General features: G+C 42.8%; 5 non-coding genes across 5 annotated transcripts; 3 read left to right on the plus strand and 2 right to left on the minus strand.

Moving 5' to 3' along the window:
• Positions 1 to 22,907: 22,907 nt before the first annotated feature.
• On the minus strand, positions 22,908 to 22,980 carry trnai-uau. The gene has a single exon. It is a non-coding gene; the product is annotated as a tRNA-Ile (tRNA).
• Positions 22,981 to 37,693: 14,713 nt separating this feature from the next.
• Positions 37,694 to 37,776, plus strand: trnas-uga. Its single transcript has one exon. It is a non-coding gene; the product is annotated as a tRNA-Ser (tRNA).
• A 7,426-nt stretch (positions 37,777 to 45,202) lies between these two features.
• On the minus strand, positions 45,203 to 45,275 carry trnat-ugu. The gene has a single exon. It is a non-coding gene; the product is annotated as a tRNA-Thr (tRNA).
• Positions 45,276 to 53,392: 8,117 nt separating this feature from the next.
• trnal-uag lies at positions 53,393 to 53,474 on the plus strand. Its single transcript has one exon. It is a non-coding gene; the product is annotated as a tRNA-Leu (tRNA).
• A 13,403-nt stretch (positions 53,475 to 66,877) lies between these two features.
• Positions 66,878 to 66,959, plus strand: trnas-aga. The gene has a single exon. It is a non-coding gene; the product is annotated as a tRNA-Ser (tRNA).
• The last annotated feature ends 5,130 nt before the right edge of the window (positions 66,960 to 72,089 follow it).

The raw sequence follows: 72,089 nt of genomic DNA on the forward strand, positions 1-72,089 counted from the left end.
GGATTACTACCTGAGCCATGAGCTAATTGTCACAGGGTCAATAAGATTAAACAGATAAATGCGTGGCTCAAAGATTGGTGTGGAAGAACTGGGTTTGAATTCATGCGACATCGGCATCAGTACTGGGGAAAGAGGGAGCTATTCCATTCGGACGGGATCCTCTTGAGTCATGCTGGGATCAGTGTCCTGACTCTAAACTTACCTGTAAACAATTACATCTCTAAATTCCTCCAGTTTCGATAAAAGGTCCATTATTAAGGAAGAAATAGCAGGACGTTTAGAAATGATTAACGCAATAAAACAGAGTCAACGTGGGTTTGTGAAAGGGAAATCATGTTTGACAAACTTGCTCGAGTTCTTTGAGGATATAACAAGCAGATTTGACAAAGGGGGACCGGTAGATGTAGTGTATTTGGATTTCCAGAAGCATTTGATAAGGCGCCACATAAAAGGTTATTGCACACAATAGGAGCTCATGGTTTTGGGGATAATGTATTAGCATGGATTGAGGATTGGTTAACACACAGAAGACAGGGATTCGAGATTAATGGGTATTTTTAAGGTTGGAAAGATGCAACTATTGGAGTGCCACAAGGATTAGTCCTAGAGCCTCAATAATTTCCTATCTATATTAATGAGTTGGAGGAGGGGGAAAAGTGTAATGTATTTGCTGACGATACAAAAATAGGTGGGAGGGCATGTTGTGATGAGAACATAAGGAATCTGCAATTGGAGAGAGACAGATTGCGTGAGAAGGTAAAAACTTGGCAGATGGAGTTTAATGTAGGAAAGTGTGAGGTCATGCACTAGTAGGAAAAATCAAAAGGCAGGCTATTATTTAAATGGAGAGAGACGTCAAAAAGTGCAGGATCTGGTTGTTCCTGTGCACGAAACACAAACAGTTAGCATGCAGGTGCAGCAAGTTATTAAGAAGGCAAATAGAATTTTGGCCTGTATTGTTAGGAGGTGGGAGCTTAAAAATAGGGAATTCTTGTTACAACTGTACAAGTTGTTGGTGAGGCCTCACCTGGAGTATATGCATAGTTTTGGTCCCCGTAATTATGAAAGGATATACTGGCATTGGAGGCAGTTTAAAAGAGATTCATCAGTTGATTCCTGGGGTGAAGGGGTTGACTTATCAAGAACGGTGAAACAGGTTAGGCCTTTATTCATTAGAGTTAGAAGAATGAGGGGTGATTTTATTGAAATGTACACGATTCTGAGGGGGCTTGTCAGGGTAGATGTTGAGAAGATATTTCCACGAGTGGGAAATCTCGAACTAGGGGACATAGTTACTGAATAAGGGGATGTTCATTTAAAACTGAGATGCGAAGGAACTTCTTTCTTCAGAGTAGTGAATTCAGGTAGTGAATGTCTATAATTCTCTACCCCAGAGAGTTGTGGAGGCTAGATCACTGATAGCATTTAAAGAGAAGATAGATTGATTTTTAAAATATTGGGAAGTTGAGGGCTATGAGGAGCTGGCACGAAAGAGGAGTTGAGGCCTGGAGCAGATCAGCCATGATTTTATTGAATGGCAGGGCAGGCTAGAGGGGCCGAATGGCCGACTCCTGCTCTTATTTCTTATATTCTTATGAAAATATCTTTGGTGAAAAGGGTCGGAAATGAAAATAGAAGGCACAGGTAGCATGGATAAGCCAGGTTGTAAGGCTTGTCAGCAGTTTCCCTGACGGTCTAGTTGTTATGATTCGGTACTTTTACTGCTGTGGCCTGCATTTGTTTCCCGGTCAGCGAATGATGCAAGCTCGTAAAATGAGCTCGAATTATTTCCTGATTAAAATTATTAGCTCTGCCAGAATCAGTGGAGCGAGAGCTTGAGTTTTGCATCAGAGTTGGAAAATGTCATCCGTGCAAAAGGTCGAGAACAAACACAGAGATTAGGATAGGGAATGAGAGAAGGGCTCTGATAGGCTGCAAATCTCTGACTATAGAGATGCTGGTGAAAGGAAAGATATAGCAGTAATCGGGGAGATTTTACTGTTTACACCGACACAAATATCTCCCAGATCTGGTTCCAAATCTCGTGTTAAATGAACAAAAAACTTCTCACTCAATCTTCCACTTCTTAGCTGCATCTCCTTCCAATCATTGTAAACTCCTCTTGCATCTTTCATCCTGATATTTTTCTCTGTAACATTTTGATATGGAGCTGCACAACTAATGTGAATAAAGTTAATGATGGTAAAAATGTGTTCAACCCCTCGGGAACTGAACCACATTGACACACACACAGGCATTTACACCAAGAGTGACAGAGGGCAACCGTTAGTCTAAGGAGAGACAAACAACCTGAGACCAAGCATTTCACCAAACCTGGCTCCGCTTTTGTTCCATTTCCGACTGGACATTTTGTGAATGCTTTCATCAATGAACGGAGATAGGAAAAATGCAGAGTTTCTGGATGGAGTTGATTCAATGTAACCGACACAGAGCTAAAACCAGGAATAATGAGAAGTGGAAACCCAAATGGATTTGGACTCCATCACTTTAATCACTTGGCCACAACGACCGACCCTATGGATAGGTTAATATTGTTTCTATATAAGCATAGATGGCTGCAGCAGAGAAGGAGGGCGTTCGGCCTATTGTGTCCATGCTAGCTCTCTGGAAGAGCAACTCAATTACTTTCACTACTGTACATTCTCACAAAATCAATTAGTATTTGTACTGCCTCTCCTCCTTCTCCCAGTTAAAATGAAACCCAATACACGCCCGCATTCACTTTGAACTGGCACTTTTTCGTCAGAAGAGAGCACTCAAAGTTATAGGTGAACCACCTATAACTTTGGCAGCGGTTCCACAGAGACTGGAACCTGAATCCAGTGCCTGAGGCCGTTCTGCCAGGCTACCTGCTGTTTCCCATCGCTTTGATGATATTTCCACTGAAATGGAACATTAAAAACATCAAAAATGAAATAGGAATTGGCCATAAGCCCCCTCGAGCCTCCTCCACTAGGTCCTAACATCGTGTCAGATCCCTAGCCTCAACACCAATTTCCCACCCAATCCCGATAGCCCTTCATTCCCTCAAAGTCCAAAAATCTATCCACCTCAGCCTTCAATATACTCAGCGACCGAGGATCCACAGAACTCTGGGCTACAAAATTCCAAAGATTCACAAGCCTTTTAGTAAAGAAATGTCTCCTCACCTCAGTCCTAAATGGCTGACACATTATCTGGAGAATGTGAGCTCAGTTCTAGACGCTCCAGCTAGGGGGAAACAGCCTCTCAGCATGTTCATTGTGAAGCTGGCTCAGAATGTCAGACTGTTCAATGAGATCACCTCTCATTATTCTAAACTCCAGAGAGAACAGACTCATCCCACTTAATCATTCCTCCTAGGACAACCGCCTCATCTCAGGAATCAATCCAGTGAATCTTGGTTGCACAAAGAAAGCGAGTGAATAGAGGGAACAAAGAGCACAAGAGTCAACAGAGATAGAAACACAGACAGAGAGACTGAGAGAGTGAAAGAGACCGAGGCTGATATAGAGAGACATAGAGAGACAGATAGAGACAGAGAGTGGGGTAGACACTGAAAGGAACAGATACGCTTCACCATTCCATATGATTCTTAATTAGTTTGTCAGACAGAAAGAAAGAAGAGAAAGAAAGACTTACATTTAAACAGAGTCTTTCACCAACTCAGGACAATGGGAGGTGCTTTAGAGTCAATGAAATCTTTTTGAAAAGTGTAGTCACTGTTGTAATCTAATGACAGAAAGAGTTTGATAAAAATGCTGATTCAGCAGACGACAAAATCTGATCTTAAGAATTCCATCTCAATGTAGAATCTTCCTATATCTCTAAACATTTCATTGTTTGTTTGATGCAGGTTCAGCTGATATAAATCTGCAGCTGAGTGCATAAATTTCACCTCGAATCCCTGACGAAACAAAGCATCCCATTTCTATCAGGTCATCTCTCAGCCTTCTCCTTTCTAGATGTCCGAGGGATTTCCATTTGGACTATTTGTATTTACAAATTCATTCTCTTGATGTGTCCATTGCCTTAACCACTCGACCACAAGGACTCAGTGTCTGTTTAAATGTTGCTCAGTGAAAATTTCAATCATCCTCCGCTTTGTAGCATATGGGCACTTAGTAACTGAAAGATACAATGTGGCAAAGATTAATGGTAAACCAGAGCATTGGAAAAGTTTTAAAAAACAACAAAAGATGACCTAAAATAACAAAGAGGGAGAAAATTAACTTTGAGGATAAACTAGCAAGTAACATAAAAACTGACTGTAAGAGTTTATTTAAATAGATTAAAAGGAAGAGAGAGGCCAAAGTGAGCTCAGCTCCTTAGAGAATGAGGCTGGGGAAATAATAATGGGGAACCAGGAAATGGCAGAGGAGTTGAATAAATACTTTGCATCAGTCTTCACGGTAGAAAACACTAATAGCATACCAAAAATACTAAATAATCAAGAGCTAAAAGTATGGGGTGTGGAGTCGTGGGGCTGAGGAACTAGGTACAATAACTATCACAAGAGAAAAAGTTCTAGTGGAACTAATGGAGCTAAAAGCCAATAGGAAACCTGGACCTTATGGGTTGCATCCTTGAATATTAAAGGAGATAGCTAAAGAGATAATGGATACACTGGAAGTAATCCTCCAAGATCTTTAAATTCTGGAAAAGTACCAGAGGATTGGAAAATTGCCAGTGTGACACCCTTATTCAAAAGGGGGTGGAGACAAAAGGCAGATGACAATCGGCCAGTGAGATAAACATTTGCTATTTGGAAAAAGTTGGAGTCTATTAAAAGGATGTAATTGTAGAGTATTAAAAAAATATATAATATAATCAAGCCGAGTCAACATGGCTTCATGATGAGGAAATTATGCCTGACAAATTTATTAGAATTATCTGAGGATGAAACAAGCTGGATAGATAAAGGGGAACCAGTATATGTAATATATTTGGATTTCCAAAAGGCGTTCAATAAGGTACCACACATAAGACTACTTAATAAGGTAAGAGTCCATGGTTTGGGGGTAGTATATTAGTATGGATAGAGGATTGGCCAACTAATGGAACACAGAGAGTTAGGATAAGTGGGGGCATTTTCAGAATGGCAACCTGCAACTAATGGAATGCCACAGTGATCAGTGATTAGGCCACAATCATTTACAAAATATATTAATGGTTTGGATGAGGGAAATAAATGTACTATCACCAAGTTTGTGGATAACACAAAAATAGCTGGGAGGGCAAGTGGTGAGGATGACAGAAAGAGTACAGAGGGATATGGACAGGTTAAGTGAGTGGGCAAAAACTTGGCAGCTGGAATATAATGCAGGAAAATGTGAGTTTATGCACTTTGGCAGGAAGAATAGGGGAGCTGAATATTATTTAAATGGAGAAGGACTGCAGAAAGCTGCAACACAGAGGAACTTGGGGGTCCTCGTGTATGAATCACAAAAGCTAGCATACAAGTTCAAAAGATAATTGGGAAGACAAATGGAATGTTGGCATTTATTTCAAAGAGAATGGAATATAAAACAAGGGGAAGTCTTGCTAAAACTTTACAAGGCATTAGTTAGACAATGCCAAGAATATTGTGAACTGTTTTGATCCCCATATCTAAGGAAAGATAAAATTGCATTGGAGGCAGTCCAGAGAAGGTTCACTGGGTTGATCCCGTGTATGGAGAGATTTTCTTATGACGAGAGGTTGAGTAGGTTGGGCGTGTACTCATTGGAGATTAGAAGAATGAGAGATGACCTTATTGAAACATTTAAGTTTCTTAGGGGGCTTGACAGGGTAGATGCTGAGAGGTTGTTCCCCCTTGTGGGAGAGTCGAGGACCAGATGGAATAACATCAGAGTAAGGGGTTGCCCATTTAAAACAGAGATGAGGAGGATTTTCTTCTCTCAGAGGGGAGTGAATCTGCAGAATTCGTTACCACAGAGGGCTCTAGAGGCTGGGTCATTAAGTTTATGCGAGACTGAGATAGACAGACTTTTAATCAGTAAAGGAATCGAGGATTATGGGGAAAAGGCAGGAAAGTGGAGTTGAGCATTATCAGATCAGTCATGATCTCATCGAATGGTGGAGCGGACTCGATCAGGTAAATGGTCTACTTCTGCTCTCTCGTCTTATGGTCATATGGTCAGTCTCCTCTGAAATAAATAAACAATGAGATAAGTCTCCTCTTGTATGTTTTAACACTGCTCTTTTTACTTTGTACAATGTTACAGTGCAAATACACGATGAATGAGTTAATGTTTAGATTGGTAAAAATGTGGAACTGAATCACATTGACACACACAGAGGAACACACAGAGACATATACCCCGAGAGTGACAGAGCACAAGGTTTGTCTCTCAGGGGAGACAAACACCCAGAAGGCAAGTCTGACACCAACCGGGCTCCATTTTTGTTCCATTTCCAACCGGATATTTGGTAATGATTGCTGCATTTGATCAAATGTGGCATTATGGAACCATAGCAAAACTGGAATCAATGGGAATCAGGGGGATAACTCTTCCCTGGTTGAAGTCATACCTAACCCAAAGGAAGATGGTTGTGGTTGTTGGAAGTCAGTCATCTCAGCTCCAGGACATCACTGCAGGAGTTCCTCAGGGTAGTGTCCTCGGCCCAACCATTTTCAACTGCTTCATTGGTGACCTTCCTTTCATCATAAGATCAGAAGTGGGGTTGTTCGTTGATAATTGCACAATGTTCATCAACATTCACGACTTCTCAGATACTGAAGCAGTCCCATGTTCAAATGCAGCAAGACCTTGACAATACCCTGGCTTGGGCTGACAAACGGCAAGTAACATTGGCGCCACACAATGAATATCTCCAACAGGAGAGAAACTAACCATCAGCCCTTGATATTAAATAGCATATTAAAAAGAAAAGGAAAACACTGCAGATGCTGGAAATCTGAAATTAAAACAGAAAATTCTGAAATTCTTATCACATTTGGTAAAATATGTGGGACAGAATAATAATTTATATTTCAGGTCTGTGACTTTGCTTCAAGACTGTATAACTGGATAGGAATCAATAACCTGGAACAATCGATCTGTTTCCATTTCCAGAGATACCGCTGAGCATTTCCAATATTTTCTGTTTTAAGATCGGGTTTCCAGCAGCTGCATTATTTTGGATCACTTTGAATCAGTTTTCTCTCACTTAACGTTACCTGGTTAAATAGGTAAAAGGTGGAGGCTTTAATTAATGAGACAGAAGTTATGTCACCCTGTTCGACATGAAATGAAACAAAATGACAATTGCTCACTCTTAAATATTCTTTCATGGGATTTTGGTGCCGCTGTCAGGTGCAGCATTTGTTTTCCATCCCTAATTACCCTTGATGAGAGTGACTTGCTCGGTTACTTCAGAGGGCAGTTAAGAATAAACCCACATTGCTGTGGGTATGGAGTCACATGTAGTTCAGACTGGGTAGGGACGGCACATTTCTTTCCTTAAAACATATTACTGAACTAGATGGGTTTTCATGACAGTTGAAGAAAACTTCAATGCACCATTACTGAGACTAGCTTTCAATTCCAGATTTACTAATTCAATTCCCAACTCACCAAGGTTCATTCAACAGCGCCTTCCAAACCCGTGCGCCAACCACCACGAAGGACAAGGGAAGTGGATCATTGGGAACACCACCACCACCTGCAAGTTCCCCTCTATTCAAACATCATGCTGACTTGGAACTATATCACCGTTACTCCACTGTTACTGATTCAAAATCCTGGAACTCCCTTCCTAACAGCATTGTCATTGATTTTTCTCCTGTTATACAGTCTGATGCAAAGTGATAGACCTGAAATATAAACGATGATTCTATCACCACATATGTGGCCAAATGTGATAAGAATTTCAGAATTTTCTGTTTCAATTTCAGGTTTCCAACATCTGCAGTGTTTTGCTTTTCTTTCAATGTAGAGAGTTGAGAATCTGGAATTCCTTACCAGAATGGTTTGAGATCCATGTGTGAGCTGGTGACCCATGGGTAAATTCCCACTGTGAAAATACGAGCTGAATGAATGGGAAAGCATTCATTCGGTCATCCCATTTACTGAGACAGCAGCACAGTCACAATGGAAAGAGACCAGTCAGATACTTTACGTATGTGAACTGAGGTGAAGAGAAGTGACTCAGTCTCCGCACTGGTTAAAACTCCAGCTTTAAAAGTTCAAAGGATTTGATCCATAATTAGTGCACTCTGGCAAGACACAGTTTAGATGTTTCGTATGTGGGGGAAAAAATTCACTTGTTCACCCCAATTTTTGAGATTCCAATGAGTTCAGATCTTACTGTAGGGGTTTGTTCTGCTGTTAATTACACTCAGGACAGAACTGCTAGAAGGTTCGTGTGCTTTGGTTGCTGCATCAATTGATTTCATAATTTTCTACCTTGATCCTTTTACTCCAATCGTAAGCGGATCTCATAACATAATTTTCGATTGAATCATATTTCATATTTCAATGGCGGTGATCTTACCCAGGATTCGCGGCGCGATAGAAGGTGCCTTATTCTCACTCAATGAGCCGGTTGCACAGGCGCTCCGGGGAGTCAAGAATAGAGCATGCGCAGTATAGTGACCGACGGTGCATGCGCAGTGTGGGTGCTGCAGCTGCAGGGTGGCGGTGGTAATTTGGATTCCGCAATCGGAGAGAAATGGCCAAATTTTGGAGGGTAATGGAGGTGGCGGGGTGGGTGGGAAGGCTTTATGAACACCCAGTGGGGGCGTCAAAAGCTGAATAAGAGCCTATAGAGCCCGTGTGAACACCGTGTAACAGCTGCAGGGCCGCGTCAACAGGTTGGAGGCCCGAGTTAATGCAGTAGGGCGCATGCGCGGTCACCCTGGTCCAGGTAGCAGGAGGAGAGAATGTTGTGCATTTCTATCCTGGACTGACAGGGATGGATTTTGGAAACTCCTTTTACAGGGGTTAGAAGGGGAGGATTTACCCACAGTAAACTCAAACCAAGAAAAAAGTTTGTCTCTTCTCAATTTCTATTTGCGGACTGACAGGGATATTTTTTTTTTACAGGATATTAGAAGAACAGGATTTGAAGGCGGGAAACACAAACCAAACATCAGATCAAAACCTGACAGAGTCACTATGTATGTATGTCTGTGGAAAAAGATTCAAACATCTATTTGACTGGAAATAGGGGAGAGCAAAGTCACAGAGCGGTTTGAAAAGAAGGATGAGAATTTTAAATTTGATTTCCTGTTTAACCAGGAGCCTGTGTAGGTCAGTGAGGACAGGGTGATGGGTGAGTGAGTGGGACTCAGTGCGGAGGATACCGGCAACAGAGATTTGGATAAACTCCAGGTCATCAAAGGTTGAATGTGGGAGGCCAGCCAGTCAAGTTTAGAGGCCACAAAGGAATGGGTGTGAGTTCAGAAACATGTGCTGAGACAGGGCCAAGTTAAATGATGTTACTGAGATGTGTTTGGGACAGGAGGGGGATAATTTAAACTACACTGATTTCTCTCACCATCTGCTCGTAAATAGAAAGGTATTTTTGATTTGCTTCCCTCTTTCTAAGTATTCTTCAACCCTCGGTTTTCACATGTTATAATTTCTATTAATAACTCCACAGCAAGCTCAAGATAGGACAAGCTCAAAGGGTTAGTTCATTTGCACACACCCACAACATGGGTGGTGATCGCAATGTAGCTCCTTTGCATTCATACACTAAAAAAGGGATGGAGGAAAGAAAGATTGACAGGACAGGGACCACAGAGAACAAGTATTTTATGTGGGTTCCAGAATCTGGAATCAAAGTCCAGTGAGGTGTTCCTTTATGGAGGTCGGCAGGTTGAAAACCGATGCTGTGTAATTCACTTTTCCGCTGGAGTTGACTTCATGCGATGAGATAGCTATGCAGAGATGAATCAGTCTTGTAGACAAAGGCACAGATGTTCCAGCAGAAGCAGTGTAGATGTGGTCCGGTATTAAATTTGGGCAGAACACCTCTTCTGTCTGCTGCTTGTAGATGTTAAAATGGCAGACTGAGGTTTATCAGTGCAGCAAGGCAATATTACTGGTTACACAAGCTGGAGGTCCATGTCCAATGACTCCCATCAATTAGTATTGTCTTTGACTAGGGATGTGTATCCCTTATCTGGGTCCCTGAAATGGTTAAATGTCTCAATCATTAAGAATTGTCTCAGCAGACGATTGGACTCCTGTTGGCCAGCCTGGGTTATGAAATGCAGATGGCTTTGGATAGCTGTCTTTGAATTTGGCCTGTGCAGCCCAGAGTATGTCATGAATGTCACAGAGTTAGCGAGTTCCAAATTTCTCCGATAATGTCAGACAGAGTCTTTTGTTCAGGGGCCACAGACTGCTTCAGTCATTTTAAAAGGTCCTTGTCCAGTTTTTAAATTTTTAGAAATAGCCATGAGGATATCTTTATCTATTTTCTAAAAAAATATACAGTGTGAGGTCTCAGTATCCTCATATATGGAAACCCACTCTTGGAGAAGGCAAAGATATGTGGTTGGAAGTTCATCTTGAGGTGAAATATTTCACCATGGTTGTGAACAGCCTGGTTCAGTCTCATACAGTTGGCAGGCAGAGGGATGGAGTCAGTGTCTGGGGAGTGGAATTTGTCCTGGGGACTGAAGACAATTGCTTCAATCTTTCCAATGTTTAAATGAAGGAAATTTCTGTTCATCCAGTATTGGATGTCAGACAAGTCAGGATAGTGTGTGACTTGGAGGGGAACTTGGAGGTGATAGTGTTCACATGCACCTGCTACCCTAGTCCGAGTTGGTGGTGGATAAGGGTTTGGGACACTATTTCTAGTTATAGATATATAAAATACCTTTCCTTCATTCCTTCTACTCCCATCTCCCTCAGCCCCCCTCCTCACATAGAACCCAGAGTCTAGTGTAGGCCCAGAGCGGGTGGCAGGTTCCCTTCCCCGAAGGACATTAGTGAACCAGTTGGGTTTTTATGACAACCCAGCAGTTTTCATGGTCACTTTTTCCTAGTGCCGGACCCACAAATTCCCAGATTCATTCAGCTCAACCTGCTTTTGTGTTTTTGTGGGTTCTCTCTCACTCCATTTTTTCTGTTTTGAATCAGTTTCACAGAGGATTAGAAGACGAGCATTTGCAGTTGGGAAACTCAAACTAGACATCAGCTCAGGACTTGACGGAGTCACCCAATTTATTGTAACCTGAATATCATTGGATTTTGAACATGGAAGGAAAAACATTGTTCACAGTGGGGAGAAACCGTACACGTGTTCTATGTGTAGACAAAGCTTCAGCCAATCGTCTGGCCTGTCAGAACATAAGCGCAGTCACAACAGGGAGAAACCGTGGAAGTGTGCGGATTGTGGGAAGGGATTCTATTACCCTTCAGAGCTAGAAACCCATCGACACAGTCACACTGGGGAGAGGCCATTCACCTGCTCCCATTGTGGGAAGGGATTCACTCAGTTATCCAACCAGCTGATACACCAGCGAGTTCACACTGACGAGAAACCTTTTAAATGTCTAGACTGCAGGAAGTGCTATAACAGTTCCAGTGAACTGATGTACCATCAACGTGTTCACACAGACCAGAGGCGATTCAAATGCTCTCAGTGCGGGAGTAGGTTCAGGTGGTCATCTGACCTCACTAAACACCAGCGAATTCACACTGGGGAGAGACCGTTCACCTGCTCCGAGTGTGGAAAGGGATTCACTCAATCATCCAGCCTGCTGACACACCAGCGAGTTCACACTGATGAGAGACCTTTCAAATATCTAGACTGTGGGAAGGGCTATAAAAGTTCCAGGAACCTGATGACCCATCAACGTGTTCACACTGACGAGAGACCTTTCAGGTGCTCTCACTGTGGGGCTGGTTTCAAGCATTCATCTGACCTCACTGTACACCAGCGCACTCACACTGGGGAGAGACCTTTTAAATGTCCAGACTGTGGGAAGGGCTACAAAAGTTCCGGGAACCTGATGTCCCATCAGCGTGTTCACACTGACGAGAGACCGTTCAGATGCTCTCACTGCGGGACTGGGTTCAAACATTCATCTGACCTCACTAAACACCAGCGCACTCACAGTGGGAGAGACCTGCTCCGAGTGTGGAAAGGGATTCACTCAGTCATCCACCCTGTTGAAACACCAGCAAGTTCACAATGACAAGAGACATTTTAATTGCCCACAGTGTGTGGAGTGCTTTAAGGGTTCCCAGGAACTGTTTCACACCGACGAGACACCGTTTAGGTGCTCTCACTGTGGGCAAGAGGTAATCATCTCAACTCAGTGTCCACTGGCAACTTCACACTGGGGAGAGACTATTCACCTCATCTCGAGTGTGGTTAAGGATTCACTCAGTCATCCTACCTGCTGACACAGCAGTGAGCTCACAAGTAACCACACTGATTGGATTTTACTCACACCCAGGACTGAATGATTTTCATTGGGGTCTGTTTCTGCTGATGTTAATTAAATCCGGCCCAGTTAAAGGGGTTAATATTGATGATTAAAGTGAAGTAAATTAACTTTGTGTTAAACACAAGTTGTGTCCAGCCATTTTAATATCTTTCACACAATTTGCACACAAATTAAATTCAGGAATAGGCCACTCGGCCCCTCAAACCTTCTCCACAATTCAATAAGACCATGTTGATCTGATTGTAACCTCAAATCCACATTCGCAGCCAGGTCAGATAACCTTTCACCCCCTTGATTATCAAGAATCAATCTACCTCTGTCTTTAAAATATTTAGTGACTCTGCTTCCACTGCCTTTTGGGGAAGAGTCCCAAAGATTCAGGACCATTTGAGAGAAAAAAAAATGTCCTCATCTCTGCTTTAAATGGGCGGCCCTGTCTTTTTCAACAGTGACCCCTAGTTCTCGATTCTCCCACAAGAGGAAACATCCTCTCCACATCCACCCTGTCAAGACCCCTCAGGACCATATATGTTTCAATCAAGTCACCTCTTACTCTTTTAAACTTCAACAGATACAAGCCTGACCTTTCCAACATTTCCTCATAAGACAACCCGACTGTTACAGATATTAGTCTAGTGAACCTTCTCTGAACTGCCTCCATTGCATTTACATTCTTCCTTAAACAAGGAGACCAATACTGTACACAGTACTCCCAATGTGATCTCACCAATGACATGTATAACTGGAGTATAACCTCCCTACTTAGATTCAATTTCCCTTACAATAAACAATAACACTCCAATAGCTTTTCTAACCACTTGCTGCATCTGCACACTAATCTTTTGCAATTCCTGCTCTAGAACACCCAGATCCTTTACATCTCAGAGCTCTGCAATCTCTCACCATTTAGATAAGAAGCTTTTTTATTCTTCCTGCCAAAATGGACAATTTCACATTTTCCCACATTCTCTGCATTTGCCAGATATTTGCCCGCTCACTTAACCTATCTGTATCCCTTTCTAGCCTCTTTATATCTTCTTTGCAACTTATTTTCCTACCTATATTTGTGTCATCAACAAATTTAGTAACCATACCTTCGTCCCTTCAAACAAGACATTTATATAAATTGTAAAAACTTGAGGCCCCAGCACTGATCCCTATGGCACACCACGTGTCACATCATGCCAACCAGAAAATGACCCATTTATGCCTGTTAGCTCACCAATCTTCTATCCACACCAATGTGCCACCCACTACACCAGGAGCTTTGACTTTCCGCAATAACCTTTGATGTGGCACCTTATCAAATGCCTCCTGGAAATCTAAGTACAGCACGTCGACAAGTTCCCCATTATACACAGCACCTGATTTGCCTTTAACAAAACCATGTCGACTCTGCCAGAATACCTTGAATTTTTCTTAGTGTCTTGTTATAACATCATTCAGATTAGCATCTTAACATTTTCCCCACAACAGATTTTAAGCTAACTGGCCAGTAATTTTCATTTTTCTGTCTCCCTCCCTTCCTGAATAAAAGCATTACATTTGTTATTTTTCCAATCTCAGGGAGACTTCCCTGAATCTACAGAACCTTGGAAAATGAATACCCGCTCATCAACTATTTCACTAACCACTTCTTTAAAGACCCTAGGATCATGTCCATCAGGATGTGTGGACTTGTCAGCCTGCAGCTCCAGCAATTTTCTCAGAACCATTTCCCTGGTGATTGTAATTATCTAGAGTCCCTCCCTCCCTCCCATTTATCAATTTACAGCTATTTCTGGGATTGTCACTTGAATCCTCTGAACTGAAAGGCACCTGGCTGGAATGTTAAACGGTGACGTCATGCAACAGCACTTTGGGTCTTTGTTTTGAAGAAATGGAATTCGGCTGTTCTCATTAGGAATGCTGGAGACAGACTGATCAACAATGTCATCATCAAATGGCACAGCGCAGTAAAAGGACCTTCACCCACTGATTCATTGTCATAAGCTTTTTTACAAAGTGCTTTCTAATTCGTCCTAGTTGCCACCTCTCGCTCCAGAACCCTGATTTTCCCTGTCTCAAGCCATTGTGCAATTTCTTTTTTGAAATCTTTGTGTTAAGAAAAACATTATTGAAAGATAATCAAGAGCTTCTGCAGTGTCCAGTCTGCTAAATTCTGCAGTTTTAACAAAGTTTTCTTGACCCAATGACATGAGGAATTGGACTGAGGATTCCTATACTGTTTCTGAACCAAAAAATGTACTTACCCATAGATTTTTGATTTAAATTTTTTAAAAGTTTGTTCTGATCAAGCATCTCGTCATTTCTCTCAGCCGATACATAGATTCTAATTCCTCTTGTTGTGCAACCTGTTACAGAGGTTGCTGTAGAAAAAAGGGGAAAGGTTTGTTACAGCAATAACAGCCCTGGTTAAATCATCCCTGGAGGACTGTGTATAGTTCTGGGAATGGCACCTTATAGAGGATCAGTATTTGCCTTGAAAGTTTCAGAGGAGCCACATTGATTTGGTTGGTGGGTTTTAGAAATTGGAAGCTGTACATCCGCAGTTTGTGGCACTATTTCACCTCACTGTTCACTTCATGTTCATATCTAACACATTTGATGCTGTTATTGGCTGAACATGTCTTCTGTGTTTGAACTAAACGTGCTAGTATTTCTCCTGCTGCCTGGGTTTGGCCCTCATCAGAGAATGTTGTTTTCTTGTTGCTGTGTGAACTGTCATAATGAACTGATCCTGGTGTCTCTTTCCCCTGGGATCTACAAAACCCATCAATTCTCTTTTTCTTTCATTCTCACTCTTCCATTCCCAGTTTGAGTCAGTTCTCCTTTCAGACTCTTCAACAAATCCATTTTTGCAGACAAGTGGCAGCTGAAATTTAATGTAGGGAAGTATGAAGTGATTGATTTTGGCCGGAAGGATGAGGAGAGACAACATCATGTAAAGTGCCAAAGCAAAATTCTGCAGGTGCTGGAAACCTGAAATAAAAACAGAAAATGCTGGAAAAGCTCAGGAGGTCTGGCAGTATCTATGGAGGAAGAAACAGAATTAATGTTTCAAGTCCGATATGACTCTTCTTCAAAGAAGCATTATCTCTCTTCCTTTCTCCACAGATGCTGCCAGACCCAGAAAGATTTTCCAGCATTTCCTGTTTTCAAATGAAATGTACATCAGCGCTTTGCAGCCTCTCACTGTCCTTCTCTTTCTGCCTCGGTGTTTGTTCCTGACCTGTTGTACACGTGACACTTCCAGCTCTGATGCAAAACTACAACTCTTAGTCCTCGCAGATTTTGGCAGAGATGTTTTCGATCAGGAAGCCATTCATGTTTGTTTTTACATGAGCAATATCTTTTCATTTCCTGAATTGGAACTGAACGCCGGTTGCGGTGGTGGGAGAGCAGAGTCTAAACCATTGGACCACCAGGGAGCTGCTTCCGAGTATTTTAGCCTGGCTTATCCATGATACCCTTGCCTTTTATTTTAATTTCAACCTTTTGTTATCAGAGGCAAGTTTCCCCTACAAAATGGCAGCTTTAGGTTGAACACAAGCGTCTTTTTCAGCCAATGAAAACAATGACTGATGTGAGTTGAAGCATGAAACTGCAATAAAAACAAAAATAGCTGGAAAAGCTCAGCAGGTCTGACAGCATCTGTGGAGAGGAAGACAGAGTTAACGTTTGCAGTCCATATGATTCCTCATCAGAACTAAAGACAAATAGAAGTGAGGTGAAATATAAGCTGCTTGAGGGGGAGGGACAAGTAGAACTGGATGGAGGGCCAGTGATAGGTGGGAGCAAAGAAGAGATGCCAAAGATGTCATGGACAAAAGGACAAAGTGGTTTTGATGGTGGTGATATTCACTGAAGGATGTGCTAATTCAGGGTAGAAAGCAGGAAGAGCAGTGACAGATGACACTAGTGGGAGTGGAGTAGGGGGAAGGGATTGAAATGGGCTAAAAGGTGGAGGTGAAATAATCCCACAAGCTGCTCATGTGTAGCTTTCAATTCAGTTGATGTGCTGCTTTCAAGCAGCAGTTGTGATTGGTTGATCAGGAGCAATGTCTGTGCCAGTGTCACCTGTGGGCAGTATAATCTGTCCCATTAACTCCTATATTTTGGCTTTCACCAATATCTCTTTCATCCGTGCTGCACATCCTATCACATCCCTTCTCTTCTCCTGCTTTCACTCCCTCACTCGACCTCTGTATTTGTCCTCGGCCTGTTCAACGTGTGACATTTCCAGCTCTGATGTGAAACTTGTCCTCTCTCTCCACTGATTCTGGTAGAGCCGTACTGTATTTTCTGTTTTCAATCAGTAATTAAATCACATTCATTTGAACAATTTCACAAAGCCGTCATTCTCTGACCTGAAACGAAAGTCGGCCACAGCAGTAAAACCACCGAATTCCTAACCACGAGACCATCAGTGAAGCTGTCAATAACCCTAGCAGCTACTTTGGCCTATTTTTCCACTTTCACCAGAGACGTTTCTCCAACAGAGAGGTGTGTTTAGGTAAAACACAAACAGCTTCTTCAGCCAATCACAACAATGATGTCATTGTAAGTTGACTGGCCGGTAAGTGCTTTGTGTTCAGCACATTGCGTTAATAACCAGCTTAGGGCACGGGAGTTAAGGTAGATCTATAAATAAATTAACTAAAACTTTAAAAATAAAATAATTAAAATAAACACTTGAAACATATTACTGTATGGTTAATAAACGTATAAATATTTAATAAGCCCAGTAAATTGTACCATACATAGAAATTACTCTAAGTTGATAAAGAAAGTAATTAAATTAAGTTAACTAAATAACATAAGTAACATTGGAAGACAGATATAATTGCAGTTGTGGAATGTGGGGCACCAGGGCAATCCAGGGGAAACTGGTCTGCAGAAAGTGTAGACAGCTGGAGGAATTCCGATCAGGGTTATTGATTTGGAAGCCAAACTGTAGACACTGCGCAACCATAAGGGACATGGGAAAATATCTGTGCACTTCATTCCATATGACAGTCACGCCTTTAAAAATAGTGTCGCCTGTTTTGGTCAGCAGTGAGGGACAGAGGGATGCGACTGAGAGTGTGGCAGGTAAAGGGACCAAGCAGAGTGTAGTGGAGGAGCCTCAGACCTTGCAATTGTCAAACAGGTTTGAGGTGCTCACAAACTGTGTGGGTGAAAATGAAAAATGCAAGGTGGATGAGGAGGCTGGCCTTGACACCATGGTACAGGGAGCTGTTCAACTGGGTGGGGGGGGGGGGTACCAAATAGGAATGTCGTGGCAGTAGGGGACAGTAAGGTAAAGGTCATTGACACTCTTCTCTGCAATGAAGAGCGAGAGTCCCCGAAGGCTGTGTTGCGTGTCTGGTGCTAGGGTTTGGGACATGTGCTCAGCGATGGAGAGGAACTTGCATTGGGAGGGGTGGATTCAGTTATCATGGTACATATAGGTACAATGACATGGACAGGACAGGAAAGGAATTCTGCACAGTAAGTATGAGGAACGAGACACCAAATTAAGAAACAGAACCTCAAAGTTAATAACCTGTGGCAAGAGAGAAAGAAATAAGATGGATCTGTTAGCTCTTTGGGGAAAATAGTGGACATAGACACGATGGGTGGAAAGACCTCTTACTGCGCTGTGCCATTTGATGATGACATTGTTGATCAGTCTGTCTCCAGCATTCCTAATGAGAACAGCCGAATTCCACTTCTTCAAAACAAAGACCCAAAGCGCTGCTGCATGACGTCACCGTTTAACATTCCAGAGAGCACCATTGGGCTCTTTACAGTGCAGGGTTTGTGTAGGGCAGTGGGTGGTCACTGACTATTACAGTCAATGAGTATAATATCTCACAGCCATGTGACTCCTATACTTCCCAAGTTTTGAATGATATTCTGAAAAATGCACGGTTCTGAAGAAAGAGAGAAAGATGGGGCCGGATTGCACCAAGATAGTTTGTACATGTGTGAAGTGTTGCTGATGTGCTCTGTCATCTGGTGATTCTAACGTTGGATCAATTTCTCTGCTGCATGGTGAAGGTTTTCAGCCACATTATACTTCCACAAAACAAGGTTCTGAAGTGCGATAACCCTGCACAGTTTGACATTCCAGGTCATTCGGCAAGGAGCTGCGCTTTGTTTTTGTAGTCTCATGATTATCACACTTGCTTTACACGCCGAAAATTCCCTGATTTGAAACTCACTGCCCAACAGTAGATCTGGCAACATTTGTGCAGTAAGTTTCTAAATGTTCTTGCCGCCATTGACAACCTGGATCTGTGTGACAATGAATGTAGATGAGGTGAGGGGAGGGTGGAGAGAAAACATTGTAAGCTGTGCCTTTGAGTACTTTTGGACCACCAATTCTTCAGTTAACAGCCGAATGCAGCGACCAACTGTGTGACAGAACTTCTGCATTCCTTGTGCAAACACAACAAAGTCTCTTTGAGCATCAGAACACAACGTTCTCAACTATAGAAAAATGTACCACTTTTTTGTTTCAAAATATTTTTGTGACCAAGGGAGGAATATCAGATTCCTGAGCCACAGGATCCAGCAAGAGTTGAACTCATGATCCCGGTTTATGAGAACAGTGCTTTAACCACTGAGCTATGGAGTCAATTGTCAAACATAGGATACAGAAAGTAGACCATAATCAATGGACCGAGGAACAAGCCAAACTTCCAGCTGTATGACATTCAATCGACCTGGAAATGTCTGAGAGGGAGAGCAGAGAGTTAAAAGATGCGACATGAAAGCGGCAGAATTTGATGTGTGTCAGTTACTTTCAGTGATGAATTTCTGCCATGTGTCGCCTTGTCAGTTTCACAGGAGCCGCAGGGATGAGGTTGGTGGCACTTGGTTAAAATGAGGAATAATGAGAACTGTAGTCACCAGGATTCAAACCTACAGGGGGAGATCTCAAAGGATTTAAAATCCATCACCTTAAACATTCAGGTGCTCTCGAGCTCAAATGTGCTCTTGTCAAATCAGAAATAGCTGCAAAATAAGTCACTTGGCCCATTGTGCCTGTGCTGGCTCCCTGGAAGAGCAACTCAATCAATTCCACACACCCCCTTTCCCCCACAACAATTTATATTTGTATTGCCTCTTTGTGTTCTTCCAAACAAAATAAAGGACCACACCCCGCCCTGTATTAAACTAGAATCCCCACTTGTTCTTTGAAAGGGAATTCCTTAAGTTCCCCAAAATGGAAATGTGACTTAAACTGTGGCAGCACTGGGATTCGGATCCACTCCTCCAGGGACTGGAAGAAACCCAAGTCCAAATCTTCATGTCACTGGGTCGGGGAAACTTTGTTAATTAAGGGAAACTGTGCATGGATTCTGCAGAAACTCGTCCTTCAAAAGTGAATTGGGCAGTTACTTGAAATAGAGAACAATGAGGTTTTTGGAAATAGAGAAGTATATTGAGACTAACTGATTGCTCTTTAAAAACGAAGCTGGCACCAAAGAGACGATTTAATGACCTGTCAACATGTTGTGCCATTTGATGATGACATTGTTGATCAGTCTGTCTCCAGCATTCCTAATGAGAACAGCTGAATTCCATTTCTTCAAAACAAAGACCCAAAGTGCTGCTGCGGAACTGCATTGTAGTCAGGGGTACTGCACTCCTTGGGTGTGTAGTTTTTGTAGTGTAGTGGTTATCACCTTCAACTTACATAAGTAAAGTCCCCAATTCAAAACCGGGCAGGAACTTGATCATTTAGGTGAGAGGGAAAGTTACATCACTCCTGCTTGTTGTTGAATATTAGTGGAATGCAGAATCTCATAGCCGGATTACACTTACTGTTCGTCTTTTCACAAGGTGGACACTCAGCAAAGTGAAGATATCCTTCAGTCAGCAGCGGGTTGGTGGGGAATATTCGAAATGAATACTCAATAAAAAAACATATCTGTTGGAACTCGCCGGGTAACAGGAGAGTTGGCAATTTCTGTGCTTTTTTGTTGCTTAAGGACCCAATGACAACGCGGGACTGTGAGACAATGCAAGCTGCTTCAGCTAACAGCAATCGCTGTTGTCATTGACTGAAGAAATCATTTATGTTCTACATAAACGTGTCATTTTGTGGGAGAAAAGTGCCTCTAGTGAAAGAGATGTGAAATGAAAATAAAATGCACAGGTAGCATGGATAAGCCGGGCTGTGAATTTGCAAGCCTGGGGGTCTAGTGGTTAAGATTCGGCACTTATAAATGTCAAGCAAATGACTAAAATAAATATGCATTACTTCTTGATTGAAAACTGAAAATGCATATCAGCTCCGCCTGAATCAGTGGAGTGAGAGCTGGAGTTTTGCATCAGAGCTGGAAATGTCACCTTTGCATCAGGTCACCGACAAACACAGAGGTGAATATCCGAAATCAGAGAAGGGCTGTGATAGGCTGAAAAGCAGTGACCATAGAGATGGTGGTGCATGGGAAAATGTAGAGGTGATAGGGGAGATTTTATTGTTTGCACTGACACAAATATCTCCCAGATCTGTTTCCAAATCTCCTGCTAAATGAGAAGGAAATTTCCCACTGAATTTACTCAGTTCCATGATTTTAAAGGAGCAGAACACAAGGGAAGAAGGTGGATTTTGCTGGAGTGGGTTGTAAGATGATGGAATGACTGTGAAGGCAGCAGCAGTGAGGATGGAAGTGAAACAATTATAGAAAGTTACAGCACAGGAAGAGGCCATTCGGCCCAGCGTGCTGCTTTGAAAGAGCAGTTGTGATTGGTTGATCAGTGATATTTGTGCCAGTTTGAACAGCAGGAAGAAAAATCTGTCCCATTCCCACCCACATTTTGCACCATCATCCCTTTAGTCAGTTACTCTCTCTTGCCTTGTAACCTATCACAGTCCTTCCCTTATGTCCTTTCACTCCCCTCCCTCCGGCTCTGGACTTGTTTTCCACCTGTTACATCTCTGACCTTTCCAGCTTGATGAAGGTTCATCCAGCTGGAAGATTAACTCTCTTTCTCACTCCACAGACGCGACCAGACCCGATTTCATTCAATAAGGAATTCCTGTTCATTGTGGTAGTTCACACAACGGAAAGGAAATGGTTTTCCCTGTACGGGAATTAAACCTAGGCTGCAGCGGTGAAAGCACCAAATGTTCAGAATTAAATACTCTGACGTTCAATGACGCAGAGAGCAGTTTTCACTCAGAAGCCAGCAGCTGTGATATTAACAAAGCGGGATGGAGAAAGACTCAGTTTGAGCGGTGACACTGCCGGAGGAATGGAGACCTGGGGATCACCCATGAAAGCAGCAAAATGTAAAAAGGGAATTTCGGGAGTTAAAGGACAAAAAGGAAGGACGGTAATAAGTTACAAGGCATGAGAGAGAAACAGACTAAAGGGATGATGATGCAAAATCTGGATGGGAATGGGACAGATTTTTCTTCCTGCTGTTCAAACTGGCACAAATATCACTGATCAACCAATCACAACTGCTTTTTCAAAGCAGCGCGCCGGACCTAATGGCCTCTTTCTGTGCTGTAACTTTCTATAATTGTTTCATTTATATCCTCACTGCTGCTGCCTTCACAGTCATTCCATCATCTTACAACCCATTCCAGCAAAACCCACACACTTCCCATGTGTTCTGCTCCTTTAAGATCATGGAACTGAGTAAATTCAGCGGGAAATTTCCTTCTCATTTGGCACAAGATTTGGAAACAGATCTGGGAGATATTTGTGTCAGTGCAAACAATAAAATCTCCCCTATCACCTCTACATTTTCCCATGCATCACCCTCTCTATGGTCACTGCTTTTCAGCCTATCACAGCCCTTCTCTGTTTTCCGATCTTCACCTCTGTATTTGTTCGCGACCTGATGCACAGGTGACATTTCCGGCTCTGATGCAAAACTCCAGCTCTCACTCCACTGATTCAGGCGGAGCTGATATGCATTTTCAGTTTTCAATCAGGAAGTAATGCATATTTATATTAATCATTCGCATGACATTTATAAGCGCCGAATCTTAACCACTAGACCCCCAGGCTTGCAAATTCACAGCCCGGCTTATCCATGCGACTTGTGCATTTTAATTTCATTTCACATGTCTTTCACTAGAGGCAGTTTTCTCCCACAAAATAACACGTTTGTGTAGAACACAAACGACTTCTTCAGCCAATGACAACAGCGATTGCTGTTAGCTGGAGCAGCATTCATTGTCACACAGTCCCGCCTTGTCATTGGGTCCTTAAGTGATAAAAAATGGCAGAAATTGCCAACTCTCCTGTTACCCGTCGAGTTCCAACAGATATGTTTTTTATTGAATATTTATTTTGAATATTCTCCACTCACCCGCTGTCAGTTGAAGGATATCCACACTTTGCTGAGTGTCCACTTTGTGAAAAGACGAAGAGTAAGTGCAGTACGGATGTGAGATTCTGCATTCAGCTAATATTCAACAACAAGCAGGAGCGAAGCAACTTTCCCTCTCCCCTAATTGAACAAGTTTCAATAATGTTCCTGCCCGGTTTTGAACCGGGTACCTTTCGCGTATAAGGGGAATGTGATAGCCACTACACTACAGAAACTTAGCACTGAAAGGGTTAAGTGCACCTGACTACAATGCAGTTCCGCAGCAGCACTTTGGGTCTTTGTTTTGAAGAAATGGAATTCGGCTGTTCTCATTAGGAATGCTGGAGACAGACTGATCAACAATGTCATCATCAAATGGCACAGCGTGTTGGAGAGTCTCTCTGATCATCGCAGTTTCTTTTTTAAAGAGCAATCAATTAGTCTCAATATTCTTCTCTCTTTCCATAAGCCTCAATTTCTCTCTTTCAAGTAACTGTCTCATTCACTGTTGAAGAAGGAGTTTCTGCAGAATCCATGCACAGTTTCCCTGACCCAGTGACATGGAGATTTGGACTTGGGTTCCTTCCAGTCCCTCGAGGAGTTGATCCTAATCCCAGCGCTGCCGCAGTTTAAGTCACATTCCCACTTTTGGGCACTTTCGGAATTCCCTTTCGGAGAACAAGAGGGGGCTCTAATTTAATACAGGGCGCGTTGTGGTCCTTTATTTTGTTTGGAAAAGCACGGAGAGGCAAGACAAATATCAAATGTTGTGGGGGTAAAGGCGGGTGTGTGGAATCGGTAGAGCTGCTCTTCCAGAGAGCCAGCACAGACACGATGGGCCGATTGACTTATTTTGCAGCCATCTCTGATTTGATAAGATCACATTTGAGCTCGCGAGCAGCTGTTCGGCGAGCTGAATGTTTAAGGTGATGGAATTGAAATCAATTGGGTTCTCCCCCTGAAGGTTTGAATCCTGCTGACTACAGTTCACATTATTCCTCATTTTAACCAGGTGCCGCCAACCTCATCCCTGCGGCTCCTGTGAAACTGACAAGGCGGCACACGTCAGAAATTCATCACTGAAAGTAACTGATACACATCAAATTCTGCCGCTTTCATGTCGCATCTTTTAACTTCCCGTTCTCCATCTCAGACATTTCCACGTCTATCAAGTGTCACCCACCTGGGACTTAGCATCTACCTCAGTCTATTTAATATGTCAGCTTTCCCTTGCGGCCTTGTTAGCTGGTGGCTCCATAGCTCAGTGGTTGGAGCACTGGCCTTATAAACCAGGGTTTGTGAGTTTAACCTTCACTAGAGCCTATCATTAACCTTTAGCTGAGAATACGAAGTTATGTGGAAAGCTGAAAAACCGCAGAACAATATCTAAGAAGAAAAAGCAAAGTACTGCGATGAAGCATTTTGCTTTTAAGTTGAGGTACTGTGGATGCTGGAAATCTGAAGTAGAAACTCAGCATTTGGCAGCATCTGTGGAGAGAGAAACAGACTCGGCTGCACTTGAGCAAAGAACGCCGAAAGTTACATCAGTCCCTTCAGCACAATTGATCAGCCTGTTCGACTAACTGAAAGTTTGGTGGTTCTCAGGGACGAAGCCTCCAATGTTTTTTCCGCCCATCAACATTCATTGTCGCACAGATTTGGGTTGTCAACGGCGGCAAGAAATGTTTCCACAAATGTTGCCAGTTCTACTGCTCTGCAGTGAGTTTTGAACCAGAGAATCTTCCCCATGTAAAGTAAGTGTGATAATCACTGGACTACAAAAACTACACGCAGCACTTTGCAGAACGACCTAGAATATTAAATTTTGCTATCTTATGCAGTTCCGAACTTTTTTTTATGGAAGTACAATTCGGCTGAGAACCTTAGCCCTGCGGCAGAGAAACTGATCGAACATTAGAATTATCAGATGACACAGCACATCAGCAGTTCATTCAACACTTCCCACATGTGCGAACAATCTTGAAGCAAATCCGTCCCCATCTTTCTCTCTTTTTTCAGAGCCATGCATTTTTCAGGATATTACTCAAAACCTGGAGAAGTATAAATGTCACATGGTTTTGAAATGTTGCATCCAGTTAATGTTTAACAACGAACTGGAACGATGCAACCTTTCCTCACACTTAATTCTATTAATGCTTCTACCCCATTTCGAGCGGGAAACTTTCGGTGCGTGAGAGACTGTGATCCCTATTACCCTACACAAACCCTGTAATGTAACGGGGAAATTTTCCGTGTGTGAGAGACCGTGATCCGTATTACCCTACACAAACCCTGCAATGTGAAGAGCCCAATGTAACACACAGAAGGCAGAGAGCCAGGAATTTTCAGATTAGAAAGACGTAACTAGTGGATTGCCATAAGGATCAGTCCCAGGGACTCAATCATTTACTATCTATACTAATGACATGGAGGAGGGAGCAGAGTGTAATGTATTCAAATTTTCTGACGATACAAAAATAGGTGGGAAGTCAGGTTGTGATGAGGACTTGAAGAATCTTCAAGGGGATATAGATAAGTTGAGTCAGTGGGCAAAAGTTGTTTAATATAGGAAAGTTTGAGATCATACCCATTGCTAGGAAGAATTGAAAGGCAGAATATTATTTAACTGGAGGGAGACTCCAGAAAAGTGCAGCACAGATGGATCTGAGTGTTCCTATGCATGAAACATTAAAACTTGGCATGCAGATGCAGCAAGTAATTCAGAAGGCAAATGGAATTTTGGCCTGTTTTGCTCGTGGTTGGAGTTTAAAAATCGGGAAGTCTTGTTACAGCTGTACAGGGTGTTGGTGAGGCCGCACCTGGAGTTCTGTGTACAGTTTTGGTCCCCATATTTAAGGAAGCATATATTGGCATTGCAGGCAGTTCAAAAGAGATGCACTGGGCTGATTCCTGGGATGAAGGAGTTGACGAATCAAGAACGGTGAAGCAAGTGAAGACTTTATTCATTAGAGTTTAGAATACTGAGGGGTGATCTTATTGAAACGTGCAAGATTCTGAGGCGGTTGACAGGATAGATGTTGAGAAGATGTTTCCACTAATGGGGGAACCTCCAACTAGGGGACATAGTTACAGAATCGGAGGGCACTCATTTAAAACTGAGATGCGAAGGAAATTCTTCTCCCAGAGGGTCGTGCATCTTTGGAATTCTCTACCCAAGAGAGTTGTGGAGGCTAGCTCACTGAGAGTATTTAAAGAGGAGGTAAATAGATATTTGAAATATCAGGGATTGAGGGCTATGAGGAGCTGGCAGGAAAGAGGAGTTGAGGCCTGGGTAGAGTAGCCATGACCTTATTGAGTAGCGGGGCAGGCTTGAGGGGCCGAATGGCCGACTCCTGCTCCTATTTCTAATGTCCTTATGTTCTTATGTAACTTTTCTCTGGTGAAAGAGGTCTGAAGCAAAAATAAAAGGCACAGGTAGCATAGATAAGGCACGTTGTGAGGCTTGTGAGCAGCTTTCTTGGTGGTCTAGTGGTCAGGATCTGGCGCTTTTACTTCTGTGGTCCAGGTTTGATTCCCAGTCAGGGAATGGAGATTTACTGACCTCAGGCAAACTGTTAAAATGAGTCTGAGTTGTTTCTCGATGAAAAACAGAAGATGCTCATCTCTGCCAGAATCAGTGGAGTGAGAGCTGGAGTTCTGCCTCAGAGCTGGAAATGTCACCCGTGTAACAGGTCGAGAACAAATATAGAGGTGAAGATAGGGAATGAGAGAAGGTCTGTGATAGGTTGCAAAACCCTAACCAGAGAGATGTTTGTGCAAGGCAAAATATAGCGGGAATAAGGGAGGCTTTACTGTTTACACCGACAAAAATACCTCCCAGATCTTGATCCAAATCTCGTATTAAATGAGAAGAAAACTTCTCGCTGAATCTTCCCCTTTTTAGCTGCACCTCCTTCCAAACATTGCAAACTCCTCCTGTATCTTCCATCCTGATATTTTTCTCTGTGAAATTCGAAACTAATGTGAATAAACTTTGTGATGGTAAACATATGTTAATCCCCGCGGGGAACTGAACCACACTGACACACACAGAGGGACACACACAGACATATACACCGAGAGTAACAGAGGGCAAGGGATTGTCTCTAAGGAGAGACAAACACCCAGAAATGAAGCCTGAAAGCAACCTGGTTCTGTTTTTGTTCCATTTCTCGCTGCAACTTTTGTGAATGCTTGCAGACGAATAGAAATTAGAGAACGCTGGAGGTTTTAGATGGTTTTTATTCAACTTATTCAGACAATTAATTGTGCAGGTACACTGTAAAATTCAGGAATGCTAAGAAGCGTAATTGGCAGGATTCCAGCCGACCTGTGGAGATCCCAATGCATTCAAAACCCGTCACCTGAACCACTCAGTCACGAATCCAAGCCCCAGATTTGCATTAATGACATTTGTACAAAATTATAGGCGGCTACATCAGACGGTCATTCAGCATGTTCTTTACATGCCGACTCTGTGCCAGAGCAACTCAGCAACTGTAATTCCACACACCGCCTTTTTACTACAGCAACTCATATTTATATCGTCTCTCCTCGTTCCTCCTATCAAAGTAAAACACCACACGCGATGCTGGATTTAATGTGAGTTGGTATCTGTTGGTTCAAATTGGACAGCTGCAGATCCTAAAAGGCAGATAAATTAAACGTTTAATAGCGGTGGGATTCGAACCCATGCCCTCCATAGAGACTAGAGACTTAATGCACGCCTTAGACCGCTGGTATTGCCAATGAAACAGAACAAAGGCAAAGGAGCAGGAATAGGTTATTGGGAAACTCGAACGAGCTCCGCCAGTTAATCAGATCATCCTGCACTTTGTAACATACAGAAATCATCTCTACTGCTAACTTCCTTTTTCAATGTTTCATTATTTCGATGTTTCAAATGATGTTTCTGTTTTCCTGTGTGACTGTGCGTGAAACGTTGGTAAAAGGTAAGGAAATTGTAAATATTGACTGAGAAAAATTAGGAGATGATTGGTCAGGATAAACATTTTTTAATAATTCGATTTGACATCAACTATTTTTAAAATTTTGAAAACTGTTGAAAGTGTCAAAAGCCTAACTCTTATTGTCATTGGGTCAGGGAAGCGTTGTTAATGTTCACACACTGAGCATGGACACTGCAGAAGTTCCTGCAACTCTTTCAATATGGTTTTTCGTAACTCAGGATTTTCAATAGGGAATTGGACAAAGACTTGAAAGGGAGAAAAAAAGGTTATGGAAGGAGGCAAAGAAATTGAGACTAACTAGAAATCTCTTTGTACAGACTGACAGAGATATGATTGTCCGAAAGGCCTCTTACTGTGTTATGCCATTTGATGATGACATTGTTGATCAGTCTGTCTCCAGCATTCCTAATGAGAACAGCCGAATTCCATTTCTTCAAAACAAAGACCCAAAGTGCTGCTGCATGACGTCACCGCTTTACATTTTAGTGAAGCCCATTGAGCCTTTGTGTTGTTTCCTGTTTCTGTGATGCAGCGATTTTCATGCTTGTCTAACACGTGAAACGGTCTCTGGTTCAAAACTGGGCAGAGCCATTATCAAAATCTGTGGGTCACGTTGCAGCCACGTGACCTGGTCAGTGTTTATCCTTCAACCAACAGCACATGGTCTGCTCATTGTGACGTCCCTGGTTTTGGCTGTTTCCTGAGCGGTGATTGGCTGCCGTGTTCCCTGCATTACAACAATGGCTCCACTTCAATAAAAGCAAAATTGCGGAAACCTGGAAAGGGAAACAGAAAATGCAGGAAAAACTCAGCAGGTCTGACAGCATCTGTGGAGAGAGAAACCTGCTGAGTTTTCCAACATTTTCTGTTTCTATTTCAAAAAAAGTACTTAATTGGCTGGAAAGTGGTTTGAGACATCCACTGCTCGGGAATAGCGCTATTAAAATGCAAGTCTGTCCTTCTTTAATTATCTTAACTCCCAGTCCTCTGGTTACTGACCTCCGTCAGTGGAAACAGCCCCTCCCTATCTGCTCTTTCAAACTGCCTCGTCCTCACCCACCTCATTCTGAACAGCTCCGTGAAATCTCAGTTGAACCTTCTTTGCTCTATAGAGGACAATCGCGGTCTCCATAAACTCTCCACAAAACTGAATTTCCTCATCTCTGGACATTATGCAAGGCGGAGGATTGAGACGAGATTTTGGAAAATATTGTCAGTTGGCAGGTGGGAAACTGGAGAAAGAACCAAAACAGAAAACCCAGTCTCCAGCTTTGTGAATCTTCAGAAAGACTTTGGGAACCGGAATCAGAGGAGAATGAAGGGTGAACTGTCCAACTGACCAGAGACAGTCAAGGCACCTTTCCCTTCTTTCAGATGCTGGAACATTGACTCTGATGTTATCAGTGAAATTTACTGATCTGAGACTTTGAAAGGATTGTCATTACTGCACATCAGGAATTCAAACCTAATATCGACTTCAGGACAATCAGAATACTTGGTAACAGACAAGACACCGAAAGGCTCGAAAGGAGACAGCTCCGGTTGTAAGAGAGCCGGTTTCCAGTGACAGGGATATATCTGCAGTGGGTGGGATCAGTCGATTTCCATGTATCCACAATGAATATCCCAACCTTTATTTTGGAAGAGTAAAACCGAGAGAGAACAATTGTCATTCCGTTCGCAGCAATCTGAAGCTTTAACTTGCTGAAACGGTGGTTATGTATGTATTAGTCTCTGTGCCGCAATCGGTTAGCGCGTTCAACTGTTAACTGAAAGGTTGGTGGCTCGATGCCACCCAGGGACGAAGCTGTCACTGTTTTCTCCCCATCAGCCTTCATTGTCACACAGTTCCTGGTTGTCATTGGGTCCTTGAACTGAATGTCAAGACTCCAGAAATGTTGCCGGATCCACTGTTATCCAGTGAGCTCCCAGGCAAGTGGCTTTTTTTCGAATATTCATTTCAAATGTAATGGGAAAACAATTAGGCATACCATGTACCGATATCCAACACACTGGAAATCTATGAAGTTATTGGATTCAAACAAATCCATCAATTCTTCCCTCTTCCTCATTTCCACAGTGAGTGAGACAGGGAAAAGCAGAAAAGCAGCAATATTCCGGCCCCGCACTCTCCAATCACCCGCTGCCAGCAGAAAGCAGCGACTGCAGCTTCAATCAGCGGGTTACTGCCCATCCCTGGAACACAAGATACTCCAACCCCAACGAAACCTCCCAATACACCGAGCACAGGCTCAGGAAAAGGCAGGTAGATTATATGCCGGTCACCAAACCTCCGGGCAGCATTTACAGAATTCCCGAGTAAGTGAGTCACAAATAAAAGTCACACCAACTTTCTAAATCGTTTCATTGTAAAATGCCTTCATTTTATTGAAAAGCTGACTGTTGTGAATCTGAAAATGGGCACCATGGGAATTGTGTTACCGAGTGACATTTTTCCATTGTTTCTCCATCAGGTTTGCCATTCAATTTGTCTTGGATGTTGATGCGAATCTGATTTCAAAATGAGGACACAAAGCAGGTAAATATTAAATGCAGGAGAAAATCCCGAGGAAAATGGATCACAGTATTTGGAAGGAGGTGCAGCGAAGAAGTGGAAGATGTGAATGATGTGATTGATGATAGAGAGGAATGCATTGCAACCTTCGGTCATTTGTAGGTCAATTATGCTCCACACTTTAAAATTCCGATCAAGTTGAGGCATCAGGTGGAAAGTAACAGGTTTAACCATGTATGTTGAGATACGAAACAGCTTTGCGCATTCCTTGCTAGCTCAACCCGTAGAGCATGAGATTCTTCATCCTCGTATTGTGGATTCGAGCCCCAAGCTGGGTGCTGTTCAAAAATCTGGGAAAGTGTTGTGCGGGCTGGGAACATGGCCCTTGTTTCACCTTCCAACTGCTGAATACTTCCAGCATTTTCTGTTTTTGTTTCAGGTTTCCATCATTCACAGTAATTTGCTTTTATCTTTTCACTTTTACATCTTCCTGCTTAAACAAACACCAACTAATCACTGCGGCTCCTGTGAAACCTACAAGACAGACGTTCACCACTGAAAACAACTGACACACATCAAATTGAAAGTAATTTCATTTCGCATCTCTTTCTGCTTCTGTCCCTGCTTCGCCTCCAGCTCCCTCTGCCCGTCCAGCTCCAAGGTCAATGAGCTACTTGATGCAGACACAGTCAGTTCGTGGGAATGGGTAAAACTCGTGAGTAAAGAGACACCTGGATCTCATCTTCCTGGTTCTCCCAGATATTGATTACAGGAATGTGCACAGTGCCGATTATCCACAGTCACACTCTCCTCCCAGTTGTTCAGCTTTTGAATTGTTTTTCACACTAGGTTTGGTGAAGAAAGCAGAGCTGTGATAAGCTTATATTTGTTCAGCAGATGTACTGCAAGAAGTTACATAACAGGCTGATGATAACAGTGCTCTTTGGATGCGGTGAGCTCCAGGGAAGGATCGGCACCATTAATGTGTCGCTCATTTAGTCTCGTGACAAATCTCGCGCTGGAAATGAGAAGAAAATTCGCTGAATTTGCTCCATGTTTAGGTTTCAAAAGAGCTGAATTCATGAAAGCGCATCTCGATAGAGTGGGTTACAAAATGGCAGAATGAACCGTGCTGTTGAGAAACATAAAATTATAGAAAGTCACAGCACAGAAAGTGGCCATTCGGCCGGGCGTGCTGCTTTCAAAGAGCAGTAGTGATTGGTTGATCCATCAGCAGTGATATTTGTGCCAATGCAAACAGTAGGCAGCAAAATTCGTACTTCTCCCAGCCATATTTTGCCTCACACCCAACATTTCTATAGTGAGTGCTTTGTAAACACCCTTCTCCTCTTCCCTTCACTGCCACTCACGAGTGTGATGTTTTCCAGATCTGAGGCGAAATTTAAACCCTCACTCCTCTGATTCTGCTGAAGCTTTTAAATGTTTCTCATCAATGAGTGATCAACACTCGTTTCAGAAAATTCAATAAGCAACGTTCTCTGACTGGAAATCGAACCCGGGCAGTTGTAGTAAGAGCACCGAAACCTAACCACTGGACCACCAGGGAAATTGTACCAAAGTTTTTCGATTCGGCTTATCTACACTGCTTTTGCCTATTGTTTTTCAGTTCAGATCTCTTTCACTACAAAACTGTCAGTTTTGGTTCAAGATAAATGACTTCGTCAGCCAGTGAAAACAATGGTTGCCGTGAGCTGGACATGAAATCGACAATGAAGTGAAATAGTCCCACAAGCTGCTCATGTGCAACTTTCAATTTCCTAAGCCCTCCACCCTATTCGCGTTTGGTCCAATGGAAGCGCCAATCCCGAGTCATTAGACTTTAGGGAAACTACCAATAAGAATTATGGAGGCAAGTTTTCACTTTTTTTTTCATTCCCGATCTCTTTCACCAGAGAGAACTTTCTCCGTCCAAATGGTCTGTTTAAGTTGAACACAAGCGACTTCTTCACCAATGAGAAGAACCATTGCTGTGAGCTGGAACATGAAATCGATACTTTCCTCCTTTGAGACAATTCTTAAAGCCTCCCCCTTTGACCGAGCTTTTAATCATCTGACCGAATATGAGGCTCGGTGTCACACTTTGTTATAGAATGATCCTAGAGAACGCATTGTGATGTTTCAACAGGTTAAAGGCGCTTTTTATATACAAGTTGTTGTTGTAGGATAAATAAAGAAAGGGCCAATCTCCTGTTCTATCTTTCACGCTGATACTTTTCTCATCGACATTTTTACCTGAACTAATGTAAATCAAGTTTCCGACGTTAAAAAAGTTCTCACCCCCTGAGAGAACTGAACCACGTTGACAATCATAGAGGAACAGACACAGAGATATGCACTGTGAGTGACAGAGGCCTAAGGAGAGACACACACTCAGAAAGCAATTGTGTCACCAACTTGGCTCAGTGTTTGTTCCGTTTCCAAAAGCAAATTTCCTGAATGCTGACACATAAATGGAAATCAGAAAATACTGACATATTTGGATAGGTTTCCTTCTAATTAACTGAAAATTAATTTGGTTAAAATCAAAAATGGTGAAGACTTTAGTCAGCAGGATTCCAACCGTCGTGTTCATATTTACAACAAACGTAAATTATAGAACTTTCACTCACTCAAATAAACAAGCTTGGATAATGCTCTTGCCAGGTATCAAACCGCAGCTCCATCACATGTGAAGTGAATATGACCCCACTCGCCTCTGTAAACCCTGCGCTGTAAAGAGCCCAATGGAGCTGTCTGGAATGTTAAACGGTGACCTCATGCAGCAGCACTTTGGGTCTTTGTTTTGAAGAAATTGAATTCGGCTGTTCTCATTAGGAATGCTGGAGACAGACTGATCAACAATGTCATCATCAAATGGCACAGCGCAGTAAGAGGACCTTCCACCCATGGTGTCCATGTCAGTTTTGCACAAAGAGCTTTATAATTAATGACAATTTCCCTCTCTTTCTCCTTAACCCTGTTTTTTTTCGCTTTCAATCCATTGTCCAATTCCCATTTGGAAACTGGGTGTTAAGAAAACCAATATTGAAAGCTTCAGCTGGTTCCTCACTTGAGCAAATACGTCAGACTTGCTCCAGGCACTGACATTTGCAGGGCTTTACTTTGGTCAGAAGAATAAGGCAATATAACTTGCAGGCTAACCTGGATCTTTTAAATTCATTCACAGGATGTGGGCTTCGCTGTTTGGGCCAGCATTTATTGCCCATCCCTAATTGCCCTAGGGAAGGTGGTCTGCCTTTTTGAACCACTGCAGTCCATGTGGTGTAGGTACACCAACAGTGCTGTTAGGAAGAAAGTCCCAGGATTTTGACCCAGTGACAGTGACGGAACAGCGATATATTTCCAAGTCAGGATGGTGAGTGACTTGAAGGGGGGATTCCAGGTGGTGGTGTTCCAATCTATCTGCTGCCTTGGAACTTCTGCCTGGTAATGTTCGTGGGTTTGGGCGCTGCTGTCTAAGGAGCGTTGGTGAATTCCTGCAGTGCATCTTGTAGATGGTACACACTGCTGTTACTGTGCATTGGAGGTGAAGGGAGTGAATGCGGATGTGGTGCCAGTCAAGCAGACTGCTTTGCCCTGGACGGTGTCCAACTTCTTCATTGTACTGGGGACTGCACTCATCCAGGCAAATGGGGAGTATTCCATCAGACTCCTAACTTGTGCCTTGAAGATGGTGGACAGGCTTTGGGGAGTCAGGAGGTGAGCTACTCGTTCCACGATTCCTAGCATCTGGCATGCTCATGTAGCCAAAGTATTTATATGGCTAGTCCTGTTCAGTTCCAGGTCAATTGTAACCCCCTGGATGTTGATAGCGGGTGATTCAGTGCTGCAAATGCCATTTAACATCAAGAGGCGATGGTTGGATTCCCTCTTGTTGGAGATGGTCATTGCCTGACACTTATCTGGCGTGAATGTTACTTGCCACTTGTCAGCCCAAGTCTGGATATTGTCCAAGTCTTGCTGCATTTCGACATGGACTGCTTCAGTATCTGAGGAGTCGTGAATGATGATGAACATTGTGCAATCATCAGTGAACATCCCCACTTCTGACCTTATGATGGACAGAAGGTCATTAGTGAAGCTGGTTTGGCCGAGGACACGATCCTGAGGACGTCCTGTAGTGATGTCCTGGAGCTAAGATGACTGACCTCCAACAACCACAACCATCTCCCTTTGTGCTAGGTATGACTCCAACAAGAGGAGAGTTTCCCGCTGATTCCCATTGACCCCAGTTTTGCTCGGGCTTCTTGATGCCACACTCAGTCAAATGCTGTCTTGATGTCAAGGGCAGTCACTCTCACCTCACCTCGGGAGTTCAGCTCTTTTGTCTATGTTTGAACCAAGGCTGTAACGAGGGCAGGAGATGAGAGGCCCTGGCAGAACCCCAACTGGACATCAGTGAGCAGGTTATTGCTAATTCAGTGCTGCTTGATAGCACTGTTGATGACTCCTTCCATTACCTTCCTGATGAAGGAGAGTAGACTGATGGGGCGGTAATTGGCCGGGTTGGATCATTCTCACTCTTTCATTCCCAGTTTGGTGGGAAGACCGAGGAGAGACAGCATAAATTGCAGGGTTCCGGGGAGAAGGTCATGTCATGGCAATGACAGAAAGACTGCTTTCTCTGCTGTAACTACTTTATGATTTCATACAAATGCAAGTAGCACCCAAGTGCTATCTGTAGTCGTGGCCGAGTGGTTAAGGCGACAGATTAAAAATCCTTTGGGGTTTCCCTGCGCACGTTTGAATCCTGCTGACTACGTTTCTCATTATTTTGGATTTTATTGGCGCACGCACAGAGCTAATTATCGTTTGAATCGAGGGAAAGCGATCCAAACACATCCGTGTTCTCTTATTTCCGTTCATTTGTCAGCCTTCTGCAAATCTCCAGTTGGAAATGGAAAACAAAACGGAGCCAATCTGGTGACATGATTTCACTGTGGCATTTCTCTCTCCTTAGGCATCTGTCACTCTCGGTGTATATCTCTGAGGGTGTTTCTCTGTGTGGGTCACTGTGGTTCAGTTCCCTGAGGAGGTGAACACATTTTTACGAGCACAAACTGTATTCACATTAGTGGTGCAAGTTCACCTTACAATGTTACAGTGAAAAATTTCAGGATGAAAGAGACAAGACTAGTTTGTCTCTTTCTATGAATGGACTACAACAGCAAGTAATATTTATAAAGCTCCTTTTTCCTAATGAAACGTCACAAGGCGTTTCCCAGGAGCATTTTATCACAAGCTGTGACACTGAGCCACATATTCAGTCAGATGATTAAAAATTCGGTCAAAAGGGGAGACTTTAAGAATTGTCTTAAAGGAGGAAAGTATCTTTATCATGTTCCAGCGAACAGCAATGGTTCTTCTAATTGGCTGAATTCGTCACTTGTGTTCATATGACACAGAGACCATTTGGTCAAAGAAACTTGTCCTTGGTGAAGTTTGTAAAAGTAAACTCCACTACAGTTTGGCGGCCTATAAACAACGCCCGCCAATGTTTGCTGCCTCTTGCTGTTTCGTAGCTCCACCCAAATTGATTCTTCATGTTGATCCTTCAATCTAAGATCCTCTCTCACCAATGTACGGATCTCGTTCCGTATTAACAGCGCGACCCCATCCCATTTTCCTTTTTGCCCATTCTTCCTAAATTACGAATGTCTTTGAATATTCAGATCAACCAATCACACTGTTCTTTGAAAGTAGCACACAGGACCGAATGGCCTCTTTCTTTGCTGTAACTCTCTGTCATTTGTTGTTTCCTAACACCATGGTTAAGATTAACTTTCTTATCTTCCATGTGATGTTTTAAATTCAAGACAATAAGCAAATTCAGCGAGTTTTCTTATCATTTTTAGCCCAGACTTTGGAAACGGACATGTTGAATGACATTTAAATGGTCTCAATCGTAAGATGCAGCTCACCGAGTCCCAACAGGCACCGTGAGCATCAGCCTGTTATATACATTCTTGCTGTACATCTTCTGAGTTACAAGCTGATTACAGCTCCACTTTCTGCACAGTGAAAGACAGTGTGAAAGTATTCATTATTTCAAATCTTAACAACGTGCTTATTTGTGATTTTCTGTGTGTGTCGATGTGGTTCAGTTTCCCATTTTCACCACCCAATCATTATCCATGTTAGTTCTCTGAAGTCATAATAGCAAACAAAAAGCTGTTAACAGGACATTTCTCTCTTTATTTTGAGTGGAGACTGTTCAGCAACTAAAATTCTAGATGTTACAAAGCGGAGGATGATTGAAGTTTTCACATGATCTTATTAAGTAGCTGAGAATGCTCGAGGAACCGAATGGTCAATGCCTGAACATATTTTTTTATATTCTAATTCAGTGTCAACGTTGGTGAAGACAATGTTTGTGTCTAATCTGAATGTGGTAGTGAGGCCGAGCGGGCTCAGCCGCTGGTTCAGGTTCCAATCTCTCTGGTGATTTGGGCTTTACTACCACCGCTGCCAAACTTTCTGGTGCATTGTTATTTGAGACGCTTCCAAAACATTCTCTGTGCGGTGAAGGAGCAGCTGAATTGTGCAGTGTTGCAGTTCAGTTGGAAGAATGAGGAGAGACAGTGTAAATCCCAGGGAGACTGGGAAAAGGTGGGACAATGGCACGGACTGGAATACATTCTTTCACTGGAACTCGCTGTATTCATTCTATTATTTTAAACAAACAACATGCGGCCTTTACCCCGTTGTCCTGGCCGAGTGGTTGAGGTGTTTTTCACATGGTTCGAACCCTGCCAACTCCCCTTCTTCTCATTCCTGATTGACACAAACTGTCTGCAGAATAAATTATCAGTCAAATGAAAAAGAAAACCACCCAAACACCCCCGTGTTTCTGACTTCAGTTCATCTGCAAATATTCACTACATTTGGAGTCTGAAATGGAACAATAATTGGCCAAGTTGGTGACATCCTTGTTTTCTGGGTGTTTGTCTCTCCTTCGGCCTCTGTCACTCTCGTTGTATGTGTCGGTGTGTGTTCCTCTGTGTGTGTCAATGTGGTTCAGTTCCCCGAGGGGATGGACACATATTCACCAACACAAACTTGATTAACATTGGTTGTGCAACTTCATATTAAAATGTCAAAGAGAACAATATCAGGATGAACGATGCAAGTGGAGTTTGCAATGTTTGGAAGGAGGAGCAGCAAAGAAGTGGAAGATGTGAATGATGTTATTGATGACTGAGAGGAATGCATTACAACCTTGTGGATTTTGTAGGGTCGATTACCTTCCACAGTTTGAAATTCAGAACAAGGTGAGGCTCCATGAAGGAACAACATTGATCTCCCTGAATTTTCACATCGGAAATAACGCGCGTGCATGCCCGGCTAGGTTGTGACCGAGACAGGGCGGGCAGAAGGCCCTCTTTGTCTGCTGTAACCATTCTATGACTTCATATAAATAATAGAGGCTTAGGGTCAGCGTCTGTAGTCGTGGCCGAGTGGTTAAGGCGATGGATTTGAAATTCATTTGGATTATCCCCGCGCAGGTTCGAATCCTGTCGACTACGTTTTCCATTATTTCTGATTTTAACCATTGATCTCAGAAACATTAAATGAAATCGACATTTTCACAACATTTTCAGTAGCTAAGTTTGACCAGTGGGTGACAGTGAAACCGTGATTGCTTACATCACACGAAGCAGGCGCTGTCTCAATTATTACTGCATTTGGCACTGTCTCTGTTCATATTAAATTAGACGCCGTTTCTGTTTCTATTACACTAGGATATGTCTCTGATCATATTAGAGAAGGTCATCTCTCAGTTGTTTCTGTAATTGGCTCAGTCACAGTTGTTTATGTACTGGGCTAGGGCCACAATACAGTTGGCACTATCTCAGTCATTACTGCACTGAAGCAGGTCTCGACTAAAGTTACAATAAGCCATGTCCCAGTTGGCACTGCACTAGAGCTTGTCTCTGGTTATAGAAAACTAGAACATGTTTTTATTTGCATTTCACAAGACTCTGTCTCAGCTATTACTCCAGTAGAACCTGCCACGTGTCTATCAAACTGGACCCTGTCTCAGGTAATGCTGCACCAATACATGCCTCCATTCATATCACACAATTCCATGTTTCTGTTGTTATTGTCCTTTATCATGACTTTGTTATTGCTGGACTTGTCATGTCTCTGTTTTTATTGATCTCGTACCTTTGCCGGTACTTAATTCACCAGGCACTGCGTCAGTTGATATTACAAAGAGCCCTGAATTATGTGAAGCTCCACTAGACCCTGTATCAGTTTTCTTAAACTGGATCCGGTCTGTGTTATAGCTACACTCGGCAGGTTCGTATTACACAAGATCCTGTCTCAATTATTACTGCACTTGGCACTGCCACACTTATGTTTCACTAGGTGGCGGCCCTGCTTATAACACACTCAATCATGTCTGCACTTATATTCCTCTAGACTGTATTTCAGAACAATTTACACTAGACTCTGTATCAGCCTGTATCACACTCGAGCTGATCTGTCTTTTTAATTAAAATGGATCCTGTCTTTGCAGAGACTTTGTCTTTGTACCTCTGTCTCTGCTTCTATTCCACTCTCCCTTTCCCTGTTTTTACTCCACGAGATCATATCTGTCTCTCTTACACTGGTGGCAGTCTCCGTTATTATGACTTAGACTCTCTCTAGGAAGCAATTATCCTGTGCCCTGTGCCTGTAATAACTGCCCTATTTCACTTGATTTTGATCCAGGCCCTGTATCAGTAACTATTGCACTCGCCCCGTCTCCACTATTACAGCAGTAGACCCTGTCTATGTTAATATAGCACTCGTCCCCGTCCCTGTTATTCATGCACTAGGTCACGTCTTTGCTTAAGTAACATTAGATGGCCTCTCTATTATTACTGCACTAGTAATGTCTCTGCTTAAATTGCACCAGGCCCTGTCTCAGTAATTACCACACCAGGCTCTGTCTCTGTTGTTACTACACTATTCTCTGTCTCTATAAGGTGAACGTTGAGTTAGAAATGGGCCTCTGACTTTGGCCTAAAACTACAGGTTTTCCATTGACTGTTCCGCGCAGCTCCTAATATTCAGTTTCATTACAGCCAACAGTATTACATATGAGACATCGCCTGTTCTGTGTGTGGTGTGAAAAGAAATCATGCTGCATCATTCCACAAAGATAAAAGATTTATCTTCACCAGAATGTTTCATTTTATTTTATTTTCTCTTATTCAAACTGTAACTACAGATCGTCTAATAATGTAAATATTCATTGATAGTATATCCTGTTGTGTGCTCTTGTTTAGAAATTCATGTCATACCAACCATTTCTTTGCTAAGACAGACACATTTGTCACCACATTCACTTAATGTCTGTCACACCTCTATCAGAGACAGCGTCTAACTCACTGAAACGTATTGTTCTCTCTCTCAGATAAAAAAGCAAAATATTGCGGATGCTGGAAATCTGAAAAAAAAAAAATACCTGGAAAAACCCAGCAGACCTGACAGTATCTGCGGAGAGGAATACAGTTCACGTGTGACTCTTCTTCAGAAGTAAGGAAAAGGAGAAATGACGTGGAATGTAACCTGGTGGTGGGGGCTGGGGCAGGTTGAGCTGGACAGGGGGCCAGTGATAGGTGGATGTAAAGAGGAGATGTCATAGACAAAAGGACAAAGGGGTGTTGACGGTGGTGATATTATCTAAGAAATGTGCTCATGGTGATATAAGGGGAGCAAGCAGGACGAGCAAGTGACAGATGGCTCTAGTGGGGGTGGGGTGGGGGGAAGGGATCGAAATGGGCTAAAAGGTGGAGATAAAAGGATAGATCAAAATAAATTTTAAAATAGGTGGGAAAAGAAATATATATTTTTTTAAAAATATATAAATTATTGGAAAAAGGGGGATCGGAAAGAGGGTGAGGATGGAGGAGAGAGTTCATGATCTGAAATTGTTGAACGCAATATTAAGTCTGGAAGGCTGTAAAGTCAGAAGATGAGGCGCTGTTTCTCCAGTTTGCTGGAGACTCACTGGAACAATGCAGCAGGCCAAGGACGGACATGTGGACATTGTCTGCATCTGTGTGTGTGTACGTTTGCATACGTGAATGTGTGCCTGTGTGTGTGTCGGTGGTGTGTGTGTTGGCGTGTGTCAGTGTGTGTGGTGTGTGTCTCTGTGTGTCTCCGTGTGTTTATGTGTGTGTGTCACTCTGTGTCGGTGTGTGTGTCTGTGTGTGCGTTTCTGTGTTGTACGTGTTTTTGTATGTGTTTGTGTGTCTGTGTGTGTGTTTTTGTATGTGTCCGTGTGTTTGTGCTCCGGTGTGTGTGTGTGTGTGTGTGTGTCTTTGTGTGCTTCTCTGTCTGTTTATGAGTGCATTTCTGTGTGTGTTTATGTATATGTACGTGTGTTTGTGTGTGTCTCTTTGTACATGTATGCATGTATGTCTGTGTGCACCTGTGTACATCTGTGTCCTTGTATATGTGTGCGTGCCTGTGTGCATGTTTGGCTGTATGTATGTATTGGTGTGTGCCAGTTTTTGTGTGCGCATTTACGTCTGTGTCTGCCTGCCTGTATGTGTGTGTGTGTGTGTGTGTGTGTGTGTGTGTTTGTGTGTGTGACACATCATATTGTTTGCAAGTGAATTTCACAATGATTTTTGTCATCCTTCCATTCATGAAAGATGACGGACATGCAACAAATGAATCTATCCAGATGGTTGTCTCCAGGTGCTGCACAGTTTCTGATGGCTGAGCTCAATCCTTGAGGGGCAGTTTCTGTCACAAGTGTCTCACGTGAAGCTACAAGTGATGTTATGGGTTGTTGTTTCCAGTCTTGGTGTCTGTTGCCAAGCCGCTGTAGCCATGGTGATGCACAACAGTCCACAGGAAGTATCATCATCTTCCTCTGTCGTCATCTAGTGAAATTCATGTAAGATAATTGCTAATTAGGGCCTCCATGTCACGCTTGTGAGTGTCCTACAAGCAGAGCTTTGGGCATCTCACTGTCCACCTGGCCCTTAGCTATGTGACCACCTTCCATCCTGTAAACGGGCCCGAGCCATCCAACCTCCCTCTGTTTGATGAGCCTAACAGACTTGGGAGCTCTGTCTTTGAGAGGGCTGCCACTTCCTGATTGTGTCCCGCCAGGAAATACCCAATAACCACTACACACACTGCAGATGGAAGTCGCAGAGTTTCTTTTCTTGATAGGTGTAAGTTCTCCTTGTTTCACAGCCAGACAAGGTACTGAGGACACAGCCCTAATACACCATCAGCTTGGCCACAAGGGTCAGGTTGATGTTAATCTATGCACGGTTCATGACCCAGGTGTTTTCCCTGTGCGTGTATCAGGAACTGCATCAAGGATCAGACTGTCTGTCACCGTGGAACTTGGGGAGCAGTATTAACTAACCACTTCTAGCCGAGTGTTATCTTGTGTGATCAGTTGCGGAAGTGCAACACCTTGCCCTTTAAACATGGTTTTCCAGAAGTTTTTAGTCAAATAAAGCAAGCTACAAGCATGGGAGAGATGGTAAATGAGTCGCTGTTGGTTTTGCAGGTTTCTTGTACACTCCTGTGCAACAGAATTTAATAAACCAGCACGGGGTCAGGGGTGTTCTTCTGCTCTGTCATTGTAGGCCTATTGCATTGAAAACCGTGCTACTAATTCCAGAATCTACGATCCAAATGTGGTTCCATATGTAGTATCTCCAGTAAAACCTCGGTGTTAGGCGAGGCTCGAACTCACAACCTCGGAATAGCCCGCTGATTGCACTGCTCTATGAGTACTGCATGCGATGCGATTGCGCCACTGCAACCCACGACAGAGCTTGCATTTGATCTGGTTACATTTTTCACGGATCACTGGGGTCAGACATGATTCCTTGGTGGCAGATTGGTCAATGTGATCTCAATAAATTTTAATGATATTGTATGAACTGTAATACATTTTGAATGAAATAAAATGCCGACAATGGGCCAGGGAAACTTTGTTAATTTTCACGCACTGTACATGGACACTGCAGAAGCTCCTACGCCTCTTTCAATATTGTTTTTCTTAACTCAGTGTTTTCAAAAGGGAATTAGACAAATATTTGAAATGGAAAAGCTGCTGGGTTATGAAGAAAGAGAAAGATATTGGGACTAACTGGGCAGCTCTTTGAAAAAAGCTGGCGAGGGCACGATGGGTCCTAATGAGCTGTTAACTTTTACGATTCCATTGCTCGATGAATTTCTCTACGGTGTTCCTAAATATCCCAGCCCCATCCTATTTCTGCAAAGCATAATCCAGAACTACCACATCATGACACAGTGTGAAATTCTATACAAGTCCCTCTGGCTAACTCGCTGCATGGGGTTTCTGTAGTGTCAGCCATGATCTTATTGAATGGCAGAGCAGCATCAAAAAGCTGAATGGCCGATGTTCCTCTGACTCGGGCTGAATGGCCTCAGGATTGTTACCTTGGCTCTGATTTTATGAACTGCGAGGGGCTCGAGTGAAAAAATGGTCTGTTCATGCTGCTGTTTGTTATGTTCTTATTCAGCACCAATACCACTCAAGGCAATAGTAACTATCATATTGCCAGCAGTAGCGTGTTTGAGTGGTCCAAGGCTCTGGATTTAGACTGCAGCCTCGATCGAGTCGTGGATTTGAATCTCATCACTGCCAAAGTTTCTGTTGGTTCGTCCTTTCAGACGTTTCATCAAATCCCTTAGGATAGGCTCGGGGCATTTGACCTATGACATGGTTTGTCTTGCTCGGAAGAACAAGGGAGGCTGTAGGAATTGCAGGATGAGTGGGAATTGTTGGGGCTGAATGCTCTCATTCTCTGCTGTAACCATTCCATGGTTTTACATGAACAACATTTACACCAGAGTACGGTCTCCAGTCAAGGCTGAGTGATTAATGTGATGGATTGGAATCCACTGGGATTTGCCCACGTAGGTTTGCATCCTGCCGATTGCACTGCTCAGTGTTCCTTCCTTTTGGAACCTCCAGGATTAATTATTGGCTAAATGGAGTCAGAACCTTCCAAATGCTCCCGTCTGTTTTTCCTGTTTCACTTCTGTGTTCCTTCTTTCCTGTTTATCCATAAGCATTCACAGAATCTGCAGTCAGAAATAGAACAAAGCTGAGATAAATTGGTGATATCCTTGCTTTCTGAGAGTTTGCCTCTCCTCAGAGACAAACCCTAGCCCGCTGTCACTCTCGGTGTATATACCCATGTGTGTTCATGTGTGTGTGTCAATGTGGTTCAGTTCCCCGAGGGGGTGAACACATTTTTACCATCGCAAAATTTTATTCACTTGCATTATATATCTTCATGGTAAATGGTACAGAGAATAACGACAGGTGTAAAAGTTGCAAGAAGAGATTGACGCTTTGTGTGTTTATTTAAGGGGAGACTGCTTATTGATTCAGTGTCCATATGTGACAGAGCAGAGGAAGATTGAAATTTTCACTGAGCAACATTTGAACAGACAGTGGATTCACTTGGTGTGATGATATGTTCCAGTTCGGTATACGCAATCAGAGAATCAATTTCTATTCGTTGCTTTGAACCCAATCTTTCTAATAGGATGGATGTTATGCACATGTTTCCCCCATTTTCTCGCTTTATTTGAAATGAATATTCATAAATCTATTTGTGTGGGAACTTACTGAATAACAGCAGAACTGGCAAAGTTTGGACAAGATTTCCTTATAGCCAAAGGGCACAAAACAGAACTATAATATAATATAATAACGGTAATATAAGTAGAAGCAGGAAGAGAGGGAGTCTACTTGACCCGAGGTGGTTTCAATCCATTAAACCTTCAGTTGGAAGCTAATTTCGTTCAAAATGTATGCGATAGAAACACCCTAATGGTTCAGATTCGGTACTTTCACCGCCTGGACTCTATTCCCTGTCTCGATGTTGTGCAAAATGTCATAACTAGCACTCAATTTATGGTTTCGAAAAGAGTTAGATTAAACTTGAAATCTTCACTCTGTTTCTCCCTTCACATTTGCTGTCAGGCCTGCTGAGAACTTCCAGCACTTTCTGTTTTATTATAACATGAATTACTGTCTTTATCATACACATGAGCACAAGAACTAGGAGCAGGAGTAGACAACATGGCCCATCGAACCTGCTCCATCATTCAGTTCAATCATGGCTGATCTTGGGCTTCAACTCCATTATCCTGTCTGTTCCCCATATCCTTTAATTCCCCGAGATAGCAAAAACCTGTCAATCCCGGCCTTAAATGTATTCAATGATGGAGCATCCACAACCCTCCGGGTAGAGAATTCAATGATTCACAACCCTTTGGGTGAAGTAATTACTCCTCAACTCAGCCCTAAATAATCGACACTTTACCCTGAGACTGTGCCCCTGTGTTTTAGACTCCCTGACCAGTGGAAACAATCTCTGTGTCCACCCTATCAAGCCCTCTCAGATTTTGTAGGTTTCAATGAGATTGCCTTTCATTCTTCTAAACTCCAGAGAATAAAAGCCCAATTTATTCAGCCTCTCATCATCAGACAACCAATTCATCCCAGAGACCAACTTAGTGAACCTTCTCTGTACCGTCTCCACTGACATTGTATCCTTTTTATAAATGTGGAGATGAAAACAGCACATTGGATTCTCGATGCCGTCTCACCAAAACCCTTCTTTAAAGACTTATTTATTCTTGCTCTCCAATCCCCTTGTAATAAAGGGCAATATGCCATTGGGCTTCCTAATTTCTTGCTGCCCCTGCATGCTAACTTTCTATATTTCTTGTACAAGAACACTCATTGAACATCAGCACATTCACTTTCTCATATTTTAAAAGCATTCTGCTGTTCTAATGTTTACATCAAAGTGAACACATTCGCACCTGCCTACATTATATTCCATCTGCCATCTTGTTGCCTACTCACATCACTTTCCGACATCTTTTTGCAGTGCTCTCCTCAAAGGTTACCTTGTCACCAAACTAAATTTCAGCTAGAGGCCCCAGTGAGAATTGAACTCACGACCACTGGTTTACAAGACCAGTACTCTAACCACTGAGCTATGGAGCCACATGATGAATCCTGCCAACAATAAACCTCCTAATGGAACGAGGAACAGGACGAAGTTCTGCATGGATGATATTTGATAGACCTGGAAATGTCTGAGAGGGAGAACAGAGAATTAAAAGATGCGACATGAAAACGGCAGAATTTGATGTGTCAGTTGCTTTCACTGATGACTGTCTGCCGTGGTAATGTGGTAATGATTTTACTGCCGCATGTTTACACTGACACAAATATCATTCCTGACCAATCAATCGCAACTGCTCTTTGAAAGCAGCGCGCCAGGCCGAATGGCCTCTTTCTTTGCTGTAACTGTCTATAATTATATGTCTCCCAGCATCATTTCCCAGTCATTCCGACATTTTATTACATTCTATGTGAACGTACTTTCTTACATCCTCGCTTTTGAAGTCAAGGCACTGAGCAAACTCAAAGTTTTTCATTAATTCCAGCACAGGTTTAGAATCAGACCAGCTGAACGACACTTTATTGGTGCCAATCCTTCACTGCAGCTCACCCTTTAAAAACAGTGGCTGTCATTGCCCGAAGATATCGTTTATGATAAAATTCTGTAGCAGAAACTTATCTCTGGTGAAAGTATCTGAAAAAGGACAAATGCGGCGTAGATAAAGCATGTTGCAAGGATTATAGATAGCTTTCCTCTTACTTTAGAGGTGGGGATTCGGCCCTTTCACCGTGGACTCAATTCCCGGCCCGGCAATGAAGGTTTATTGATCAGGTACAAACTGTTAAAACAGGCCTGATTTACTTATTGATTGAAAACCGAAACGCACAACAGCTCCACCCGAATCAATGGAGTGAGAGTTGAAGTTTCACATCAGAGCTGCAAATGTCACACGTGGAACAGCTTCGAGAAGAAATACAGTTCCTAATGTCCGAGGGATATCAGTTTGGACTATTTGTATTTACAAATTCATTCTCTCGATGTGTCCATTGCCTTAACCACTCGACCACAAGGACTCGGTGTCTGTTTAAATGTTGCTCAGTGAAAATTTCAATCGCCCTCCGCTTTGTAACATACGGACACTTAATAACTGAACAGTCTCCACTCAAAAATACAGAAAGAAAATTCCTCCTGAACCTTTTAAACCGGTTTTTATTTTCTCTCTACGATTTTATGTCCGAGGGATATCAGTTTGGACTTTTTGCATTTACAGATTCATTCTCTCGATGTGTCCATTGCCTTAATCACTCGACCACAAGGACTCGGTGGCTGTCTGTTTAAATGTTGCTCAGTGAAAATTTCTATCACCCTCCTCTTTGTAGCGTGCAGACACTTAGTAGCTAAATAGTCTCCACCCAGAAATGCAGAAACAAAATTCCTCTTGAACCTTTTAAACCTGTTTTTATTTTCTCTCTACAATTTTAATATGAAGCCACAAAACTAAGGTGAATAAAGTGTGGATGATGAAAATGAGGAACTGAAGCACACTGACACACACAGCGGAACACACACTGACATGTACACCGAGAGTGACAGAGGCCTAAGGAGAGACAAACACCCAGAAAGAAAGGATGTCACCAAACTCGCTCAGTTTTGTTCCATTTCAATCTGCAGGTTTCGCAAATCCTTGCAGATGAATGGGAATAAGAAAGCGCGGGAGCTTGTGTTTGATTCTATTTAATTGATAACTATTCCTGTTGGCACTGGTTAAAATCGGGAACAATGAGAACCGCAGTCAGCAAATCAACATTGGGGAAACCCCGATGGATGTCAGAAACATCGTCCTCAACTCTCGTCCACGACTAATAGCAATTCCTTGTGTAAAACATGTTCATATTAAACCAGAAGCGGCTATAAAGTAAGTCTTTCGGCCCGTCGTATCTGTGCTGGCTCTCAGGAAGAGCAACTAAGCCAATACCACACACCCGCCTTTCCTCCACAACAATTTCTATTTACATTGTCTCTCCCCATTCACCCTGTCAAGATAAAGGACCACAACCCGCCCCACTCCCCGTATTAAACTGGACTTGTCCCTTGCTCACCCAAAGGGAATTCCTAATGTGCCTGAAAGTGGGAAGCAGCTGAAAACTTGGGAGCGGCGGGATTCAGGCCCAATCCTCCAGAGAGTGAACCTTAATCCAGCTCTCCAGTTTATATAGCAAATGGAATTACATTGCAGACAGCAGCTCAGAAATAATGATGACCTGCTTGATCAGACTAATGTTCTTCTGTCATTCAATATGAAATCAATTGCATAAATAAATAATGTTTGTATCGAAAACTGTATCAGGAATCCTAGTCCAACTCTTCATGTCATTGGGTCAGGGAAACTTTGTTAACTAAGGCAAACTGTGCATGGGTTCTGCAGAAACTCCTTCTTCAAGCGAGAAATGGACAATGATTGAAAGAGGGAACATTCAGGTTTAAGTAAAGAGAGAAGAAATTTGAGACGATTTGGTTAGCTCTTTAAAAATAGCTGGCACAGATACGATGGGGTGAAGGGCTTCACGTTGTAGTAAAAACAGAAAATACTGGAAAAACTCAACAGGTCTGACAACACCTGTGGAGAGAGAAGCTGAGTTAATGCTTCGAGTCGGCCTGACTTTGAAGAAGAGACATACGGATTCGGAACATTAACTCAGCTTCTCTCTCCACAGATGTTGCCAGACCTAATGAGTTTTTCCCAGCATTTTCCGTTTTTATTTCAGATTTCCAGCACCTAGAGTATTTTGCTTCCATCTTAGGGCCTCTTACTGAGCTGTGCCATTTGATGGTGACATTGTTGATCAGTCTGTCTCCAGCATTCCTAATGAGAACAGCCGAATTCCATTTCTTCAAAACAAAGACCCAAAGTGCTGCTGCATGACGTCACCGTTTAACATTCCAGACAGCTCTGTTGGGCTCTTTACAGCACAAGGTTTGTGCAGGACAGTGGGGGTCATGGTCATTTCACATGTGACAGCGCAGCGGTTTGAGGCCAGGCAGGAGCATTATCCAAACATGTTCATTTAAGTGTGAGTGAATATTCAATAATTTACATTTGTTAACATTGAACACATGGGTTTGAATCCTGCCGCCTGAGTATTTATCAATTTAAATAGGAGAAAACCCACCCAAAAACACCCGTATTTTCTTATTCATTTGTCAGCATTCAGGAGATGGCGTATTGGCATTGTCACTGAGCTAGAAATCCAGAGGTAAAAGCAAAATAATGTGGATGCGGGAAATCTGAAGTGAAAACAGAAAATCCTGGAAAAATTCAGCATGTCTGGCAATATTTCTGGAGAGAGAAATAGAGTTAATGTTTCAATTCCGTGTGACTCTTCTTTGGAGTTCTTTGCTCTAACTTTCTATAATTTGATATTTCCCAACACCACTTCTTTCACAGTCATTCTGCCACTTTATAATCCACTTTTGTGAGTGGGTTCAAAGCTCAACTACGTACACAAGACTGGAAGGAGTCTGTGACTGTGGATAATCGGCACTCTGCACATTCCTGTCATCAGTATCTGGGAGAATCAGGAATATGAGATCCCAGATTACCTTTACCATGTCATCTGCAAACTCGTTCTTTGTAAAATCCTTGGGTCCCACATTCTCTGTCCCTGCTTTCCAGGGAAAGTTTGGGTTCATGAATTGATTGTGTCTGCATCAAGCAGCGAATTGACCTGGGAGCTGGACGGGCAGAGGAAGTTGGAGACGAGGCAGGGACAGAAGCAGAAACAGATGCGACATGAAAGTGTTTAGAAGTGTGTCAGTTATTTTCAGTGATGAATGCCTGCCATTTGTTCCTTTGTCTCCTCGTTCTTACCGTTAAAGTGAAACACCACACACACCTGCTCTAACTGTGAGCTGGCACCTTTTCGACCAACAGCACATTTTTAGCAGCAGTGGGATTAGAAACCACGTCTCAATAAAGAGTGAAACCTGAAACCAGCACCTGCAACAACTCAACTGAATTACCGAGCTCAGGATGTTACTGCCCATTGCTTTGTCTGTTGTTGCTACTGAAACAGAACAGAATCAAAGCAGCAACAATACGTCATAAGGCACCACAAGCCTCCTCCGTCACTTAATAAGATCATGGCGGATCCCCAACCTCAACACCAATTTCCCACCCGAACCCGATCGCCCTTCATTCCCTTAGAGTCCAAAAATCAGGAGAAATTTTGCATGTTCTTTCTTCCATCGATCCGAGAGTTCTGTGGACACCTGGGTGAAATCAACAATATTAAGAAGCACAGTCGGTAAGATTGGAACTTTCCTGGTGAAACCCCAGTGGATTTTAAAAGCATCGTTTTCACCACTCAATGCAGAGTGACACCTTCAACCACCTTGAGCCACTCTACCCAACTCAGGCTATTAGTGCCCATCACCTTGGCTGGTGTTGCTACTCAAATAGAACAGGAGCAAAGCATCTGAAATACTTCATAAGGACCCACAAGCCTCCTCTGTCACTTAATAAGATCATGGCGAATCTCCAGCCTCAACACCAATTTCCCACCCGATCCCGATCGCCCTTCATCCCCTTAGAATCCAAAAATCAGGAGAATTTTTGAATGTTTTTTCTTCCATTGATCCGGGAGTTCTGTGGACACCTGGTTGAAATCAGCAATAATAAGAAAAACATTCGGTAAAGTTTGAATTTACCTGTGGAGACTCTAATAGATTTTAGAACCAGCCATTTAACCACTCGGCTACGATGATTGACCAAGGATCCAATGCTTTTCACTGATTCATCAATAACATAATTCACAGCTTCTGCTTCTCAGCTGCACCTCCTTCCAAACATTGTGATCCATTTTGCTCAGGATTTGTTTCTGAATTTAATGTTTAGCTGCTTTGTGACCTCATTTTGAAATCAGAATCGCTTCTGATTAGTTGGTGTTTTTTTTTAAGCAGTAAGATGGAAAAGTAAAAAGATAAAAGCAAATTACTGCGAATGATGGAAATCTGAAACAAAAACCGTGGAAGGAGAAACAGGGTCAATATTCCGAGGCTACACGACACTGATTCAGATTTTTAAACAGCACCCAGCTTGAGGATAGAACCCACAAAACTGAGATTAAGAGTCTCATACTCTACCAACTGAGCTAGGTGGGAATGTGAGAAGCTGCTTCATATCCCAACATACATGGATGGTTTTCCTGCTTTCCACCTGATACCTCAGCTTGGTCGGAATTTTAAAGTGTGGAACGTAATCGGCCGACAAATGCCCCAAAGTTGCAATGCATTCCTCTCAATCATCAATAACATCATTCACATCTTCCACTTCTTAGCTGCACCTCCGTCCAAATACTGTGATCCATTTTCCTCAGGATTTTCTCCTGCATTTAATACTTACCTGCTTTGTGTCCTCATTTTGAAATTGTTGGCATCAACATCCAACACAAATTGAGTTGCAAACTGATGGACAAACAATTGAAAACAAGTCTCTCGGTAACTCAAATCCCATGTGCTCATTTTCAGATTCACAACAGTCAGCTTCTCAATAAATGAAGGAATTTTACAGTGAAAAGATTAGAAAGTTGATGTGACTTTTATTTGTAATTCACTCACTCGGGAATTCTGTAAATGCTGTTCGGAGGTTTAGTGACCAGGATATAATGTGTTTTCCTGAGCCTGTGCTCGGTGTATTGGGAGATTTGGCCTTGGTTGGAGAATCTTGCGTTCCAGGGATGGGCAGTAACCCGCTGACTGAAGCTGCAGTCGCCGCTTTCTGCGGGCAGCGGGCGAATGGAGAGTGCGGGGCAGGAATATTGCTGCCTTCCTGCTTTTCCCTGTCTCACTCACTGTGGAAATGAGGAACAGGGAAGAATTGATGGATTTGTTTGAATCCAATAACTTAATCGATTTCCAGTGTGTTGGATATCGGTACATGGTATGTCTAATTGTTTTCCCACTACATTTGAGATGAATATTCGACAAAAGCCACTTATTTGTGAGCTCACTGGCTAACAGTGGAGCCGGCAACATTTCTGGCGTCTTGACATTCAGTTCAAGGACCCAATGACAACCAGGAACTGGGCGACAATGAAGGCTGATGGGGAGAAAACGGTGACAGGTACGCCCCTGGGTGGCTTTGAACCACCACCTTTTCAGTTAACAGTTGAACGCAGTAACCTATTGCACCACAGAGACCAGTGCCAAGGCAGCTAGCCTTTCAGTGAGTTAAAGCTTCAGATTGCTGCGAACGGAATGACAATTGTTCTCTATCAGTTTTACTCTTCCAAAATAAAGGGTGGGTCATTCATTGTGGACACATGGAAACAGTCTGATCCCACCCACTGCAGACACATCCCTGTCACCGGGAACCGGCTCTCCGACAAAAGGAGCCGTCTCCCTTCGAGCCTTTCGGTGGCTTGACTGTTACCAAGTATTCTGATTGTCCCGAATCCGATATTAGGTTTGAATTCCTGATGTGCAGTAACGAGAATCCTTTCAAAGTCTCCGATCAGTTAATTTCATTGATAACATCAGAGTCAATGTTCCATTGTCCTAAAGAAGGGAAAGGTGCCTTGACTGTCTCTGGTCAGTCGGACAGTTCACCCTTCATTCTCCCTTGATTCCGGTTCCCAAAGTCTTTCTGAAGATTCACAAAGCTGGAGACTGGGTTTTCTGTTTTGATTCCTTCTCCAGTTTCCCACCTGCCAACTGACAATATTTTCCAAAATCTCGTCTCAATCCTCCGCCTTGCAACATGTCCAGAGATGAGGAAATTCAGTTTTATGGAGAGTTTATCGAGACAGGGATTGTCCTCTATGGAGCAAAGAAGGTTCAACGGTAATTTCACGGAGCTGTTCACAATGACAGGGGTGGGGACAATGGAGACGAGGCGGTTTGATAGTGCAGATAGGGAGGGGCTGTTTCCACAGACGGGGGTCAGTAACCAGAGGACTGGGAGTTAAGATAATTAAAGAAGGACAGACTTGCATTTTAATAGCGCTATTCCCGACCAGTGGATGTCTCAAACCACTTTGCAGCCAAATAACTACTTTTTTGAAATAAAAACAGAAAATGTTGGAAAACTCAACAAGTTTCTCTCTCCACAGATGCTGTTAGACCTGTTGAGTTTTTCCGGCATTTTCTGTTTCCCTTTCCAGATTTCTGCAGTTTTGCTTTTATTGAAGTGGAGCCATTGTTGTAATGCAGGGAACACGGCAGCCAATCACCGCTCAGGAAACAGCCAAATCCAGTGACGTCACAATGAGCAGACCATGTGCGGTTGGTTGAGGGATAAACACTGACCAGGCCACGTGGCTGCAACGTGAACCCACAGATTTTGTTAATGGCTCTGCCCAGTTTTGAACCAGAGAACGTTTCACATGTTAGACAAGAATGAAAATCGCTGCACCACAGGAACAGGAAACAGTGCAAAGGCTCAATGGGTTTCACTAAAATGTACAGCTGTGAAGTCATGCAGCAGCACTTTGGGTCTTTGTTTTGAATGGAATTCGTCTGTTCTCATTAGGAATGCTGGAGACAGACTGATCAACAATGTCATCATGTCATGATACAGCTCTACAAGAGGTCTTTCGGACAATCATATTTATGTCAGTTTTGTACAAAGAGATTTCTAGTTAATCTCAACTTCTTTGTCTGTTTTCATAACCCTGATTATTTTTCTCTCTTTCATGTCATCGTCCAATTCCCTTGTGAAAACTCTGAGTTAAGAAAAACAATATTGAAAGAGGCGCAGGAACTTCTGCAGCCTACATGCATAATGTGTGAAAATTAACAAAGCTTCCCTGACCCAATGACATGAAGATTTGGATTCTGAAACATTTTACAGTTTTCAAAATTTTTGAAATAGTTGATGTCAAATCGAATTATCAAAAAATGTTTATCCTGACCAATCATCTTCTCATTTTTCTCAGTCAATAGATACAAATTCATTACTTTTTACCAACACTTCTTTTAGCAAACACTTACAGTCACACAGGAAAAAAGAAACATATGTGGAAACATCGAAACAATGAGACATTGAAAAAATAATTTAGCAGTGGAGATGATTTCTGTATGTTACAAAATGCAGGATGATCTGATTAACTCGCGGAGTTGTTTCGAGTTTCGAAATGACTTACCCCTGCTCCTTTGCTGCTGTTCAATTTCGTTGGCAATACTATTGAAGGAAATTATGAATCATGCAATACAACGTGGTAGCGTGGCCGAGCGGTCTATGTCACTGGATTTAGGCTCCAGCCTCTATGGAGGCGTGGGTTCGAATCCCACTGCTACCAAACATTTAAGTTATCCGCCTTTTAGGATCTGCAGCAGTCCCATTTGAACCTCCACATACCAACTCACATTAAATCCAGCAGAGTGTGCGATTTTTAACTTTGATAGGAGTAAAGAGGAGAGAGACGACATAAACTTGATTTGCTGTAGGAAAAAGGCGGGTTGTGGAATTACAGTCGCTGAGTTGCTCTTCCAGGGACTCGCCATGTGAATGGCCGTCTGATGCAGCCGTCTATAGTTTTAAACAAACAACTTTCATGCAAATCTGGGACTTAGACTGAATTGTTAAGGTGACGGGTTTGAATGAATTGGGACCTCCACAGGTAGGCTGGTGGTCATGTGGGTAAGGCAATGGACACATCGAGAGAATTAATTTTTAAATACAAATAGTCCAAACTGAAATCACTCGGACATTAGGAACTGTTTCTACTGCTGTCAGGTGTCGCAAGGAACAGGAAAGTAAAAGCTCAATAACAAATGTTGCAGGAACGTATAGGTTATAATCACCTGGAAAGGCTGAACAGGCTGAAACTCTTTTCTCTGGGAAAGAGAAGGCTGAAAAATGACCTGACAGAAATGGGATGTTTTGCCCCTGTTTCGTCAGGGATTCGAGGTGAAATTTATTCACACAGCTGCAGGTTTACATCCTGTGAATCTGCATCAAACAAACAATGAAATGTTTAGAGATATAGAAAGAAAGATTCTACACTGAGATGGAATTCTTAAGATCGTATTTTGTCATCTATTGAATCAGCATTTTTATCAAACTCTCTCTGTCATTAGATTACAACAGTGACTACGTTTCAAAAAGATTTAATTGTCTCTAAAGAGCCTCCCGTTTTCCTGAATTAGTGAAAGGCTCTGTTTCAATGTAAATCTTTTTTTCTCTCTTTCTGTCTGTCAACCTAAAGATAACAATCATATGGAATGGTGAAGTGTATCTGTTCCTTTCTGTGTCTAGCCCTCTCTCTCCCTCTGTCTGCTTCTCTTTGCCTCTGTATATCTGTCTCGGTCTCTTTCACTCTCTCAGTCTCTCTGTCTGTGTCTCTATCACTCTTCACTCTTGTGCCTTTTGTTCCCTCTATTCTCTTACTGCCTGTGTGCAAACAAGATTCACTGGATTGATTCCTGAGATGAGGATGATAGATAAAGTGGGATGAGTCTGTTCTTTCTGGAGTTTAGAATAATGAGAGGTGATCTCATTGAACAGTCTGACATTCTCAGACAGCTTGACAGTGAACATGCTGAGACGCTGATTCCCCCCAGGCTGGAGCGTCTAGAACTGAGCTCACATTCTCCGGATAATGTGTCAGCCATTTAAGACTGAGGTGAGGAGTCACTTCTTTACTCAAAGGCTTGTGAATCTTTCGAATTGTGTAGCCCACATGTCTCTGGATCCTCAGTCGACGAGTATATTGAAGGCTGAGGTGAATATAGTTTTGGACTTTAAGGGAATGAAGGACTATCGGGATCGGATTGAAATTTGGTGTTGAGTTTCGGGATCTAACATGATCTAATAAAGTAGCAGTGGAGGCTCGAGGAGGCTTATAGCCAGTTCCTTTTCCTTTTTTGATGTTTTTAATGCTCTGTTTCATTGGGAAAACTATCAAAGCGACGGGAAACAGCAGGTTGAGAGAGGTTGCCTGGCCGAACGGCCTCAGGCGCTGATTCAGGTTCCAGTCTCTGTGGAACCGCTGCCAAAGTTATAGGTGGTTCACCTGTGGGTCACTTTGAATGCTCTCTTCTGACGAAATAGTGTCAGCTCATAGTGAACGCGGGCAGGTTTTGGGTTTCATTTTAACTGGGAGAAGAAGAAGAGTCAATGCAAATATTAATTGCTTCTGTGAGAATGCACAGCAGTGGAAGTAGCTGACTTATTCTTCCAGACAGCCAGCACGGAGAAGATAGGCCGAAAGCCCGCCTTCTGTGCTGCAGCCATCTTATATACCAGCAACATTAATCTGTCCATAAGGCCAGTCGCCGTGGCCGAGTGGTTAAGGTGATGGAGTTCAAATCCATTGGAGTTTCCCGCTCTCATTATTCCTGGTTTTAACTCTGTGTCTACAGATCTAATTCTCGGATAGATTCAATCAAATCCATCCAAGTACTAAAGCATCCAAGGGGTTTTCCTATTTCCGTTCATTCATGAAAACATTCAAGAAACTTGTAGTCCTAGCGGAACAAAAACGGAGCCAGGTGGTGTCATGCTTGCTTTCTGGGTGTTTGTCTCTCCTTGGATACAAACCCTTGCCCTCTGTCACTCTCGGTGTATAAATCTGTGTGTATCCCTCTATATGTGTCAATGTGCTTCAGTTCCCCGAGTGGGTGAACACATTTTTACCATCACAAACTTTATTCACATTAGTTCTGCAGTTTCATATCAAAATGTTACAGAGAAAAATATCAGGATGGAAGACGCAGGAGGAGTTTACAATAAAAAAATAGCTGGAAAACCTCAACAGGTCTGACAGCATCCGTGGAGAGGAAGACCGAGTTAAAGTTTCGAGTCCTTATGATTCTTCATGAGTTCTGTTGAAGAGTCAGTCAAATGGACTCGAAACGTCAACTGTATTCCTCTCCACAGATGCTGTCAGACCTGCTGAGTTTTTCCAGCTATTTTTGTTTTTGTATCAGATTTCCAGCATCCGCACTATTTTACTTTTATCTTAGGAGTTTGCAATGTTTAGAAGGAGGTGCAGCTAAAAAGTGAAAGATTCAGCAACAAGTTTTCTTCTCATTTAACATGAGATTTGGAAGCAGTTCTGGGAGATATTTGTATCGGTGTCAACAATAAAATCTCCCCTATTACCGCTATATTTTCTCATACACCACCATCTCTATTGTCAATGCGTTGTAGCCGATTACAGCCCTTCCCTCATTCCTTATCTTCATCTCTGTGTTTGTTCTCAACCGGTTGCGACTGAATGACATTTCCAACTCTGATGCAGAACACAAGCTCTCATGCCACTGAGAATATGATGATTTGCATCTCTCGCTTTTAGTAAGTTATTCAAGCTCATTTTAACAGTTTGCACAAGGTCAATAAATTACTACCCCTTGACCAGAAATCGAACACTGGCAGCAGCCGTGAAAGCACTAAATTCTGACCAATAGACCATCAAGGAAACTGCATGCAAAGCTTACAACCTGGATTACCGTTGTTATCTGTGCCTTTTATTTCCGGCCCCTTTCACCAGAGACACGTTTCAGACGAACATAGGAATATAAGGGAAAGGAGCAGGAGTCGACCATGTGGCCCCTCAAGCCTGCCCCACTGTTCAATAAGATCATGGATGATCTGCTCCAGGTCTCAACTCCCCTTTTGTGCTCGCTCCTCATAGCTCTCAACTCCCCGATATTTTAAAAATCCAACTACCTCCTCTTTTAAATACTTTCAGTGATCTAGCCACCAAAACTCGCTGGGGTAGAGAATTCCAGACATTTACTACCCTCTGAGAGAGGGAATTCCTTCGCATCTCAGTTTTAAATGAGTGCTCCCTTTTTCTGTAACTATGTCCCCTAGTTCGAGATTCCCCACTAGTGGAAACATCTTCCCTACATCTGCCCTGTCAAGCCTCCTCAGAATCTTGTCCGTTTCAATAAGTTCACCCATCATTTTATTAAACTCTAATGAATAAAGGCTTAACCTGTTTCACCGTTCTTGATAAGTCAGCTTCTTCATCCCAAAAATGAGCCTACTGAATCAAGATTCCCCACTACTGGAAACATCTTCTTTACATTAACCTGTCAAGCTTCCTCAGAATCTTGTAGATTTATAGAGGAGATTTTATTGTTAGCACCGATACAAATATCTCCCAGATCTAGTTCCAAATCTTGTGTTAAATGAGAAAAAAAGCTTCTCGCTGAATCCTCTGCTTCATGGCTGCACCTCATGCCAAACATTGCAAACCCCTCTTGCATCTTGCATCCTGATATTTTTCTCTACAACACTTTGATATGAAGCTGCACAACTAACGTGAATAAAGATTTTGATGGTAAAACTGTTTTCAATCTCTTGGGGAACTGAGCCACATTGACACACACAGAGGAAAACACACAGACATATACATGAAGAGTTAGAGAGGGCAAGGGTTTGTCTCTAAGGAGAGGCAAACACCCAGAAAGCAAGAATGGCATCAGCCTGGCTCCGTTTTTGTTCCATTTCGGACTGGAAATTTCGTGAATGCTTTCATCAATTAATGGAAATAGCTCCCGAGTTTCTCGATGGATTTGATTCAACGTAACTGATAATTAACTCTGTAGACACAGAGTTAAAACCAGAAATAATGAGATGCGGAAACCCCAATGGATTTGAACTCCATCGCCTTATCCACTCAGCGACGATGACTGGTCCTATGGATAGTTTAATGTTGTTGGTATATGAGCACAGATGGCTGCAGCAAAGAAGGAGGGCATTCGGCCCATTGTGTCCGTGCTGGCTGTCTGGAAGAGCAACTCAAGTATTTCCACTACTCACAAAATCAATTAATATTTGTTTTGCTTCTCCTCCTTCTTCCAGTTAAAATTAAACCCAATACACTCCCACATTCACTTTGTGCTGGCACTTTTTCGTCAGAAGAGAGCACCCAAAGTGACTCAGGTGAACCACCTATAACTTTGGCAGCGGTTCCACAGAGACTGAAATCTGAATCCAGCACCTGAGGCCGTTCGGCCAGACTATCACTGCTCAACCTGCTGTTTCCCATCCCCTTGATGGTATTTACACTGACATAGAACATTGACAGGATCAAAAAACGAACAGGAATTGGCCATTCGCCCCCTCGAGCCTCCTCCTCCAGTTCATAAGATCAAGGTGGATACCCAATCCCAACACGAATTTCCCACCCTATCCTGATGCCCTTTCGTTCCCTTAAAGACCAAAAATCTAAACATCTCAGCCTTCAATGTACTCACTGGCTGAGGATCCACAGACCTCTCGGCTCATAACGTTCATTAACATTTGAGTGAAGAAATGTCTCCTCACCTCAGTCCTAAACGGCTGACACATTATCTGGTGAATGTGAGCCCAGTTCTAGACGCTCCAGCCGTGGGGAAACAGCCTCTTAGCATGTTTACTGTCAAGCTGGCTCAGAATGTCGGACTGTTCAATGAGATCACCTCTCATTATTCTAAACTCCAGTGAGAACAGACTCATTCCACTTAATCTCTCCTCCTAGGACAACCGTCTCATCTCGGGAATCATTCAAGTGAATTTTGGTTGCGCACAGACAGCGAGAGAATAGAGGGAACAAAGAGCACAAGAGTGAACAGAGATAGAGACACAGACAGAGGGACTAAGAGAGTGAAGGAGAGCGAGACAGGTATACAGGGAAAAAGAGGGACAGATAGAGACAGAGAGTGGAGTAGACACTGAAAGGTACAGATACACTTCACCATTCCATATGATTGTTAACTCATATTGACAGTCAGAAAGAAAGAAGAGAAAGAAAGCTTTACATTTAAGCAGTGCCTTTCACCAACTCATAAAAACGGGAGGCGTTTTACAGCCAATGAAATCTTGCTGAAGTGCAGTCAATGTTGTAAACTAATGACAGAGAGAGTTTGATAAAAGTTATTCATTTAGCAGATGACAATATCCGACTTTAAGAATTCCATTTCAATGTAGAATCTTTCTTTCTATATCCCTAAACATTTCATTGTTTGTTTGATGCAGATTCAAAACATGTAAACCTGCAGCTGAAGAAATAAATTTCACCTCGAATCGCTGAAGAAACAGGGACAAAGCATCCCATTTCTATCAGGTCATCTCTCAGCCTTCTCTTTTCCAGAGAAAAGGGTTTCAGGCTGTTCAGCCTTTCCTGGTGATTATAACCTATCCGTTCCTGTAACATTTGTGATGGAACTTTTATTTTCCTGTTCCTTGCGACACCTGACAGCAATGTAAACAGTTCCTATTGTCCGAGTGATTTGAGTTTGGACTATTTGTTTTTAGAAACTTATTTTCTTGATGTGTCCATTGCCTTAGCCACTCGACCACAAGGTCTCGGTGTCTGCCTGTTTAAATGTTGCTCAGTGACAATTCCCATCATTCTCCACTTTGTTCCGCCCCGACCCTTAGAAGCTGAAAAGTCGCCAGTCAAAAAAAGAAAGGGAACCTGTCTTGTATATTTTAAATCCGCTCCTTTTGTTCTCTGTACCATCTTAATATGAAGCTACACAATTAACGTGAATAATGTTTGGATGGTAAAAATGGGGAACTGAATCATGTTGACACACACACACACAAGAACACACACAGACCGAGAGTGACAGGAAGCAAGTCTCTAAGGAAAGACAAACACCCAGAAAGCAAGTATGACACCAACCTCGCACTGCTTTTCTTCCATTTCTAGCTATAACTTTTGTGAATCCTTGCAGACGAATGGAATTAGAGAACGCTGGGGAAATTGGGTCAGGGAAACTTTGTTAATTGTCACACGCTGATGCAGAGGCACTGCAGAAGCTCCTTCACCTATTTCAATATTGTTTTTCTTAACTCAGAGTTTTCAAAAGGGAATTGGACAATGACTTGCAAGGGAGTAAAAAAATGGTTATGGAAAGAGGCAACGAAATTGAGATTAAAGGGAAAGCTCTTTGTACAAAATGGACATAGATATGATTGCCCGAAAGGCCTCTTACTGCGCTGTGCCATTTGATGATGACATTGTTGATCAGTCTGTCTCCAGCATTCCTAATGAGAACAGCCGAATTCCATTTCTTCAAAACAAAGACCCAAAGTGCTGCTGCATGACGTCACCGTTTAACATTTTAGTGAAGCCCATTGGGCCTTTGTGCAGTTTCCTGTTTCTGTGGATGCAGCGATTTTAATGCTTACCTAACACGTGCAACAGTGTCTGGTTCAAAACTGGGCAAAGCCACTATCAAAATCTGTGCGTTGCAGCCACGTGACCTGGTCAGTGTTTATCCTTCAAACAACAGCACACGGTCTGCTCATTGTGACGTCCCTGGTTTTGGCTGTTTCCTGAGCGGTGATTGGCTGCCGTGTTCCCTGCATTACATCAATGGCTCCACTTCAATAAAAGCAAAACTGCAGAAATCTGGAAAGGGAAACGGAAAATGCAGGAAAAACTCAGCAGGTCTGACAGCATCTGTGGAGAGAGAAACCTGCTGAGTTTTACCAACATTTTCTGTTCTTATTTCAAAAAAGTACTTAATTGGCTGGAAAGTGGTTTGAGGCATCCACTGGTCGGGAAAATCGCTAGAAAAATGCAAGTCTGTCCGTCTTTAATTATCTTAAATTCCAGTCCTCTGGTTACTGACCCCCGTCAGTGGAAACCGCCCGTCCCCACTGCCCCCACTCCCATCATTTTGAACAGCTCCGTAAAATCTCCGTTTAACCGTCTTTATTTTAAAGAGAAATATCCCGGTCTCTATAACCCCTCCACAAAACTAAATTTCCTCATCTCTGGACATGATGAAAGGCGGAGGATTGAGACGAGATTTTGGAAAATATTATCAGCTGGCAGGTCGCAAAATGGAGAAAGAACCAAACCAGAAAACCCAGTCTCCAGCTTTGTGAATCTTCAGAAAGACTTTGGGAACCGGAAGCAGAGGAGAATGAGGGGTGAACTGTCCGGCTGACCAGAGACAGTCAAGGTACCTTTCCCTTCTTTAAGACGCTGGAACACTGACTCTGATGTTATCAGTGAAATTAACTTATCTGAGACTTTGAAAGAATTCTCGTTATGCACATCAGGAATTCAAGCCTAATATCGGCTTCGGGACAATCAGAATACTTGGCAACAGACAAGACACAGAAAGGTTCGAAGGGAGACGGCACCAGTTTTAGGAGAGCTGGTTCCTGGTGACAGGGATGTGTCTGCTGTGGGTGGGGTCAGACTGTTTCCATGTATCCACAATGAATGTCCCAACCTTTATTTTGGAAGAGCAAATTTGTTAGAGAACAATTGTCATTCCGTTCGCAGCAATCTGAAGCTTTAACTCGCTGAAACCCAGGTGTATTGGCTATCAGTCTCAGTGGTGCAAGCAGTTACCGCGTTTGGCTATTAACTGAAAGATTCGTGTTTCAAGACCACCCAGGGGCGAAGTTGTCTCTGTTTTTTCCCAAACAACCTTCATTGTCACAGTTTCTGATTGTCATTTGGTCCTTGAACTGAATATCAAGGCTCCAGAAATGTTGCTGGCTCCACTGTTATCCAGTGAGCTCCCAGGTAAGCGTTTTTTTTTCGAATATTCATTTCAAATATAATGGGAAAACAATTAGGCGTACCATGTACCGATATCCAACACACTGGAAATCTATGAAGTTATTGGATTCAAACAAATCCATCAATTCTTCCCTCTTCCTCATTTCCACAGTGAGTGAGACAGGGAAAAGCAGCAATATTCCGGCCCCGCACTCTCCAATCACCCGCTGCCCGCAGAAAGCAGCGACTGCAGCTTCAATCAGCGGGTCGCTGTCCATCCCTGGAACACAAGATACTCCAACCCGGGCCAAACCTCCCAATACACCGAGCACAGGCTCAGGAAAACGCAGGTAGATTATATCCTGGTCACTAAACCTCCGAGCAGCATTTACATAATACCCGAGTGAGTGAGTCACAAATAAAAGTCACAACAACTTTCTAATCTTTTCACTGTAAATTTCCTTCATTTTATAGAAAAGCTGACTGTTGTGAATCTGAAAATGAGCTCCATGGGATCTGTGTTACCGAGTGATTTGTTTTCCATTGTTTGTCCGTCAGGTTTGCAATTCAATTTGTGTTGGATATTGAAGCGAATCTAATTTCAAAATGAGGACACAAAGCAGGTAAGTATTAAATGCAGGAGAAAATCCTGAGGAAAATCGAACACAGTATTTGGAAGGAGGTGCAGCTAAGAAGGGGAGGATGTGAATGATGTTATTGATGATTGAGAGGAATGAATTGCAACCTTGGGGCATTCGTAGGCCGATTACGTTTCACACTTTAAAATTCCGACCAAGCTGAGGTATCGGTTGGAAAGCAGCAAAACCATCCATGTATGTTGGGAAATGCAATAATTGTGCACACTCCTAACCTAAGTCAGTCAGTAGAATATGTGATTGAAGGTCTTGGGTTCGAACCCCAAGCTATCTGCTGTTTCAAATTCTGACAGAGTCGTATAGACTGGAAACACTGACTCTGTTTCCCCCTCCAACTGCTGAGGTTTTTCCAGCATTTTCTGTTTGTGTTTCAGGTTTCCATCATTCGCAGTGATTTTCTTTTACTTTTAACTTTTACATCTTACTGCTTCAAAAAACACCAACTAATCACTGCGGCTCCTGTGAAACTTACAAGGCAGAAATTCATCGCTGAAAACTACTGACACACATCAAATTCAAAGTACTTTCATGTCGCATCTCTTTCTGCTTCTGGCCCTGCCTCGCCTCCAGCTCCCTCTGCCCGTCCAGCTCCTAGGTCAATGAGCTGCTCGATGCAGACACAGTCTATTCGTGGGAATGGGTAAAACCCGTGGGTAAAGAGACACCTGGATCTCATCTTCCTGGTTCTCCCAGATACTGATTACAGGAATGTGCCCAGTGCCGATTATCCACAGTCACACTCTCTTCCCAGTTGTTCAGCTTTGAAATTGATTTTCACACTGGATTTCAATGTGAAGAAAGCAGAGCTGTGATAAGCTTATATTTGTTCAGCAGATGTTTTGCAAGAAGGTACATAACAGGCTGATGATAACAGTGCTCTTTGGATGCGGTGAGCTCCAGTGAAGGATTGGCACCATTAATGTGTCGCTCATTTAGTCTCTCGACAAATCTCGTGCTGGAAATGACGAGAAAACTCACTGAATTTGCTCCGTGTTTTGGTTTCAAAAGAGCTGAACACAAGGTAAGAAAGTACATCTCACTCGAGTGGGTGACAAAGTGGCAGAATAACTCGTACTGTTGGGAAACATAAAATTATAGAAAGTCACAGCACCATTCGGCCGGGCGTGCTGCTTTCAAAGTGTAGTAGTGATTGGTTGATACATCAAGAGTGATAGTTGTGCCAGTGCAAACTGTAGGCAGCAAAATTCTTACTTTTCACATTTTGCCTCACACCAACATTTCTTTAATCAGTGTAATAGCCTAGCTCCACTTGAACCAAGTGCGATGATTTCCAGCCCTAAGGGGAAACTTTAACTCTCACGCATCTGAGTCTGGTGGAGCTTTTAAACATTTCCAATTAATGAACAATCAACACTCGTTCGAATCAGCTCAATGAATCAACAACTCCGAACCGAGAAATGAACCCAGGCCGTGGCAGTGAAAGGGCCGAATCCTAACCATTAGATCACCAGGGAAACTTAGCCAGCATTTTTCGACTGGGCTTATCTATGCTGCTTTTGCCTATTGTTTATTAGATCAGATCTCTTTTACCACAAAAGTGCCTGTTTAGGTTCAACACAAAGGACTTCTTCAGCCAATGAAAACAACGGTTGCTGTGAGCTGGAACATGAAATTGACAGTGAGGTGAAATCGTCCCACAAGCTGCACATGTGCAACTTTCAATTTCCAAAACCCTCCACCCTATTCGCTGTTGGTCAAATGAAAGCGCCGATTCCCAGTCACTGGACATCAGAGAAACTACCAGTAAAGCTGGACAGGTGGATTATGGAGGCTACTTTGGACTTTTTTTTTCATTCCTGATCTCTTTCATCAGAGACAACTTTCTCTGACCAAATGTTCTGTGTCAGATGAACACAAGTGACATCTTCACCAATGAGAAGAACCATTGCTTTTGGCTGGAACATGAAATAGATACTTTCCTCCTTTAAGACAGTTCTTAAAGCCTCCCACTTTGACCGAGCCTTTAGTCATCTGACCGAATATGAGGCTCGGTGTCACACCTTGTTATATAATGGTCCTGGGGAAGGCCTTGTGAAGGTTTCATTAGTTAAAGGCGTTTTATAATATAAGTTGTTGTTGATGTAGGATATATATAGAAAGGGCCAATCTCCTGTTTTATCTTTCACGCTAATGATCGTCTCTGCAACATTTTAACATGAATTCGCACTACTAATGTGAGTCAAGTTTGCAACGTCAAAAGCGTTTTCACCCCCTCAGGGAACTGAACCACATTGACAATCACAGACAGAGATATACACCGAGAGTGACAGAGGCCTCAGGAGAGAGACACCCAGAAAGCAAGGATGTCACCAACTTGGCTCAATGTTTGTTCCATTTCCGAAAGCAAATTTCCTGAATGCTGACAAATGAATGGGAATCAGAAAATACGGGAGTATTTGGATGGGTTTCCTTCTAATTAACTGACAATTAAACGGGTTAAATTCAAAAATTGTGAAAACTTCAGTCAGCAGGATTCCAACTCTTGTGTTCATAATTACAACAAACGTTAAATATCGAAATTTCGGTCACACTAAAATAAACAAGCTTGAATAATGTTCTTGCCAGGTATCAAACCGCAGCTCCATCATATGTGAAGCGAAGATGACCCCAGTCGCCTCTATAAACCCTGCGCTGTAAAGATCCCAATGGAGCTGTCTGGAATGTTAAACGGTGACGTCATGCAGCAGCACTTTGGGTCTTTGTTTTGAAGAAATGGAATTCGGCTGTTCTCATTAGGAATGCTGGAGACAGACTGATCAACAATGTCATCATCAAATGGCACAGCGCAGTAAGAGGATCTTCCACACATCGTGTCTATGTCAGTTTTGTACAAAGAGCTTCATAATTAATGACAGTTTCCTTTATTTCACTTTCAAGCCATTGTCCAATTCCCATTTGGAAACTCAGTGTTAAGAAAACCAATATTGAAAGCTTCAGCTGGTTCCTCACCTGAGCAAATACGTCATACTTGCTCCAGACACTGACGTTTTCAGCACTTTCAGTTGGTGAGAAGAACAAGGCAATACAATTTGCAGGCTAACCTGAATCTTTTTTAAAATTCATTCATGGGATGTGGGCTTCGCTGTCTGGGCCAGCATTTATTGTCCATCCCTAATTGTTCTTGGAAAGGTGGTCTGGCTGCTTGAACCGTTGCAGTCCATGTTGAGTAGGTACTTCCACTGTGCTGTTAGGAATGGGGTTCCAGGATTTTGACTCAGTGACAGTCAAGGAATGGTGATAGATTTCCAAGCCAAGATGGTGAGTGACTTGAAGGGTAACTTCCAGGTGATGGTGTTCCCATCTATCTGCTGCCCTTGTCCTTCAAGCTGGTAATGGCCGTGGGTTTGGACACTGATGTCTAAGGACCCTGGTGAATTCCTGCAGTACATCTTGTAGATGGTACACACTGCTGCTACTGTACATCAGTGGTGAAGGGTGTGCATGTGGATGTGGTGCCAGTCAACTGGATTGCTTTGCCCTGGACGATGTCCAGCTTCTTCAGTGTTGCGGGGGCTGCACTCATCCAGGCAAGTATTACACTCCTAACTTGCCCCTTGTAGATGATAGACAGGAGGTGGGTTACACGTTGCACGATTCCTAACCTCTGACCTGCTCTTGCAGCCACAGTGTTTATATGGCTAGTCCAGTTCAGTTCCTGGTCAATGGGAACCCCCAGGATGTTGATAGTGAGGGTTTCAGTGATGGTAATGTCATTGAACATCAAGTGGCGATAGTTGGATTCTCTCTTTTTGGAGATGGTCAGTGCCTGACACTTGTGGGGTGCGAATGTTACTTGCCACGTGTGAGCCTAAGCCTGGATATTGCCCAGGTCTTGCTGCATTTGGACAAGGACTGTTTCAGTATCTGAGGAGTCGGGTATGGTGCTGAACATTGTGCAATCATCAGCTAAGTTCGCCACTTCTGACCTTATGATGGATGGAAGTTCATTGCTGAAGATGGTTGGGCCGAGAACACTACCCTAAGGAACTCCTGCAGTGATGTCCTGGACCTAAGAGGACTGACCTCCAACAACCATAGCCATCTTCCTTTGTGCTAGTTATGACTCCAACAAGCGAAGAGTTTCCCCCTGATTCCCATTGACTCCAGTTGTGCTCGGGAACCTTGATGCCACACTCGGTCAAATGCTGACTTAATGTCAAGAGCAGTCACTCTCACCTCATCTCGGGAGTTCAGCTATTTTGTTTGAATTTGAACCAAGGCTGTAATGAGGTCAGGAGCTGAGTGGCCCTTACGAAACCCAAACTGGGCATCAGTGAGCAGGTTATTGCTAAGACTGTGCCTCTTGATAGCACTGTTGATGACCCCTTCCATTACCTTACTGATGATGGAGAGTAGACTGATAGGACGGTAATTGGCCGGGTTGGATCATTTTCACTCATTCTTTCCCAGTTTGGTCGGAAGAACAGGGACAGTATAAATTGCAGGGTTCAGGGGAAAAGGTCAGGTAATGGCAGTGACAAGAAGGGCAGAAAGATCTCTTTCTCCGCTGTAACCATTACATGATTTCATGCAAATAATAGTAACAACAGGGCAGCTTCTGTAGTCATGGCCGAGTGGTTAAGGCGATGGATTAGAAATCCATTGGGGTTACCCCACGCAGGTTCGAATCCTGCTGACTACGTTTCTCATTATTTTGGATATCATTGGCGCACAAACAGAGCTAATTATCTTTTGAATCGAAGGAAAGGGATCCAAACATCCAAACACGCCCGTGTTCTCTTGTTTCGGTTCATTTGTCAGCCTTCTGCAAATCTCCAGTCGGAAATGGAAAACAAAATTGAGCCAATTTGGTGACATGATTTCACTCTGGCATTTGTCTCTCCTTCGGCCTCTGTCAGTCTAGGTGTATACCTGTTTGTATTCCTCTGTGTGTGTCAATGTGGTTCAGTTCCCTGAGGAGGTGAACACATTTTTACGAGCACAAATTGTATTCACATTAGTGATGCAACTTCATATTACAATGTTACAGTGAAAAATATCAGGATGAAAGAGACAAGAGGAGTTTGTCTCTTTCTATGTATGGACTACAACAACAACTTATATTTATGAAGCTCCTTTTTCCTAATGAAACGTCACAAGGCGTTTCCCAGGAGCATTTTATCACAAGCTGTGACACTGAGCCACATATTCGGTCAGATGATTAAAAGTTCGGTCAAAGGGGGAGACTTTAAGAACTGTCTTAAAGGGGGAAAGTATTGATTTCATGTTCCAGCGAACAGCAATTGTTCTTCTTATTGGCTGAATACGTCACTTGTGTTCATCCAACACAGACCATTTCGTCAAAGAAACTTGTCCTTGGTGAGGTTTGTAAAAGTAAACTCCACTACAGTTTGGCGGCCTATAAACAATGCCCGCCAATGTTTGCTGCCTCTTGCTGTTTCTTAGCTCCACCCAAACTGATTCTTCATGTTGATCCTTCAATCTCAGATCCTCTCTCACTAATGTACCGATATCGTTCCTTATTAACAGCGCGACCCCATCCAATTTTCCTTTTTCCCATTCTTCCTAAATGATGAATGTCTTTGAATATTCAGATCAACCAATCACACTGTTCTTTCAAAGCAGCACACAGGGCCGAATGGCCTCTTTCTTTGCTATAACTTTCTGTCATTTTATATTTCCTAACACCACGGTTAAGATGAACTTTCCTATCTTCCATGTGATGATTTGAATTCAAGACAATATGCAACTTCAGCGCGTTTTCTTAACCTTTTTAGCACAGAAATTGGAACCGGACTCCTTGAACGACATTGAAATGGTCTCAATCGTAAGATGCAGCTCACCGAGTCCAAACAGGCACGGTGAGCATCAGCCTGTTATATACATTCTTGCTGTGCATCTTCTGAGCTATAAGCTGATCACAGCTCCACTTTCTGCTCATTGCAAGACATTGTGAAAATGTTCAATATTTCAAATCTTAACAACGTGCGTATTTGTGATTTTCTGTGTGTCGATGTGTTTCAGTTTCCCATTTTCACCACCCAAACATTATCCATGTTAGTTCTCTGACTTCATATCAGCAAAAAGAAAAAGCTGTTAACAGGACATTTCTCTCTTTATTTTGAGTGGAGACTGTTCAGCAACTAAACTTCTGGATGTTACAAAGCGGAGGATGATTGAAGTTTTCACATGATCTTGTTAAGGAGCTGAGAATGATCGAGGGGCCGAATGGCCAATTCCTGATCATATTTTGTTGTATTCTAAGTCAGTGTCAATGATGGTGAAGACAATGTTTGTGTCTAATCTGAATGTGGTAGTGAGGCTGAGCGGGCTCAGCAGCTGGTTCAGGTTTCGATCTCTCTGGTGATTTGAGCTTTACTCCCACCGCTGCCAAACTTTCTGGTGCATTGTTATTTGAGATGCTTGTAAAAGATTCTCTGTGCAGTGAAGGAGCAGCTAATCTGTGCAGTGTTGTACTTCAGTTGGGAGAATGAGGAGACAGTGTAAATCCCAGGGAGACTGGGAAAGGGTGGGGCAATGGCACGGAATGGAAGACTTTCTTTCACTGGAACTTCCTGTATTCATTCTATTATTTTAAACAAACAACATGCAGCCTTCACCCAGTTGTCCTGGCCGAGTGGTTGAGGCGTTTTCCCACGTGGTCCGAATCCTGCCAACTCCCCTTCTTCTCATTCCTGATTAACACAAACTGTTTGCAGAATAAATTATCAGTCAAATGAAAAAGAAAACCACCCAAACACCCCCGTGTTTCTGACTTCAGTTCATCTGCAAATATTCACTACATTTGGAGTCTGAAATAGAACAATAATTGGCCAAGTTGGTGACATCCTTGCTTTCTGGGTGTTTGTCTCTTCTTCGGCCTCTGTCACTCTCGTTTTATGTGTCGGTGTGTGCTCGTCTGTGTGTGTCAATGTGTTCAGTTCCCCGAGGGGATGAACACATATTCATCAACACAGACTTGATTAACATTGGTTGTGCAACTTCATATTAAAATGTCTAAGTGAAAAATATCAGGATGAACGATCAAGTGGAGTTTGCAATGTTTGGAAGGAGGTGCAGCAAAGAAGTGGAAGATGTGAATGAAGTTATTGATGATTGAGAGGAATGCATTACAACGTTGTGGATTTTGTAGGTCGATTATCTTCCACAGTTTGAAATTCAGAACAAGCTGAGGCTCCAGGAGGAAACAACATTGATCTCCCTGAATTTTCACATAGGAAATAATGCGCGTGCATGCCCGGCTAGGTTGTGACAGAGACAGGGCGGGCAGAAGGCCCTCTTTGTCTGCTGTAAACATTCTCTGACTTAATATAAATAATACAGGCTTATATTGCCATCTCTAGTCGTGGCTGAGTGGTTAAGGCGATGGACTTTAAATCCATTGTGGTTACCCTGCGCAGGTTCAAATCCTGTCGACTACGTTTTCCATTATTTCTGATTTTAACCATTGATCTCAGAAATAGTAAATTGAATCGACATTTTCACAACACATGCAGTAGCAAAGATTGACCAATGGGTGGCAGTGGAACCGTGATTGCTCACATTACATGAAGCAGGCACTGTCTCAATTATTATTGCATTTGGCACTGTCTGTTCACATTAACTTAGACGCCGTCTCTGTTTGTATTACACTAGGACATGTCTCCGATCATATTACGGAAGGTCATCGCTCAATTGTTTCTGTAATTGGCTCAGTCACAGTTGTTTATGTACTGGACTAGGGCCACAATACAGTTGGCACTATCTCAGTCATGACTGCACTGAAGCAGGTCTCGGCTAAAGTTACAATAAGCCATACCCCAGTTGGCACTGCACTAGAGCTTGTCTCTGGTTATGGAAAACTGGAACATGTTTTTACTTGCATTTCACGAGACTCTGTCTCAGCTATTACTCCAGTAGAACCTGTCACGTGTCTATCAAACTGGACCCTGTCTCAGGTCCTGCTGCACCAATGCATGCTTCCATTCACATCACACAATTCCCTGTTTCTGTTGTTATTGTCCGAAACCATTATTCTCTTATTGCTGTACTAAGGTAGGTCTCTGTTTTTATTGATCTCGTACCTTTGCCGTTATTTAATTCACCAGACACTGCATCAGTTGATATTAAAAAGAGCCCTGAATTATATGAAGCTCCACTACACCCTGTATCAGTTTTCTTAAACTGGATCCGGTCTGTGTTATTACCACACTAGGCAGGTTCGTATTACACAAGATCCTGTCTCAATTATTACTGCTCTCGGCACTGCCTCACTTATGTTTCACTAGGTCACGGCCCTGCTTAGAACACACTCTATCATGTCTGCACTGATATTCCTCTAGACTGTATTTCAGAACAATTTACACTAGACTCTGTACCAGTCTGTATCACACTCGAGCTGATCTGTCTTTTTAATTAAAATGGATCCAGTCTTTGCAGAGACTTTGTCTTTGTACCTCTGTCTCTGCTTCTATTCCACTCTCCCTTTCCCTGATTTTACTCCACAACATCATATCTGTCTCTCTTACACTGGTGGCAGTCTCCGTTATCACGAATTAGACTCTGTCTAGGAAGCAATTACCCTGACCCCTGTGCCTGTAATAACTGCCCTATTTCACTTGATGTTGATCCAGGCCCTGTATCGGTAACTATTGCACTAGACCCATCTCCGCTATTACAGCAGTAGACCTTGTCTATGTTAATATTGCACTCGTCCCCGCCCCTGTTATTTCGTGCACTAGGTCACGTCTTTGCTTAAGTAACATTAAATGGCCGCTCCAGTCATACCTCTGCTTAAATTGCACTAGGCCCTGTCTCAGTAATTACCACACCAGGCTCTGTCTCTGTAGTTACTACACTATTCTATGTCTCTATAAGGTGAACGTTGAGGTAGAAATGGGCCTCTGACTTTGGCCTAAAACTACAGGTTTTGACTGTTTGTTCCACGCAGCTCCTAATATTCAGTTTCATCACAGCCAACAGTATTACATATGAGACATCACCTGTCCTGATTGTCGGTGTAAAAAGCAATCAAGTTGCATCATTCCACAAAGATAAAAGATTTATCTTCACCAGAATGTTTTATTTTATTTTATTTTCTCTTATTCAAACTGTAACTACAGATCATCCAATAATGTAAATATTCATTGATAGTATATCCCATTGTGTGCTCTTGTTTAGAAATTCTTGTCATGCCAACTATTTCTTTGCTAAGACGGACACATTTGTCACCACATTCATTTACTGTCTGTCATTTCTCTACTTGAGACAGCATCTAACTCACTGAAACGTATTTTTCTCTCTCTCAGATAAAAGCAAAATACTGCGGATGCTGGAAATCTGAAACAAAAACAAAAATACCTGGAAAAACTCAGCAGGTCTGACAGCATCTGTGGAGAGGAAAACAGTTGACATTTCGAGTCCATATGACTCTTCATCAGAACGAAGGAAATGGAGAAATGCGGTGAAATATAACTGGTAGTGGGGGGTGGGGCAGGTTGAGCTGGATAGGGGGCCAGTGATAGGTGGAGGAAAAGAAGAGATTACCAAAGATGTTACAGACAAAAGGACAAACGGGTGTTGATGGTGGTGATATTATCTAAGGAATGTGCTAATGGGGACATTAAGGGTAGAAAGCAGGACAAGCAAGTGGCAGATGGCCCTAGTGGTGGTGGGATGGGGGGAAGTGTGTGACTGTTTCTGTGTGCGCATGTACATCTGTATCTGTCTGCCTCTGTGTGTGTGTGTGTGTGCCTGTGTGTGTATGTGCGTGTGTGTATGTGATTGTGTGTTTGTGTGTGTGACACGTCAT

Source organism: Carcharodon carcharias, chromosome 21, assembly GCF_017639515.1.
Source record: "Carcharodon carcharias isolate sCarCar2 chromosome 21, sCarCar2.pri, whole genome shotgun sequence".
Lineage (NCBI taxonomy): Eukaryota > Metazoa > Chordata > Chondrichthyes > Lamniformes > Lamnidae > Carcharodon > Carcharodon carcharias.